At 57.0% G+C, this 55,658-nt stretch overlaps 2 protein-coding genes across 4 annotated transcripts; one reads left to right on the top strand and one right to left on the bottom strand.

Annotated features, from left to right (window-relative positions):
• Positions 1-11,269: 11,269 nt before the first annotated feature.
• PTDSS2 (phosphatidylserine synthase 2) lies at positions 11,270-38,839 on the top strand (the record flags this gene model as incomplete). Its single annotated transcript, XM_082845056.1, has 12 exons — positions 11,270-11,576; positions 18,792-18,893; positions 26,087-26,169; positions 30,417-30,484; positions 36,023-36,157; positions 36,398-36,448; positions 37,215-37,328; positions 37,457-37,575; positions 37,949-38,063; positions 38,136-38,281; positions 38,374-38,559; positions 38,680-38,839. Exons 1-12 carry the CDS (start codon positions 11,395-11,397, stop codon positions 38,837-38,839), a joined length of 1,461 nt encoding a protein of 486 aa, XP_082701182.1. The 5' UTR covers positions 11,270-11,394.
• Positions 38,840-40,921: 2,082 nt separating this feature from the next.
• Positions 40,922-48,835, bottom strand: RNH1 (ribonuclease/angiogenin inhibitor 1). 3 transcript variants are annotated; one of them, XM_082844725.1, is made up of 10 exons: positions 48,784-48,835; positions 46,268-46,373; positions 43,529-43,699; positions 43,121-43,291; positions 42,502-42,672; positions 42,250-42,420; positions 41,987-42,157; positions 41,553-41,723; positions 41,221-41,391; positions 40,922-41,132 (listed from the first exon to the last, which is right to left on the bottom strand). In XM_082844725.1, exons 2-10 carry the CDS (start codon positions 46,351-46,353, stop codon positions 41,045-41,047), a joined length of 1,371 nt encoding a protein of 456 aa, XP_082700851.1. In that variant the 5' UTR covers positions 46,354-46,373; positions 48,784-48,835; the 3' UTR covers positions 40,922-41,044. The 3 variants fall into 3 exon arrangements, with proteins under 3 accessions (XP_082700851.1, XP_082700850.1, XP_082700849.1); XM_082844724.1 differs by lacking the exon at positions 48,784-48,835 and adding an exon at positions 46,504-46,613; XM_082844723.1 differs by lacking the exon at positions 48,784-48,835 and adding an exon at positions 46,532-46,603.
• Between the last annotated feature and the right edge of the window lie 6,823 nt (positions 48,836-55,658).

The following is a 55,658-nucleotide window of genomic DNA, read 5'->3' as shown; positions in this document are numbered from 1 at the left end:
TGAGGGCTCGCTCCACCTCTCCCCAGGCCCGGGACCTCCTGCAGGAGGACCCTTCGAGGGTCCCTGGTAGACAGTCCCACAGAGGCTGAAAGGAGAGACTCCCTCACATGAGCACCGGCCTGAGGCTGAAGAACGGGAAGATGGGACCCCAGGGCGGGGAGGGACGGCACAGGGAAGCCACCCTGGCAGGAGGCAGCAGGAAGGAGCCTGGGGAAGACTGCCTGTGAGGGACCCGCCAAGACGACAGCGGGAGGCTGGCCCTCAGGCGGCGCCAGAACTGAGCTGCTGGACTTGGTGCAGCTCTGGGGTCCCAGACAGCCCTCCCTCCCCAGAGACATCACACAGCTTTGGGACATTACCCAGAGCCTCTTGGAAAAGGGGAACGCAACCTTCCCTGGAGGATGGTGTGTGATCTGGACCAGAGGTGTCCTATGGGCACTGACCCCCACCATTGATTCGGGCCACTGGACAGGGAGACACCCCCCACCAAGGGCAAAGGTACATGCACCCCTCAGGGTTGCCCTGGTCACCCCTGGGCAATGGGCGAGCAGTCACGGGACGGCCAGGTCTGAGTGCCCCCTGCCCAGCCCTGGTCTAGCCACCCCACACCCCACAGCCGCAAAGGGACCAGGTCCTGAGCATCAGCTTCCTGTACACTCTGGGCTCCCCAGCCCCATCCCCAGGCCACCTGCCACATGCAAGGCCCCTCTCTGGGCCGTGGTCACAGACACAGCCTCCAGTATCAGGCTGTCCATCTGTCCACCTGTCCTCCAGGGAAAGAGGCCTTCACAGATGGGAACCAGGTCCACCTGAAGTCACCCCCACCTCCAGCCAACCAGACTGCTTGGTGCACCCGAAGCGAGGTGTCTGGGGCCCCTGCGTCCCTGTCTATCAGACCCCACCCCCAGGAAGCCATGTGTGCCCATCAGGCTCCCAATCCCCAGGGCTCCTGCAGGGTTCCTACAGGGGCTACCCTGGCACTCTTGGCCTCAGGGATCCCAGCCCTGCCATGTGCAGACCCCCAGCAAGTCCCTGCACTTGGACGGGGGGCAGGCTCTGGGCACCCGGCTCTCTGTTGTCCTCCCTTCGGCCTTCCAGCCCCCACCCCTGCAGGCCATGCACCCAGGGCTTGGTACAGACTGGAGTCCCAGCGGGCTCACCCGCTGGCTCCGCAAGAGGAAACTTCTTATGATGCTGCAGCTCCCGGGAGACCTTCCCAGCCTTGGGAGCCAGAGCTGGGCGAGTCCTGCCCCTGTCTGTCCCTTCCCAGGCCAGCCTCCAAGTCACCAGAGAGGCGAATGCGACTGCCACCCAGCTCCCAGCAGTCCTGGCCCTGCGGGCTACGGGGAGCACCCGTGTGACATCACCCCAGCTGCATGTGGCACACGTGGGCCTCCATCACTCTCCACGGCCCGTCTCACGCCAAGGGTCACACCACAGCCCTGCCGGCACTCCGCACCCTCCTGCCCCACTGCCCAGCATGAACAGGGAGAGGCCCGCCCTCGCTCGTCCGGCCTCTGACCCCACCCCCCCAGTGGATGCCCCACCTGCTGGCTCTGCTTCCTCATCTTCCCTTCCCAGCCCCCTTCCCCTGGCCGTACCCCCTCGCATGTGGGATCTTAGTTCCCCAACCAGGGATCGAACCCGCACCCCCTGCAGTGGAAGCGAGGAGTCCTATAGCCACTGGACCGCCGGGGAAGCCCCTGCTTCCTCCTCTGACTCATCTTCCGAGTCATCTGCCTACCCACTCCCTTCTGCCATCCCTCTGTCTCATGTGTCCGGTCATCCACCCCCAGACACAGCTTGCTCTGTGTGCAGCCCTCACGGCGGATGCGTAGTGTAAGTGGACACGGGCCTGGAGAGCAGGTGCCTACTTGGCAGGGGAGCTTGCCTTGTGGTGTGGACAGGCCCCGAGGGGCAGCGGGCAACTGGTGTCCAGGTGCTACCTTCCAGGGACTCAGTACTCAGCACTTCAGCTCTGCAGAAGCATAAAGGGCAAGAAGGGAGCTGCCGGGAGGTGAGACTGGGGGTTAGCAGAAGCCAGATCAGAGGGCCTCTCAGCGGCTGGGGAGCCTGGACTTCAGCTGGGGGCAGCAGGGAGCCATGGAAGGGACTGGAGCAGGGAAGGGTGTGCTCAGATCCAGCTGGGGCCACAGAGTTCTCTGCTGTGTGCATCAGTCTTTCTCCAAGGGTGGATTCTCTTGCCTCAGTCAAACCAGGGGCTTCCTCCCCACCCACCCTTGCCAGCCCCACCTCCCTTCCACCCCAGCACAGAGCTGGCATGGGAGGAAGGGGCAGCCAGCGGAGCTCGGGGTCAGGCCAGCGTATGCCCACATGCCAGCCTTAGCAGCCAGGGCTCCAGAGCTGGCTCTGGAAGGGCAGGGGCAGAGTGAGAGGCCACCTGCTTGGCCCACACCTGGGAGCACCCTGAGGGGACTGAGTGGGAGGCCGCTTTCCTTCTCCACTTCAGCACGGGTCCCCGCCAGCTGCCCAAGGGCTGGCCCCCGCCCCCGGAGACCGACCTCTTCCCTGGGGAGGGAAGGAAGGAAGTCTTTCCAGGATGTTCCCGCCTACCTCCCCAGGGTCCCCACGGCCTCCTGCTCTGCCCCCAGAATCAGAATCCAGTAGCCCTCGGCGGGCTCCCACCCCTGCCTAGGCAGAACCCCCAGGGAGCCAAGGACCCAGCTGGCCACCCTGGGACTCCCCATCCCCAGGTCAGCCCACCCTAGAGACCACAGCCCCTCCCCTCAGGGCAGAGCGGCAGGTCTGGGGTCTTCCTCCTGGCTCAGGGCCCAGGGGTGGATATGCCTTCCCGCACACTCTGTGTGAGTGTGAGAGCCGGGCCGGAGGGACCCAAGAACCCCGGCTCGGGGCCCAGGGGGTGGACTTGCCCTCCCCGCGTAAGCCCTTCACTCTCGAAGGGCCGCCCTCCTCTGTCCCGCCCCAATCCCAGCCCGGCCAGCCTCCCCGCGGCCGGGGCTGGGCAGAACCCCACCCGCGGCCGCCCCAGGCACCCTCCAGGTGAGGGGGCAGGGCCGGCCGGAGGGGCCTCGGCTCGGACCCCGTCCGGGTGGGCGTGGCTCGGAGCGGACTCACCCGCACGCTGGTGGCGGTGCTGGGCGCCGCGCTCGGAGGGGTCGGAGGGACCGGCAGTCCCAGCGCCGGTGGGAACCCGAGTGTGGCTGCGAAGCCGCCCGGCGCTCCTTCCCGACTTCCGTGCGCGACTCTCCCCTCCCTCCTCAGGCCCCTGTGCCGCCCGGCGCCGTCGGGGAGGAGCTAGTGGCCCGCGGGCCAGAAGGCACACCCTCCCCCCAGTCTCCCGGACCTGGGGCACCTTCCTGGGGACGCCGCCGTCGCGCCCGCCCCCGCCCCGAGGCCCGAGGCCTCACCTGCAGAGGGGAGTGTCCCCTCCGCTACGGGGTTAGACTGGCATCCGGTAGGCAGAGGGGAGCCCTCCCCGATGATGACCGCAGCTCCCTGCTCGCCTTCACTCTCCCTGACCCCGGGACGCACCTTCCCCAGGCCCTTCCAGAGCACCCAACCTCTGACCCTTTCAAGTCTAGTGTTGATTCCCTTAGAGGAGAAACTGGGGCCCAGAGGACTGAAGATGAGACAAACCTCAGCAAGAAACAATCAGCTCCCTGAGCCCCTGCTCTGTGGACGCCAGCTGGCGGAGGGGAGCCCTTGGGGTCCTGAGGACAGGTGGCTGGCTGGGCTGGGTGGGGAATGAAGGACTGAGAGGGCATTTCTACGACATCCTGTGGTCCAGCGGGCAGCAGCTGGAGGAGGCTCTGGGCCACCTGAGAGGGACTGTCCTGCAGGATAGGGAGGTGGGGTATCCAGGCTCTGACAGCTGCTGGGAAGCTGAGGACACAGGGCAGGAGCCAGGAGGGAAGACAGGTGGAGACACTGAGCAGTATGGGGGCAGCTGGAGGAGAGCAGGGGGCACCCATAGTGTCACAGGGGGCACCCACGATGTCACGATACAGCATTGTGCAGCCCAGGCAAACCTGCAGTGTAGACCCATGGTTGACATGTTTGCTCTAGGTTCCCGCAGGGATAACATGGCCCCACCCACATTTCTGTTTGCGGGACCCCATGGCAGGCTGTGACAGCAGCGGGGACTGAACTACGAAGTGACAAAGACAAGAGAGTGAACTGGCAGCACAGAACCTGTGCAACTCTGATGGAGCAAATCTGGACAAATGCATTGAGGTTGGTGTGATGGAAACCCCAAACAGTAGCAGCTTAAACAAGCCTGTTTACTTCTCTCTCCCATAAATGACATCTGGAGGCGGTCCTACCAGACGCCTGGTTATTAACTTGTTGCTCTGCCACCGAAAGCGCGTGGACCCATCACATAGTTCAAAGTGGCTGCTCAAGCTCCAGGCGTCACATCCACCTTCCAGACAGCAGGAAGAGCAAAGGATGAAGGAGGGGTATTCCATCCTGCATGTGGTTAGTCACCTGGCCAGTCACCTGGCCACACCTTACTGCAAGGAAGCACGGGAAGTATGATCATTTTTCCTAAGGGAGAAGGTAGATGGACCCTGGGGGCACCCAGCAGCCTCTGCCACAGGTGAGAGGGCCTCAAACGCTGTGTTAGAGCTCAGGAAACAGAGTCAGCAAGAGATTTTGAGCATGAGTAATCCAAACTCAAGATCCCTATGACCAGCCGTCTCCTGGACTCTCCATCTCCCCCAGTCTCCAGCTCAACCTGCTCAGGACAGTCTGCATTTGCACTTTCATTCTGTGAAAAGAGTCCATTAGTTCCCCCCAAGTGTCTACACAGCTGCTCCCTTTTTCAATGTCTTTATTTGGCATTCCCACTTTTAATGCCACAGAAACACTGCTTCTTCTCTTTCCCACCTTCCAAGGGTCTGAGGGAACCTAAATTATATCCAGCAGCCTCGCTGCCCAAGAGCCTCTTGCACCTTGGCCCCTTGGGCGAAGGCAGCGTAGCATCTCCAGCCTGGGGGCGGAGCGGTGCAGGAAGAGGAGCCCTGGCCTCGCCCCACAGTGGAAGCTCCCCTACTCTCAGTGAAGGATGGAAAGGGCAGGTCTCATCTAGTCCTATCTGGAGAGGAAATGGGTGCGGCCCTTTTGGAAAGCAGTCCAGCAATAAGAATCTAAAGCCTTAAAAATTGTTTATACTTTGGTCCATTAATTAACTTTTTCTAAACTATCCTAAGAAAAACTCCAAAATATTGAAAATATGTATTACTATGTCCTTTGAGGCAAAAATTATAAACCACCTGGATTATCAATAATAGGGAAATGTCTGAGCAAACACGGTATATTCATATGCTGATTAAGCAGTCATTAAAAATGATGCTTTCAAAGAGTTTATGACAGCATAGGAAAATGCTTATGTTATACTGTTAAGTGAAAAAAACATAGATTGTAAACATATATACATTTCTTTATCTCAACTAAGTTAAAATGCATTTAAATACCAGGAGAGTAGTTTTTTTTTTTTTTTTTTTTTTTTCTTTCTTAGCGGCACGCGGGCCTCTCACTGTTGTGGCCTCTCCCGCTGCGGAGCACAGGCTCCGGACGCGCAGGCTCAGCGGCCATGGCTCACGGGCCCAGCTGCTCCGCGGCATGTGGGATCTTCCCGGACCGGGGCACGAACCCGTGTCCCCTGCATCGGCAGGCAGACTCTCAACCACTGCGCCACCAGGGAAGCCCCGGGAGAGTGGTTTTTATATTTGATATTCATATTTGCGTGCGGATGGTGGAATTGTGCTTTTCTTCCTACAGTTTGCTTTCTTTGACACACATCACTTTTATAAACTTTATATTATTAAATGCACTTTGTTGTCATATTAAAGTCTATTATTCGGAACTTTGTTCAGACTCAGCCTCACTCTCTGCCTTGGTTTTGAGTACATCTTGTGAAGAAGCCGCACCCCTTCAGGCAGTGTGGCCTGGCCACCCCGGCTGTCCGCAGGCTGACCCTGCCCTGTTTTGGGCGGAGAACTCCAGTCGAGGTGCACATGGGCCTCCAGCTCCTCCCCTGTGAATCCTGCTGCCAAAGTGCAGCAGGACGCAGGCCCCCCATTCCCGCTGTCTCTAGGGCGCCTCCCCCAGGAAGAGGTCAGAATGACAAGTCTACCAAGAGTGCCCCAGGCTCATCCTCACCGGGGGAATCTGTCCTCCCAACCCCAGTGGCCTGGATGTGGCCGAAGACCCTCTGGGGTCTTTCTGAGGCTGCTCCTCGGAGGCAGCACAGGCAGGGCGGCTGAGGTTGGGGTCTCCCGAGTCCTCTCCAGGCTGGTCCCAGGCACTCCACCCCCCTCTGGCTTCTTTGGCTGACGGAGCCTCTCTTGGGCCATAGACCTCGCTGGCCTCAGGCCCCTGCAGGAGAGACCCCTCCCCCAGGTTGGGCCTCTGCTCCTCCGGTCTGCAGGAAGCTGGCCCGTGCCTGTCACACCAGGATGGCATTGGGGTGGGGACCCAGGCCCCTGATGTCCTCACCCCAGGAACACTTCTGTCTCCCTGCTGCTCCCCACCAATGCCTCTGGGCCTTAAATTTCAGCAGCTCCTGTTTTCTTTCTTTTTTTTTTAAAATAGTGAATGCCATTTATTTGTTTATTTATTCATTTATTTTTATTTGGTTGCACCAGGTCTTAGTTGCGGCAGGCATGCTCCTTAGTTGAGGCTCACGGGCTCCTTAGTTGCAGCATGCATGTGGGATCTAGTTCCCTGACCAGGGATCCAACCTGGGCCCCCTGCATTGGGAGCGTGGAGTCTTAACCACTGCGCCACCAGGAAAGTCCCCTGTTTTCTTTCTCAGGGAGCAGAGAGCTGTTCTTGGCTGAGTTTACAGCCCTGTTGTCCCAGATCCTTCCATCAACCCTGATAAAACTCCCAGGCGGCAGGTGTGCGAGTGGCGGGCAGAGTTCTATGGAACCCTTCACCTTTGCAGGTTTTCCACTCCAGTGGAAAAGGATAGCCATGGTTCTTTTACAAATTCGCAACTTTTTCTCTGCCTTCCTTGCAAGAATATTTTGGAAAGCATTTCTGCCAATATTTTCACCATTTACCACCATAAATGTGTCCTGCAGGCCTAAGGAAACCTTGGGATCTGAGACCAGGCCACTCCCATGTAACCTTTGACCTGGTTCTTTGAGGTGTGGCCTCAGGACACCAGCAATCCCTGAGCAAGGCCAGAATCGGCCACCGTCAAAGCCCCTGAATTGCTCCAGTGTGCTGAGGCTTCCCACAGTCACCGCCCTGGCTGAGGAAGGTCACGGCCTCTGCACCCTCCCCACATGGGGTCCCAGGGGCAGCCCCACAGGTTCTCAGAACCGCAGCGGGCCATGTCCTCAAAGCTGTTCTGCTAACTCCTCACACCTGTGTCAACCTTAAAACGAAATAACCAGTTATTTCACTAGCAAAATGAGTTTATTTGGGAATGGCAGAGGAACTGCTGTTCAGGAAACACAGACTATGGCCAACCACAGGCAAGACTGGAGAACAAAGGAGAGGAGCTGTTACTTTATTGGGAGGGGCTGCTTTGAGCCAGAAGTCCATGGAGAAAAGCTCAGGGTGGTGATGGGTTCTTGTGTGCTGAGTGGTGGTAGCTTCTCTCTGGCTGGCTATTGCTGGGCAAGGAGAAAAACTTCCTTCCTCTGCTGGGTAGTAAAGCAAGCTTCTTCCTGCCCAGGAATGTAAAGTAAGGTACGTGTGTGTGAGAGCTCCCCCTTCAGGGTTTCCCGACTCCATTTTAAATGAGGTTTCCTTTTGTTAATTTTCACACCTGCCAACCGGCCACCTGGGCCGCAAAGTGTGGTGGGGCTTGCAGATGCCCTGCCCCTCCCCCTCTGGCCTGTCTCCAAGTCTCGCAGTGGGAGGGGTGAGGGGGCTTCAAGGTGTCCAGGGTGAAGCGTCATGGTTAGGTCAGGGACTAGGCGGAGGTGAGACCCAGACGTCAGGTCCCAGGAGCAAAGCTGCAGGTGCAGGGGTCTCTGCAGAGTGCAGGGCTTCAGGGGAGAGGCTCCAGGGGAAGAACAGGCTGGGCCAGTGGGTTACCAACCTTTCTGTGCCTCAGTTTCTCCTCTTTAAGCCAGAGATAAAAATAGAACCTGGGGGTATAAAGATCACAACAGGTACCATTTGTGAAGCTGTTGGGAACTCTCTGCATTTAGAGTGAACAGTTCAGTAGTTTTTAGTATACTTATAGATACATGCAACCATCACCACAGTCAATTTTAGAATATTTTCATGTCCCTGAAAAGGAGCCCAGTACCCTTGAGCAGTCACTCCACATTCCCTTCCCAGCCTGTGGTGACCACTATTCTGTGTCCATGATTTGCCTATTCTGGCCTATTGACATCTCATATAAGTGGAGCATACAGTATATAGTCTTTTTTTAAAAAATTTATTTATTTGTTTATTTTTGGTTGCGTTGGGTCTTCATTGCTGCGTGCGGGCTTTCTCTGGTTGTGGCGAGCGGGGGGCTACTTACTCTTCATTGCAGTGCGTGGGCTTCTCATTGCGGTGGCTTCTCTTGTTGCAGAGCATGGGCTGTAGAGCACAGGCTCAGTAGTTGTAGTACACGGGCTTTGTTGCTCCATGGCATGTGGGATCTTCCCGGAGCAGGGCTCGAACCTGTGTCTCCTGCATTGGCAGGCAGATTCTTAGCCCCTGCACCACCAGGGAAGCCCAGTATATAGTCTTTTGTGACTGACTTCTTTCACTTAGCACAAAGTTTTCAAGCATAATGTACAACGCATGTTGTAGCATGTGTCAAAACTTCATTCCTTTTTACAGTTGAATAATTTTCCATTGTATGGATATACCACATTTTTTTGCTTGCATTCCTCAGTTGGTGGACATTAAGTTGCGTCCCCTTTGGCTATTATGAATTACGCTGCTATGAACATTGTGGAACTAATTAAAGAAACCAGCTAAAGCTGGAGTGGGGACAGGCCTGTAGGGGAAGCTCTCATGCCCTCAATGCATCGTCAATGACCCCCAAACAGTAAGAGATGTCCCGCTACACCTCTGACAGGAAGACATCTCTATTAACTACCTAGCAGAAAGAAGAAAACTTCTGCTTCACTCTGATTGCAGCCAATCAGAGACTGCAGTGGCCCAACCTATGGGAAGCCTCCTTACTTTGGACCCCCAGCTCCTCCAGTGGACTCTATCAAAGCCCCTTCCAATCCCCCTTTTCCCTATAAAAGCAAGTTCCCTCTCCTTGTTCTCTGTATTTGCCTGTGGTCCACCATGGTTCACGTATCTCAAATTGCAATTTCCCTGCTATTCCTGAATAAACTCACTTTTGCTAGTAAAATAACTAGGTATTTATATTATTGAAGTGGACACATGTGGTGTCAGTAGTGGGGTCTGGAGGCAAACCCCAAGGGATGAAATTGACTGAGGCATTGCACCAAGCCCTTTGTGCTTATTGCTTCTGTGAGTCGCCACCAGCTTTTGGTTTGGTGAGCCTCCTCTCGGATGCTGAGCTCTGCTCTTTTTGCATTTTGAGCTCTCCAACTTTATTCAGGACAGAGGCTTTGTCCTTTCAGGGGTGTGGTTTCATCCTTGGTGAGTACTCAGCTGTTTTCTGGAGTGCACGGTAGCAAGGTTCTCTTTTGGGGACTGAGCTAATTGGGATCTAAGAGTTTTGTTTTATTCCCTTTGGAATCTGGGTTAGGACTCTACCAACTTTCTTGGGTTTTCAGGAGGACTTAGGGAAATGGGATCCTGGCCATCTAAATGCTCTGAGGGCAGCTCTCCTTTGGGGACTCCAGCTGGTTTCATGTTTAAAATCTAGGGACCGCCCTACATTACTATTTTTTAACTAAGTGGGCCAAAGTAATCCAGAATTACAATGGCCATTATGGGAAACTTTTGATCTCCCCAAACTCGTTTTTCTTAAGATTAAATTGGAGGACTGCAGTTCTAAAATTAAACAAAACGAATGATATATTTATTTTCATTGGTAATGCAAACAGAAATAGAACCCCCCCACTACACCTCCGAAAGGAAGGCATCTCTACGGACCACCCAGCCGGAGGAAGGAAACTTCTCTCCTCCCACGGCAGCCCAGCCAATCAGAGACTGCAGTGGCCCAGCCCATGGGAAGCCTCCTTACTTTGGACCCCCAGCTCCTCCAATGGGCTCTGGATATCACAGCCCCTCCCAGCTCCCTTTTTTCCCTATAATAGCACGTTCCCCCTCCTTGTTCTCTGGATTTGCCAGTGGTCCACCATGGGTCAGAGATATTGAGCTGCAATTCCTCTGCTATTCCTGAATAAGCCTGCCTTTGCTGGTGAAATAACTGGCTATTTTATTATTAAAGGTGACAATATCCATGTACAGTTCTGCATGGACATATGTTTTCATTTCTTGAGTATATACGAATTGCTGGGTCACATGGTAACTCTCTGTTTCACCCTTTGAGCAGCTGCCGGACTTTTTAAATTTTATTTTATTTATTTTTTATTTTTGGCTGCGTTGGGTCTTCGTTGCTGCGCGCAGGCTTTCTCTAGTAGCGGCAAGTGGTGGCTACTCTTCATTGCGGTGAGCAGGATTCTCCTTGTGGTGGCTTCTCGTTGCGGAGCACAAGCTCTAGGCGTGCGGGCTTCAGTAGTTGTAGCTCGCGGGCTTTAGAGCGCAGCCTCAGTAGTTGTGGCACATGGGCTTAGTTGCTCTGCGGCATGTGGGATCTTCCCAGACCAGGGCTTGAACCCGTGTCCCCTGCATTGGCAGGCGGATTCTTAACCACTGTGCCACCAGGCAAGTCCTGCCGGACTTTTTCAAATGGGTCAGAGCTAAATGTTTTTGCAGGGGGCTCTGTCTACATTAATAATTTGAGTCAACCAAGATCAGCATGTCTACTACTTTCTTAAGAACTACTCTCCGGCCATGAAGAGGACTCTACAGGCTGGAGTCTGGAGCTCCGAATGGAGACTGGGGAGAACAAGCCTGGGCCCAGGGTGTTGAGAAAGGGGGAGTGCTGGTGGCGCGCCGGCGGGGCAGGCCGCCTGGGGAGGAGGGTCTGGGCGGAGCTCGGGGAAGACCGCGGGCGAGGAGGGTCTGGGGCAGCCCGGGCGCCCCAGCAGTATAGGGAGACCTCGCTCTTCCTGCAACTTTGCCGCGCTGGTTACCTAGCAACCAGGCGGCATCCCTCCCAGCAAGCACTGCCTCTAACGCACGACATTGGGGACTACGAATCCCAGCATGCCTCGCGCCCAGGCGCTCGGACTACAGGTCCCACAATGCACCGCCCGCCCTTTTCTTGCCGCCCCCCGCCTCTGCTCTCTGGAGACCCTGCGGAGCGAGCGCCGCGACCCCTTCCCGGCGCTCTTCGCGCGGTCTCGCGGTGACTCTGGTGCGTGGGGTCAAGGCGCGGGGCAGAGCTGCTGGGGTCGGGGCGTCATGCGGAGGGGTGAGCGCAAGGGCGCCGAGGGGCCGCGGCCGGGGTCCCCTGTGCCCGTGGGCAAGGCCTCGCTGGAGGAGCCGCTGGACGGCGCGGCCGCGGGCCGAGCGAGCGGGCCGGCCGCTGGCCGCCGCAGCACCGAGTCAGAGGTCTACGACGACGGCACCAACACCTTCTTCTGGTGAGGGACGGTGGTTCGCTTCAGTGCCGGCGGGGGTCGCGAGGGGCGTGGCCACGTCGTGCGGGTTGGGGGTGCCCGCAGGACCCCGGGACCGGCCCCTTGCTGCTACAGCCCCGACGCGGCCTCCCCGGTGGTCCAGCCCCTCATCTCTGCCCCCTGCCCCCTATCCTGGGAGGACTTGGCTCCGAAGTCACCTCAGAAAGGCTTTTCCTGCCCTCCCTGTCCGCAGTCCCCCTCTGCCCTCCGTCGTGATCCCTTTCGCTGACGGTGCTGATGCCCTGTGAAATGATCGTCTCCTTCCCCGGCACGTGGCGGTAATATGGACACCTTACTCCGCGCCAGGAGCTGAGCGAACGAGTGTAGAGGAAGGCTCTTCCTCTCTTTAGTGGCTCCTCGCCAGGCCAGCCCTTTGACCCCTGTGCATTTCGGTCCCGGCCAAGCCTCGGGATCAGGCTGCCCTCTAGTCTACCTTCACGGGGGTCAGGGAGGGAGGGGCCGCCAGGAGCAGAGTTGGAAGAGTTCATGATGTTGCTTTAGGCCGAGTTGGGCACTTCTGCGTTTGAGGGTCCAGGAAAGCAGTCTTGGACCAACAGGTCCCAGGTGTGGCTCGTGCACCTGGTGGCTCAGTGACCTTGGGCTACCCTTCGCCAGTCTGAGCTTCTCTTTCCTTGCTTCTTAGAGGCACAAACGCCATACGCTAGAAAGTGTGCTTCTTGAGAGGAGGGCTGTGGCCGTTCCATGCTGTTCAGTTCACGGCCACCTAAAGTTGTATCCCGTGGTAGGCCCTGGGGACATTTGTGGCTTTGGTGCCAAGAGAGCTCATGGGAGAGACAGACGTGTAGGCAGCAAGGATGCCATGTGGAAGCAGCTCCTCAGAGAGGGAGCCTGGGACCGCAGAGAAAATGCGATCAGGAAAGGAGGAGAGCCTGATGGAGCCACTGGACAGTCGGCGAGGTGCCACACAGCTGGAAACCTCAGGGGAGGTGCACGTGGGGCCACTGGTGTCTTGCTTGTATCTGACTCGGGAGAGACAGGGAAGTGGATGTGGTGGGGGAGGCATCCCTGCATCTAGCGAGGTCGGGATCTTCCCTGTGGGTGTGGGCAGCTGCTGGGGGTGGCCACCCAGCCCTGCTCTGGGAAGATACTGTGCTCCAGTGGCCTGGAGCCAGGGGGAGGGGGAGAGGGGTGGGGTGCCCTCCTCGGCGGGGGTGTGGCCCCAGAGCTAGAGACATTCTGTGAGTGGACCAGGCGTCTCCTGCTCTGGGGACAGGGCCCCTTCAGACTTCAGGACAGAGGACACCGTCCTCCGACAGCCCGGCTGGTGACCCCAGGAGGGAGACTGAGGTTCTGGAGTGGTGCCCAGGCTTGCTTTCCTTTCCCATTCATTCAGTGCATATTTTGGGGGTGCCAGTTGCTGTTCTAGGGGATACAACAGAGAACTAAACAAGAAACTTAGGTTCTGGCACAAGACTGGAGCCTCAGAAGGCTCAGCATGTTGGCCAAGGGGGTGCTGAGCGGTGCTCACAGAAGCCAGAGGGTAAGGAGGGCACGTGCGGGTTTCTTTAGAAGCACAGATCAGCGGCCCGCGGGTCCCTGCCCACGGGGACACAGAAAGGCCTGCCGTAGCTGCGCTCACTTGTGGGGAGGCCTGATGGAGCCAGGAGGGCGTGCCGCGGGGCTGCCAGTTCCGGGTACCGGCCTCCTGGGCGGGTGTCTGCAGCCTCTGCACCGCAGGTGTGTGGGCTGCTGGCGTGTGTGGTTGTTGCTGCGTCCCGGGCCTCTGCCCTCACCTGTGCAGGGGAAGAAGCTTCACGTTTCCTCAAGGCAGGTAACCAGATGCTCACCTGGCGAGAATGACTTATTTTTACTTGTAGAGCCCAGCCACTTACCTTTTTCTGAGTCTCTCATCATTGACGTGCTGTGCTGGGATTTTAAGAACTCTTTATTTTGAGTTTTAGGGAGTTTTATTAATGGATGTTACCAAAAAATTAACCTAAAGACTAAAAAGTATGTATTTGTGGAAACGACTGTATGTTCCAAAATTATTTGAAAGAACTCTTGCGTGTTCAAAACCTTGTTTTTACAGTTTTCGTTTCCAAAGGAGCTTGGGCTTCTTGGGGGCCATGTATGAGGATTGTGAGTTTCTTTGTCATTATTTGTCAGCCACAGAGTATGGAATTAGGATTCAGCTGTGGAGCCCAAGGCTGGGCTGCCCCGAACTGGACCTCGGGGCAGGGGCAAGAGGGCCGCTGGGGTCTGTGGTGGCACAGACACCGCCTCTCCTGCCAGTCGTGGTTGTCTTTATCGGGGAACACCTGGTGGAAACGTTCAGGACAGCAGACACAGTGCAAAGATGCGGCAGCTCAATTTGTCTGAAAATTGTCTGGACGCTCTCGGAGACCCAGTGCCCCGACGGGTGCCTCTGGACGTAGCCACCTATAGGTGGAAGATAGGTGAATCGCCGTTGGGTCACCACGCTTCGAGTCGGGGCAAGATGGATGGCTGTGACATTTTGGAAATGCTCACTGCATGCTCACATCTTACAGCACTGAGCGTTTGGTGAGCGCGGGCTCTGCTGTCAACAACACGTCTCACAGTAGCTGTGAGGATCTGCGGGGTAGATCTTAGACGCCCCACGTACCTCAGTCAGTGTGTGTTGGGGTTTGCCAGCTTCGCCCACATCAGGGCAGCATGACTTGCCAGCTGGTGCCTTTTTGGTCCTGCTGGTCAGCAGGCCAGGAGGGTCGGTGGCCCCAGGTGCCTCTCGCAGGCCTGGGACAGGCCTTCTGGTCTTGACGTTACCTGGCCAAGCCGCCGCTGTGCACTCAGTCTCGCAGCCACATCTTTGTACCTTCTCTGATTGGTTTGGCAGGCTGCCTCCCTGCCCGCTCGGCCTATGAGTATGGTCACCTCTAGACAGGGGCTGACAACTGGGTATTTTCCGCTCGCCGTGGCAGGGAGCCTGCTGTCTTCATGCCCTCACCCTGGCCCAGTGGCTGGAGTCACAGGATTTACGACCCATCTCTCCCTGTGCCTGGATCCCCACGTCATCTGTTAGTCACTCAACCAAACGGTGCATTTGTCTTCCTGGGCACCAGGAACTAGGAGCAAGAGGTCGTTGCCCAGCTCTGGCATCCGAGAGGGACATGGAATCTTCCCTGCTGTCCTGCGCCACCGATCTGTTGTTTTTATCACACCTCTGTGGCCACAGTGAACATGCAGAGCTTTTCCAGCCCAGCATCGTCGCTTTGCCACATCAAGTCCATCTCAATCCGTCTGGCCTCTCCCCTTGGGCTCTGGTGGTCCCCGTCACACAGTGTTCGTGAGGACAGTACCTGATCTGCCCAGCCTTCCCATCTCAGCGGCTCCGTCTTGCTTCCTGGCCACCTAGTTTCCTTCTAGTCTCACTTCGCTTCTGTCTGGAGACCTTCCTGGAGCGAGTGATTCTTTTAGAGCAGGTCTGCCGGCACCGGATTCTCTACTTCTTCCTCCATCCATGAATGTTTAGTTCACCTTCGTTTCTCAAGGGTGTTTTTGCTGTACATGGGATCCTGGTTTAGCATTTCTTTTCTTTCACTGCTTTACAAATTTTGTCCCACTTCCTCTGGCCTCCGTGGTTTCTGAGGAGAAATCGGAGCTCAGACTTGGTGTTTGAGCTGAAGAGAAGCCTGGTGAGGAGTCTGTGCTGTGGTGGCTGAAGAGCAGGCGCCTTTGGGACCAATTCTCACATCTTGATTTCTGACTTTATTCCTGTTTTTTGCTTTTTTCCTCTGGAAATGCTCACCAGGGTAGGCGTGACTCTGCCTCTTGGGGCAGGCAGTGGGCATTCTGGAGCTCAGGGGACCGGACCTGCCTGCCGGCCTGCCTGCCAAGGGTGCTGTCCCGTGGCTCCGCCCACGGCCCGCCAGGCACGTCTACACAGGCCTGGAGCTGAACCCTGCCGGCCCTGAGCGGTTCTGCTCAGTCACGGTCGGCTGGCTTGGGCTCCACGTCCCGTCCAGCACGTCAGCTGTACCTTCTAGGCAGATCCAGACCAGCCACTCCCAGCATCTCCTGCCCACCCTGGAGGGTCGCGAGGCAGCCCCGTCTGCTCTGGGCTCTGCAGCGGCTCTTGCCCCACTGACGTGAGTCCGGGCCTCCCAGGGCGGGACCCCCTCCTCCAGCCATGGTGGCCCCTCAGCCCTTTGCTCTCGCGTTGCTGGCCTGGACCTGCGTCCCCAGGTGTCCTGCGTGAGGCCCTCCCTAATTCTGCACCCCACCCCACCCCACTTCGTTGACTCCATACCCAGCCCTCTGTGTGTCTTGCTGTGTTGGAACGACAGCTCAGGGAGACAGGATTGGGGTTTGTTGGCACCTGGTAGCTGCTCTGCGCCGCTTAGTGTCTGTGTCACTTAGGCCCACTGGCCCTGGGTCTCATCACCTCACGGCGAGGGTATATGAGGTGATACAGGTGTGCTAGAGGCATCCTGAGCAGGGCTCAGACCCCAGACCCTCACCACCGAGCTGCGTGACCCTGACGTTGCCGTTTATAGCTCTGACCAGCCTCAGGGGCCAAGGTGACAGAGAGGCCCATGACTTACCGTTGTCACCCTCATAATCCAGATGCCCTCAGTCCCTGGTGGGTTCTCAGTGACTCTTGTTCTCCCTGCTAAAATCTGATGTCCCCTCTGGGGTGGGAAGGGTGGGCCATGTCCTAGACCCAGGAGAGGCAGCTGAGTCCCTCTGTGTGTAGGTGTTGGCTAATGTCCAGCAGAGGATCAGTTTCTAGGTCACCACATCCAGAGAACCTTAGGAGTGAAGGTCTAAAGTAGGACCTTATAATGTAGTCTGTGTGCTGTAATTATTCCACAGATCTCTCGGGCACTGAAATGTTTACTATACAGAGTTCAGCTGAAAGGCTGAGATTTTCCTGAAGTTCCCTCATGGCCTAGGACTCAAATGTGAATATGTTAACATTGAATTTTATGAAAATAGTTAAAATAGGAGTTTTTTTCACTTCTAATAGTTTTAAATGCCAGTATTGTGAAATATGGCAAAAGAATGTGCTCTCTGCTTTCTTTACTTGCAGCTAACTTATCTGAACATGACTGTTTTTGTTTTCACAAAGAAAATAAAATTTAAGTGAAGGGCGTAACACCTGAATAGATGGAGAGATACTCATTGTCTTGTGGATGGGGAACTCTCATCTAGTTGTGACTCATCGGTTCTTCCAGGGCTAATTTATAAATTCAGTTCAGGGCTTCCCTGGTGGCGCAGTGGTTGAGAGTCCGCCTGCCGATGCAGGGGACGCGGGTTCGTGCCCCGGTCTGGGAGGATCCCATGTGCCACGGAGAGGCTGGGCCCGTGAGCCATGGCCGCTGAGCCTGCGTGTCCGGAGCCTGTGCTCCGCAGCGGGAGAGGCCACAACAGTTAGAGGCCCTCGTACCGCAAAAAAAAAAAAAAAAAAATTCAGTGCAGTTCCAATTAGAATCCTACTAGAATTATTTGTGGCAGCTGTCAGACTGATGTCACAGTTAAGATGGGAGAGTAAATATGCAAGAATAATCGGGATGGAGAAGAGGGCTGGTCTGCCGGACGTCGGGATGGGCTCTAGCTATGGTCCAGGTCTCTAGCGCCAGCCTAATCTCATGCAGCCCCACTCTTGCTTTTTAGAAAATTACTTGAATCAAGGTACGATTGCTTTCCATGGCACACACCCACTTGAGGGTCCGTATCCACACTCCAGCGCGTTACACATGGTGCCCACCACCGGGGTAGGGATGCAGGACATTCCATCATCTTGGACGCTGCTGCCCTAGCACCTCCCCCGCCAATCTGCCATCCATGCTCTATCGCCACCTCTTGTGAGTCTTGTCGGTGGAAACAGACAGCAGGTTGCTTTCATGCCTGGCTGTCAGCATGGGGTTAACGTCCCCGTACAAGTCTTTGAATGGACATATGCTTTCATTTTTCACAAGTAAACACTTGGAAGGAATGGCTGGCTTGGGTGATAGACTCTGTTTAACTTTGTAAGAAACTGGGAAGCTTTTTCAAAGCGGCTGCACCCTTTTGCAGCCCCACCTGGAACGTGTGTGTTGGTGGCTCCGCGTCCTCGCGAGGACCCTTCCTCGAAGGCACTCGTGCCGTCCGTGATCCCGTCCCGGGGCAGGCGCTGCTGACGGCCATGCTGCATGTCTGCTCCCACGACGACCAGGGATGCTGCACATCTTTTCGTGTGGTATTGGCCATTTGTTGATCTTTTTCTTTGACGTGTGTGTTCAGTCTTTCGTTCGTGTTTCGGGAGATCGTCTTTATCGTTGAGCTGTAAGAGCTCTCTGTGTGTTCTGGGTACAAAGGCCTTTGTCAGGTGTACGTGTCATCAGTGTTTTCTCCTGGCTGGTGGCTGGCTTTTTCGTTTCTTCACTGCGTGTTTCACGGAGTTTTGACAGGAGACCAGTACTGGGCTCGATGCTTTTCGTGTGTTTGTTCACTCGTCTTCAGGGTGCCCTTCAAGGCTGGAGGTGCCCTCGTTTAGAAATGCAGGGCTGCATCGTCTCTCCACGGACACGGAAGCTGGGCCTCTTCCCCCTCTGCAGGCAGTTGTTCAGCGCAGAGGGGCCCGGGCGGGTATGTGACTGGGCGGCGTGCGGTCTGGTGCTGGACTTGTCGTGGGCCCTGGTTCCAGGAGAGGCCTCCCGCTGCCTGCCGAGCGCCGCCCCTTTCCCACATCGGGGCTCTGGAGGCCCAGCCAGGGTGGGCAGGCGGAAGCGGGGAGTCCATGTCTCAACCCCACCGGGCAGCCATCTCTCTGCCCGGTCTTGTGGGCCGGCGGCCGTGGCCGGCCCGCGCCCTTCTTGCTCCGGCCCTGGGGCCTCTCTCTGCCGCCAGTGCTCCGCTGTCATCCCGGCGAATCTCTCAGCCATGGTCACTTCATGAGTCACGAGGTTGGTCTCGGGGCGATCTTGCTCGGTGCCCGGAGCCCACTTAACCGGCCGCCTGGTCCCTCTGAAGCAGAGCCACCTGCCCGGGACGCCTCGAGCCAACGCGCCGTCCACTCTCCCCGCCCGAACGGGCCGCCGCGCCAGCACAGCACCGTCTGGGAGTCACGCAGCCGTAGCTGGCGCTCGGGGGATTTTGAGCTGGAGGTCGAGGGCCGAGCTCGCCCCTCTGGCGGCCCGTGGCGCCGCGGTCCCACGCGTGCTTTCCGTGCACCGACGCAGGCTGTTTGCGTTGCAGGCGGGCCCACACCCTGAGCGTGCTCTTCATCCTCACCTGCGTGCTGGGCTACGTGACACTGCTGGAAGAGACACCGCGGGACACGGCCTACAACACCAAGAGGTACCGGCCCGGCCCGGCCCAGCCTCGCTCCACGCGGCTGGCGGGGTCTCTGAGTGCTGTGTGCGCTTTCAGCCCCTCTTCTGCCCGTCCCCATCCCTGGGATCGACAGCACGGCTCCCGTGGGACCCCTTGCTCGTGCTGCATTTGCGCGTGAGAAACCAGAAGGTGCTGTGGCGGCTCCAGGGAGGGGTCTAAAGGGGTTCAGGTCAGTTCCAATGGGGCGGCTTCCCCACACATCCCACCCTCAGTACCCCAGGCCCCACCTGAGTGTGCCGCAGGTCAGCTCAGTTCTGACACCATCCCAGGCAGTGCCAGGCCCCACGGTCCCGGGCTCGGTCCGGCCAGACTTCATCCCCTCCCCACTTAGACCCCAGTCGCAAGAGCGGTCGTCACCTGACGGGCTGTAAACCACAGGTTCCCACCGCCTCCTCCTTGGGTGCAATTAATTTGCTAGGGCGGCTCAAAGAACTCAGAGAAGCATTTTACTTATTTATTATCAAAGGTTTTTTCATAGAAAGATGGAGGAACAGCTAGATGGGAGAGATGCGTAGGGCAAGGTGTGGGGATGGGACACAGAGCGTCCACGCGGTCACCAGCCTGGGGGCTCTGAACCCCCGTGCTGCTGGGGTTTAGGGAGGCCCTCCTCACATGGCGTGATTGATTAAATCACTGGCCACTGGCGATTGACTTAATCTTTACCCCTTCCCAGGGGTCTGGGGGTAGGATGGAGAGTTCCAGACCAGCCCTCCAGTCGTCTGCTTGGCCCCCTGGCAACCAGCTCCCATCCGGAGGTGGGGTCCAAAAGTCACCTCGTTAACATAACAAAAGATACCTTTGTAGCCCTCAGCGCTTGGGCAATACCAGGGGTTTTAGGAGCTCTGGCCTGAAACAGATGAAGACCAAATACGCATTTCTTGCTCTAAATCACAATCTCACAGTGACCGTGAATTTGAGTGGCTGGGCTTTCTGTGAGGCCAGGGGTGGTGCCCACCAGCTAGCACCATTCTTCTACACTCTGTTGACTAGAAGACTTTTTGAAACTTTTAAACTGGCTTTAGGAGTCTGGTGGTCCATCTCCTCCTGCAGGGCAGGAAGTGGGTAGACTGTCTTTCCAGCATTATCTCCAGAAATAGACCAGCTGGTAGGTTTGTGTCCTTTGCCTGAATCCCATGGATTCTGGAGCCAGTCTCAGAAGTGCGTGGGGAAGACTAGCTGGTTTCAGAACTCGTTTCTGTGCACTTTCTACGCTGGACGGACTCACCTCTCCCTCTCTGGTGCCATGAAACCCCTGTTGCTGTTCTGATCCTGGGGCCCAGGCTCCACCTGCTGTGGTGGGACAGCTAGAGGAGGCCAGGCAGGGACAGAGGTGGAGGGCGGCATCCGGAGCCCAGAGGTGGCAGGAGACCATTGGTCAGCTTTGGGTGGTGGGCTGGGCTCGTACACCTTCACCCTTGGGGTCCAACCCTCCGCCTGGACTGTGGTGTAGACGCCTGGGTCCAGGACACCAGGAGGTGTGTGTTACCCTCCCCTGTAAGGCGCAGGCCTGGCAGCAGGGGTCGTGGAGCCCAGAGCAGAGGAGGGTCTGCTTTGGGCCCCTCTGGGTGGGTCTCTGAGGGGGACGCTGGGCCTGTGGACCTGGAGACGGAGCCCCACGTCTGCCTCAAGGGGGTTTCCAGCTGGAACCTGGCCTTTCCTGTGCATTTGTTTGCCAGCACGTGGTTATGGAGGGTTTGCAGCGTCTGCTGGGCACAGCCAGGCAGGGAGGATCAAAAAGGTAGAGCTTGGTCACACTGAAGAGGTGTCCTCACGTGGCTGTGAAGTTGGGCTAGAGATGAGCAGTTGGGACGTCACAGGGCAAGACCAGTCACAAGGACGAGCGGGCCCCCCCCCCCAGCAAGAGTGGGCCCAGCAGCGTGTCCCGGGATGCCTCCCGAGGCAGGGGCCCAGGCGAGTCACAAAGCCTTGCTGCCCTGGGCCCTGCCCTGCACCCAGGGGCCCAGGGACTCAGACCCCCAACGTCGAGGGGGCTTGTTGGCCTCGTCCGGGACAGCAGCTGTGGAGCCGGGTGGGTGCTTCCCCACCTCTTCTTCCTGCACTGGCCTTTCTCCTGAGCTGTTTCTGCCCGAGCAAGGTTGGCACAGTGAGCCCAGAAGGTGCCACCAAGAGGGCCACCTGGGTCCCCTCCGTGGGGTCCCCTGTGTGATTTCATTGAAGGCGGGGCCGGGGGAAGGCAGGGGTACAGAGGAGCTGCCCTCCTGGCCCTGTACGGCTGCTGGCGGTGCCTGGAGCCTACTTCTAGGAGCCTGGAGCCCCGCCCTCACCTGTCTGAGGCTCTGCGGCTTCTTCCAGGGACAGTCACATACGCGTGTGGGTTCATTTCTGCTGAGTCCACTCTCACCCCCGTGGACCCCAGAGGGGCCCACAGCCTGCCCCCCGCGTCAGCACATCTGCCTGGGCTGTGATGAGGTCCCCCCGGTCTCGGGAGGCCGCTGGGCTGCTGATTTTTATTATGTCAGAGCTTTTGATGCTCTCAGGGGAAGGTTTTGTATATGTAAAATATTTCCCAAAGGTTACAGCTTTTTTTTTAATTTAATATTTACGTTGTTAAAAATCTAGGAAATTGGTTCATTTCCCTTAAGCTTTCAATTTCACCTTGTGTGTCATTGTGGATCTAACAAGTTCTATCACTTTAAGGGAGTAGATTTTTCTTCCTAGGCCAACTTTATTGTTGTGTCATTTAATATAACATGCACGTAATTAAAACGTATGGCTTATCTACGTGCCACAACTAGGTGGAGGTACGCGCTGAGTTTCCTCTGAGGGCCGCGGTTAGTCTGCCCTGCTGGCCACAGGCTACCACCGATCTGTCCCTACAGGCCCTTCTTGCCTGTTGTACAGTGTCATCCAGCATGCGCCCTTGTGTCTGGCCCCTCCCACTCGGCATGATGGTTTTGTGACACCCACGTTGCCGTGTCTGTCAGCGGTCATCCTGGTCCATTGCCAAGGGGTGGTCCACCATGTGGACACGCCACAGTTCCTTGATCCATTGTCTGTTGGTGACATTGGGATGTTTACATATATATACACATGTGCATGTGTAAATGTGTAAATAAATCAATACATGTACAATATAAAATATTTTGCATATTTGTAATGTGTAGAAATATAATGCATTCACAGTACTGAAGCACAGAGGCAGAGGCCTGACCGTAAAGCTGTGCAGTGGTGGTCAGGACAGTGGTGCTGGCAGAGGCTGGACAAGTAGAGAGCCCAGAAGTAGCCCCATGCAAAGAGGAGCAAAGGCAAGTCAGCGGAGAAAGGAGAATTTTCAACAAAATAATCTAGATAGAGACCTTACACTTTTCACAATAATGAATTCGAAATGGATTATAGACCTAAATAGAAAATAGAAAACTATAAAACTTGAAGAAAACGTGGGAGAAAATCTGGTGACCTTGAGTTTGATGATGCCTTTTTTTTTTTTGGCCTCGCCGTGACGCATGTGGGATCTTAGTTCCCTGACCAGGGATCAAACCCGCGCTCCCTGCGGTGGAAGTGTGGAGTCTTAACCAGTAGACCTAACCACTGGACCGCCAGGGAAGTCCCAATGACTTTTTAGATAGAACACCAAAAGCATGATGCATAGAAGAAAAAACTGATAAGTCGGACTTGATTAAAATTAAAAACTTCTGCTCTGCAAAACATAACAAAGAAAAGACAAGCCACAGGCTGGTGGGAAATGTTTGCCAAATACGCGTCTGATGAAGTATTGTGTTCACTGTGCAGAGAGCTCTTGTAGCTCAGCGGGAGGAAAACCAGCAGCACAGTTCCAAGCCGGGCAGAAGGTCTGGACGGACACCAAAGAGGACACAAGTGCGTGAAAGGACGCGCTCAGCGCCATGCATCAGCTTGGAGACGCCACTACACACCTGCTCGAGTGGCCAGGATTGAAAACACGGCAACAGCGGGCGCTGGCGAGGACTGAGCAACAGGAACTCTCATCCATCACCGGCAGGAACATGAATGGGGCAGCCGCTTTGGAAGACGGTTGGAGACTCCCTCAGAGAACTAAACAGAATCCAGCAGCTGTGCGCCTTGGTATTTACCCAGAGGAGCTGAAAACTTAAGTCCACACCCAAACAGGGACGTTTGTAGCGGCTTTGTTCACAATCACCAAAACTCGGAAGCCACCGAAATGTCCTTAGTGGGTGAATGGGTAAACAAACTGGTACCTTCATGCAATGGAATATCATTAAGTAATAAACAGAAAAGAGCTATCAAGCCATGGAGACAGAGGCGAAGCTTAAATGCATATTGTTGAGGGAAAGAAGCCAGCCTGAAAAGGCTACATACTGTATGAGTCCAACGCTGTGACATTCTGGAAAAGGCAAAAACTATGTGATGGTAAGAAGATCAGTGGTTTCCGGGGCAGGGGGAGAATGAATGGATGGAGTGTGAGATTTTTTTAGGCTCTTGAAACTGTTCTGTTAATATTGTAATGGTGAATGCAGGAGCTGTGTGTTTGTCAAAACCCATAGGACTGAACAACACAAAGAGTAAACCTAAGTATGCAAATTTTAAAAATCATTTAGGGGCTTCCCTGGTGGTGCAGTGGTTAAGAATCCTTCTGCCAATGCAAGGGACACGGGTTTGAGCCCTGGTCCGGGAAGATCCCACATGCCACGGAGCAACTAAGCCCGTGCGCCACAACTTCTGAGCCTGCGCTCTAGAGCCCGCGAGCCACAACTACTGAAGCCCGCGCGCCTAGAACTCGTGCCCTGCAGCAAGAGAAGCCACTGCAATGAGAAGCCCACGCACCACAATGAAGAGTAGCCCCCACTCGCCGCAACTAGAGAAAGCGTTCATGCAGCAACGAAGACCCAACGCAGCCAAAAATAAATAAATTTAAAAAAAAAAAAAAAAGTCGTTTAAGAGGTGGAGGACCCCAGGAAGGAATGCAGACTGTGACAGGAGAACCTACAAAAGGTGCTGACCTGAGTCACTTTGGAAACGAGTGGGGTCTGTAGGCCTGAAGGCAAGGGACGTGCACACAGCACTGGGCTCTCGTGGTGAAGTTGTTTCCTGTGGGGCATGAGTCAACAGCCGTGTCCCTGCTGTACACGTGCGCTGGGATTGAACAGGAAAGTACACGGATGGTGGGGGCCGGGATTCTCACCCCGGAGGAGTGGGAGGTTACAGGCGACCAAGGGGAGAATGATCTTGGATAACAGATGCTGGTTGGAGACGTCAGTGAGAACTCACGTTCGTTTAATGTAGAGACAGGTGGTTACACACAGGAATATTTGTAACGTGTGTGTGTGCAAGGTTGGCACGCACGTATCTTGTTGCTCTGTCAGCCGAGAGGGCCCAGAGGCAAGGAGTACACGGGCCCCAGATCTTGGTTCCTAAGAGCATTCGTTCTCCAGCAAAGGAACCAGGCTCCCTGGACAAATGGCCAATTCCAGGGCTGCGACAGGGAACCCCCAAGATGGGCCTGGAGCGTCTTCTAGCACCAGAAAGGAGGGAGGTGCTCAGAAACAAGAATACAAACCTCCACAAAGATGGGGCGTGTCAAAGCAGTGCCGGAGCCGAATGAAAGCCCCTTGTGGCCAAAGCTGGAACAGTTTGAGCACCGATATCAATCAAGTATTGAATTATAACCCAGCGTGTGACGTAGGCACCCCAACTCTGGGCTGATGTAAGAAATGACCGAACACATTAGTGAATCGGGGAGCAGAGACAAACCTCCTGCACAGAAGGTTTCCCATCAGGTTGCGGAGCTGCTCCCTGCCAGCTGTGCGGGGTGGGGGGGGGCTCCCTCCCGAAGGCGAGGTGTGGAGGGGACCCGACAGACACACCTCTGCCAGGGGGTCAGGGTCGGCACCAACAATCAGAATCGTGTTGATGGTGTGTACCCTTGATATGATGTGAAGATGGTCCTTAACATCTGTGATCTCACTTCCAGAAATCCTACAGCCCTGATCTAATCATAAACAGCCCTGATCTAATAAAAAAGACAGCCTTCATTAAGGGGCATTCCACAAAATACCTGGCCGGTGTTCCTCAAAACTGTCCAGGTCATCAGAACAGGGCCAGTCTGAGAACCTGTCACAGGCCAGAGGAGCCTAAGGAGACTTGAGGACCGTCATGGGGGGCCCTGGATGGGGCCCTGGAATAGGAAAAGGACTTTAGGTAGAAAGTAAAGAAATCTGAAAGAAAAAACTGTGGACTTCAGTTACTGGATCAGTCTTGGTTCACTGACTGTGACAGCTGTCCCACGCTCACGGAGTGTGGGAAATTCTGTACTGTCTTTGTAACTTTTCTGTTCTAAAATTAAAAGATTATTTTAAAGTGTAATTTATTTGCTTTCCTCTAAAAGTCCTTCTGGGTGACAGATTTTCCCACATCATTCCCTTTGGGGCAGGAGGGTGTCTAGCGGCCCTTTCACCAGACCCTGGAAGGGTGACCGTTGCCCCCAGGGCAGCCTCACCTGTACCCCACCCCACCGCTGAGTGCCAGGGACAGGGCTTTGCATCCTCAGACCTGCTTCTGGGGACGGCGGCCTCAGGTGTCCCGTGAGAAGTGCGTCCGTGCACGGCAGCTTCATGTGCAGTCACCCAGGCCTGCGAACGCAAGACTGTGAACCCTTGTGGCATGACAGTCCCCCACGGGCGGGGTGAGCTGGGCCCGCCTTGCTCCTCTGTCGTGGGCAGGGGTGCCATGTGTGTCTGCGTGGCTTTCACTCTGTTTCCTGGTGGGTTCCTGCTGGGACTGGATACGGTGGCCCCACAGGACGAAAGAGCTACTAGCGGGGCCCCAGCCTTGTTGGAGTGGGAAGCCATTTGATCCTAATAATACCTTTCCATCTTAGGGCTTTAGTGAGCTCTGAATCATCCTGTATGGAATTTTAGGGGCTTTTTGTTTGTGTGTTTTTAATGTGCCACATGTCTTAGTGACGTGGCTCTTGACGGTACACGTGACACAGCCCAGTGGCAGGGCCTTCTCCCCGGGTTGGTGCTGCCTCTGGGGCCAGAGCAGCAGTGCTGGGCCGCCAGCCTCTCTGTGGCCGAGCCTCTGCTCTGCCCTAACCGGGGGTCAGGGGCCGTCCCCATGGTGGGCGCCCGGGGGTCCCAAGCGCCGACCCGGAGCTTGGCGCTTCCGCACACTGAGGGCTGTTTGTTCTTTATTTGCAGAGGTATTGTGGCCAGTATTTTGGTTTTCTTATGTTTTGGAGTCACACAAGCTAAAGACGGGCCATTTTCCAGACCTCATCCAGGTAACTTGCCATTTCTTTCTCCATGTGTGGCCGTGCTGTTCTGAGGGTCACTCTGTGTCTGTGCTGCTGCGTGTGAGTGTCCCATCCCCCCCGGGGCCCCTCCCGGCTGGCCGGCTTCACCGCCACCTCGAAGCCCCTCCTCTTTGGGCGCTAGCCCCCGGGGACCCGCCCCCGCCCCCGCTCCTCCCCTGTCCCTGCCCTCTCTGTGCTAGTCAGAGGGGTCTCCCTGCAGGCAGAGGCGCCCGGGGCAGTCCAGTGCTCTTGGTGTGGCCTCGAGCTGGTGGTTGTGCCCCCCGCTGTTGGGAGGCTCACAGGGCGCCATCCGCAGCCACCCTACCCACCCCGGAGTCGTGGGGCCTTCTGGCAACCCCTGGGACATCCCCTCACAGCTGGAGGGGCTCCAGCCTGTCTGGGCTCCAGCCTCCCCGAGGGGCCGGCTCCGGGGCAGGGGTGGTGAGTTTTCCTGAAGGGTCTCAATTTAGTAACGAGTTTCTATCTCATTAAGGGTGTGTATTTATCGTAGAAAATTTGGAAAATACATAAAGTATTTTTAAATAAAGTATTTTTAAATATTTAAAATAAGGAAAATAACCACCGTTAAGATTTAACGAGTGTGTTTGCGTGTATACGTACACAGGTGTAAAAACAGAAGTTGGGATCATACTGTATGTGTGGTTTTGTATCATGCAGTATTCACCTCAGGCTTAACACATGCATACCCTTGTTAATTTTTCATTTGAGAACTGGACTTTTGATGGCTCCTTGTTTATCATCATTTGAATGTACTACCGTTTACTTAACCAGTCCTGTATGATTGTATACCTGGGGGTTTCCAATTTCGTGGCAATACACCAGGCTGTAGTGAATTTCCACATGTACACTTTTGTGTACCTGTCTGATTATCCATGGGACCAAAGGCCCAGGGGGCGTAGCAGATGAAGGGCATGAGCATTTGGGGCTCCTGATGGGTGCTACCCAGTTGCCCCCTAGAAGGGGCGTATCTGTTCAGGGGCCAGCGAGCCGGGGGTTGTGAGCGAGGCCCCCGGGGGCTCTGCCCCCTCAATGCCTGGTGGGGACGTTGGTGCTGGGTGAAGCCTGTATGGTCCCTGCCCCCGGGGCAGCGTGAGCTTCCTGAGCCAAAGGGCACGGCCCCCACTGGGGGTTGGGGAGGGGCTGCAGGACCTTCTCCACCGTCTCCACTGGTGTGGGCCCGTCCAGTCTTGCCTTAGAAGGGCGTGGACTCTTAACCAGAGCAACGGAAAAGTGAGCTGAAGTGTCAGAACCACCAGAGTCACAGTGAGAAACCAGGTGTGTTCAGTGCTCATCCGACAGACTTGGAAGGGAGAACAGGAGCTGCCGGAAGCTCCCCAGAGGCTGTCGGTGGGTGGGGGCGCAGCGAAGTTCTCGTGGGCACCCGGCCCTGGACGAGCCGCGAGCAGGACAGACAGGGCCCTGCCCGCGTCATCCCGGGGCTTCAGCTTCAGGAAAGCTCCACGTGCGGCTCTGAGCGGTGTGAGTGTCAGGCCGGCTGCCCCTCTGGAGCGGGCAGTGCCGCAGTTTCCGAGCTGACGTTCTGAGCGTGGCTCTGCCTTTCCTGAGTTTGGTTGCTGTGCGCACACCCTGTTTCTCTGCCAGTCTTGGCTTAGTTCACGGGGGGACCTGCCCCAGAGCACCGTCCAGGTGGCTTGTTCACCTGGTAGTTGGCAGGAGGTCCTCAGCCTCTCAAATCAGGTTACGTGTGCACACTGGCAGGAACGGACTCCACAAAGGAGGCGCCCTGGGGTCTCTGCGTGCCTCCCGCCCTCCTCTGGGCCCGGCTCAGGTAGCCCCAGGGGGAGCAGACAGCCGACCTGTGTGGGGCATTGCTTTATTTGCAAACGAGTTGGCTGCAGCTCCAGCTGGGGCTGCCACTAAAGAGGCCCCCTTGCCCTCGTGAGCGGCTCCCTGCAGAAGCTGGAGTAGACGAGGACGTTGCAGGTGCTGCTGAGGTGGCCGGAGCTGCTGCTCGGGAAGAAGATGCGAGTGCGGGTCTGGGAGCAGGGCAGCCCGTGATCAGGAGCCTCCGGGGCGGCTGGCGGAGAGCCGCAGCTGCAGCAGGGTGTGGGGACCCTGGCCGTGGGGAGGGGCGAGGACCCGCTGGCCACTTGGGGGGGGCAGGCCTGCGTCCTGGTGGGCTCTGCGGGGTTCTAGTGGTGGGGAGTCTGAGCAGAGTGGGGGTGGCCGGGGCAGGGACAGCGCAGCCTTCATGGGAGGAGGCGGCCGTCCCTGCAGCTGGGCAGCCACACTCGGCCGCCCCAAGTCCCTGCTCCACAGCCCTCGACCTGCTGCTGCAGCCTCGAACCAGGGAGAATTTTCCAGGTTTTTCCTGTCTTCAAGGGCACGAAGAATAAGCCTGTCACCTCGGCTGTTTACGTCCGTTGTCTCGGAACACATTAGCCCACCTTCCCAAGAACTCAGCCACGTTTGTATTTCCTGCCCGTGCGAGGCTGGATTCTCGTCAGTCTCCGGGGCGGTTTTTCCCCCGGCAAGCGGGTTAGGCCCAAGGCCTGAGGGTGCCGGGCTGGCCCCGGAGCCTGGCGTGTGTGCAGTTCTCACCCTCTTCTGGCACAACAGGCCCCGCACCCCTGCCACTCACCTGCCCGGCTGCCTGTACCCTGGGTCCACACTGAAGTGGGGGCGGGAGAGCACGTGGTGCTGTCACAGGTCCTGGAATAGCTGTGGAAGAGCCGTGGCCAAGCCGTGTGTCTCCAGTTTGTGAGCACGGCTTGTTTTTTTAATTCAAGGTGAATTAGCTTTTAAAAGTAGGCTGGTGGTTTATTTTTTCTTTACAGACATAAGCATAGGGTAAGCAGATATCTTATTATTTATTTTATTATTTATTTATTTGTTTTTTAGCTGCGTTGGGTCTTCGTTGCTGCGCACGGGCTTTCTCTAGTTGCGGCGAGCGGGGGCTACTCTTCGTTGCGGCACGCGGGCTTCTCGTTGCGGAGCACGGGCTCTAGGTGCACAGGCTTCAGTAGTTGTGGTCCGCGGGCTTCAGTAGTTGCAGCACGTGGGCTCAGTATTTGTGGCACGTGGGCTCTGGGGCAGGTGGGCTTCAGTAGTTGTGGCTCGCAGGCTCTAGAGCGCAGCCTCAGTAGTTGTGGCGCACGGGCTTAGTTGCTCTGCGGCATGTGGGATCTTCCCGGACCAGGGATCGAACCCATGTCCCCTGCATCGGCAGGCAGATTCTTTACCACTGCGCCACCAGGGAAGTGCCCTTAGGCATTTATTAAACAGGATTCTGAAGATTCTTGGAAGATAGAAGTTACCGTTGGCTTTTAGGACAGTTCTAGACCTTCCCCTTCCTGTTATCTCATCCCCCAGGGACTTGAGAGTATGGAAAGCAGATGGTGAGAGAGAGGAGTCCCGGCCAGTGAGAGGGGTTCTGAGGGACATGTTCGTTCTTTTTTCCACCTTTATTGAGATAGAATTGACATGTAACATAAGTTTAAGGTGTACCGTGTGATGATTTGATACATGTGTATTGCATACTCCAGTATGGTTAGTTAACCCCTCTGTCATCTCATGTAATCTCAACTTTTGTGTGTGTGTGTGTGTGTGTGTGTGGTGAGAACATCTAAGATCAACTCTCTCAGCAACTTTCAAGTATATAATATAGAACCGCCAAGTGTAGTCACCGGAGGGACAGAAGTGCTGATTGAAACTTAAGACAGTTTCCTAAAACAAATTGGCATCCCAGGAATTCAGAGATGGTTTAATGTTGGGAAATGTGTTAATTTCATTCATCACATTAACACTAAAGAAAAAAATTGATCCTCGTAAATGCAGAAGAATAAAGTTTTGTACTCAGAAAACTGAGCACAAAATAGAAACACAACATACTGGAATTAAAAGGTTCGCTTAACGTGACGAAAGGTATCCACCAAAACCTTGCAAACTTACTTAATGATGGAGGTTAGAAGCACACCTAGGAAACACAAGACAAGGATGTTTGCTGTCACTGCTCGAATCTGGTGGTTTGCGGGCCTTCTGTGCTGCGGGAAAGATTAGGGACGGGAATGGAAGGGAAGGAAGGAAGAACAGAGAGAAACTGTGCTCAGCCCTGAGTTAGAGCTTGCTTCTGAAGTCTCTCCCAGGGACCTGAGGGCCCCGAGCAGAGGCCGTGCGCGGGAGCTGTGTGGGGCGGGGCCGCGGGCCGCAGGGCGGCGCCCCCTGATGCCGCTGTGTTCTCCGTGTCTGTACAGCCTACTGGAGGTTTTGGCTCTGCGTCAGTGTGGTCTACGAGCTGGTGCTCATCTTTATACTCTTCCAGGTAAGCGGGTCTCTTGGTTGGGTGAACTGTGAAAGTGGAGGTGGCACAGAACGCTCTGCATATCAGCCCCCAGGGCTCTGGTAGGAGGCTGGACCCCACCCGAAGGGGGCAGGGGCTGTAGGGTGGGAAGGCACCAGCCATCACCTGCGGCAGGGTCTCCGTTCTCAGAGGGCCTGGACCTCTGGGCGCAGCTGCCGCGTGGCCAGGGGACGATGGGTTCAGACGTGGACGCCTGGCGGGTGCTCCAGATCTGAGCGGGGCTGAGCCCCTTGCAGGGGGCGCCCCTGACCCCGCAGCACAGGCGCTCTGAGTGGGCAGTGGGCCCGGGCCCAGTCGCCATGGGCCTCGCTTCTGGTTTTGCGGGTGACCGGCTGTGGCTTCGTGTGCTTTTCTCCCTCTGTCACACGTTCTGCAAGGGGGTTGGGGTGGAGGTTGGAAACTTAGCTCCTCAGTAAATCTTGGATCAGGATTTGTTGCCGCTAACATCTGTCTGACTAATACTCCTGTTCTGCTGGACTTATGGAGCTCGCCTTTGAGGGTGGTCTTCAGTATCCACAATCTCAAAACAGTCAGCGATAGCTGAGCGATTGAGCATCGCGTGGGAAGTTTTGCATTTCGGGTAGGCGTGCAGGGCTGGGAGCTGTAACACCTGTTTGTGTTTGTGTGGACACCACAGTTACGCACAGAGCCCCAGCCCCCCTCGGGTGCCACCTCCGTGGCCCTGGCCTCGCACTGGCCTCGCAGCCGCCATCTGTCTCTGAGTCACCGCCATTTGTCTCTTGGAAAGTCTCGTGTGAGTGGAGTTGTGCAGAGCGTGGCCTTCACTGCCTCTGAAACTCAGCCAAGCCGTGCGCACCTACAGCCGGTCCTCTTTATCGTGGATGGGGTTCCTGGTGGAGGGACCGCCATCTGTCCATTCACTGGGGTTGTGTCTGGTTTGGGGCAGATGTGCGTGGAGCTGCTCTGAGCCTCAGGTACAGGCTCTTGTGTGGACCTGAGCTTTCATTTCTTGAGGGTGAACACTCTGGAGGGACTCCTGCGTCATGGGTTGGGTGTCTCACGCCCAGGGCAGCTGTGTCGCGCCAGCACCCTCTCTCATCCTTGGCAGTACTTGCCATCACCAGGATCTTGTATTTTAGCCGGCGTCTCATGGATCTCATTGCATTTCTAGAGTGGCTGGCGATGTTGACCGGCCTCTCCTGCATATGTGAGCCATGAGACAAACATCGTCCTCGGGGAAGTGTTTGTTTTTTGCCCTTTTTAAAAATCGGGTGGTTTGTGTCTGTAGTGTTGGGTTATGACAGCTTTTTATTTAGTGCTGGTTACAAGGTCCTTTGCTGGATGTGCTGGGCCTGCGTTCTTTAGCAGTGGCGGTCCTTATGTCTCTTCTTTTTGTGTTTTTGATGTCATATCTAAGACTTCTTTGTCCAACACCAATTTATTAAGATTTTCTCCTATACTTCCTTTTAAAACCTACCTGCTTTTATATTTTACACTGAGATTGCTTATTCACATTGAATTTCTTTTTACATTTTGTTTTGGAACGATTGTAGATTCACAGGAAGTTGTGAACAGATTGTACAGGTAGGTCCTGTGTTGCTTCACCCAGGCCCTCAGTATTTTGCACAAATGTAGGACAGTATGTGTACCTGAAACTAGCATAATATTGTAAGTCAACTATACTTTAATTTAAAGTATACATATATATATATAAAAGACAGTATCAAACCAGGAAATTGATATCAATGCACTCCACAGAGTTTGTCACAGTTCAGTTTTACATGCATGTGTGCACACACACATGTGTATGTAGAATACTGTGCAATTTTTTTGGTTTTATTGCAGTGTATTTAATTAAAAGTATTTTTTAACTACAGTAAAAAACATAACATAAAATTTACCGTCTCCGCATCTCTAGGCGCACAGGGCGGGGCACGAAGCACATTCACATGGTCGTGTTACCTTCCCCACCATCATCCCCAGAACGTTCCGTCTTCCCGAACGGACGCTCTGTCCCCATGAACACTCACTCCCCTCCCCTCCCCCAGCCCTGGGCCCCACCGTCTACTTTTCTGTCTGTGTGGATGTGACTCCTCCAGGGACCCCTAGGGAGTGGAATCAGACAGGATTAGTCCTTCTGTGACTGGATTATTTCACTGAGTGTGATGTCCTCAAGGTTCACCCTGTGTAGCCTGTGTCACAAGTTCCTTCCTTTTTAAGGCTGAGTAATGTTCCATTGTGTGTTTAAACCACATTTTGTGTATCCACTCAAATGGATGGACACTTGGGTTGCCTCCACCTTTTGGTGACTGTGAACGTGGGTGTGCGAGTATCTGTTCCAGTCCCTGCTTTCCATTCCTTTGAGGACATGCCTACAGTGGGATTGCTGAGTAACTCTGTTTAACCTTTAGAGGAGCGCCAGACTATTCTGCACAGCGGCTGTACTCATTTTACAGTCCCTCCAGCAGTGCCCAGGCTTCCAATTTCTCCATATTCTCACCAACACTTGTTATTTTCCTCTTGGGGGGGCGGGGTGGTGCAGTGGTAAAATATCTCGTGGTTTTCCTTCTTTTTTTAAAAATAAATTTATTTATTTATTTTTGGCTGCGTTGGGTCTTCGTTGCTGCGCACAGGCTTTCTCTGGTTGTGGCGAGCAGGGGCTACTCTTCATTGCGGTGCGCGGGCTTCTCATTGCCGTGGCTTCTCTTGCTGCGGAGCACGGGCTGTAGGTGCACAGGCTCAGTATCTGTGGCACGTGGGCTCAGTAGTTGTGGCTCGCGGGCTCTAGAGCGCAGGCTCAGTAGTTGTGGCGCACGGGCTTAGTTGCTCCGCGGCATGTGGGATCCTCCCGGACCAGGGCTCAAACCTGTGTCCCCCGCGTTGGCAGGCGGATTCCTAACCGCTGCGCCACCAGGGGAGCCCCTGATGTGGTTTTGATTTGCATTTTCCTATCTTCTCATGTGCTTGTTGGATGTTTGTATGTCTTTTTGGGAGACCAGCTTTTGTTCTGGTTGATTTTTTTAAATGGTTCATGTTTTGTCTTATTTATTTAAAATAAACTTTTTATTTTAAGACACATTTACAGGATTGTGAAGTTAGTGCAGAGAGTCTCTTCACCCAGGGTCTCCTGTTATGAACATCTTACACTAATATGACGCATTTGTTACAGTTAATCATCATTAACTAAAACCCACACTTCCTCTCAGGTTTTCCCCTCCTCTGCAGCACAGGACCCTCCCCTCACGTGGGTCTTTCATTTCTCTCAGCAACGTTGTGTGGTTTTCGGAGTGTATGCTTGCACTTCCTTTGTTAAGTGTATTCCTGAGTATCTCACTCTTTCCGATGCTGTCCTGAGTGGGGCCGTCTTGACTTCGTGTTGGTCTGCTGGTCGCTGGCGTCTGGACACGCAGCCTGCTTGCTCTGTCGGTCTGGGTCCTCTGTGCCTACTCACTCGTTCCCACAGCTCTGCTGCTGTTCGGGGGGTTCCTGAGGGGGGTCTCTGTGCAGGAATAGGGGGAGTTCACTTCTTCCTTTCCAACCTGAGTGTCTGTCTGTCCGTCCCTGGCCTCACACTGTCCCCCACTTCTTAGCGGGGAGCCCTCAGCCCTCACCAGATGCCCCTTGTCAATGGAGGAAGTTCCACTCTTGCTAATTTGTTGAGTGTTTTTTTCATGAGAGGGTATTAGATTTTGTTGGTTGGATGCTTTTCTGCATGAAATGAGATGATCACGTGGTTTTTTCCCTTTATTAACGTGACGTTTTGTGTTGATTCATTTTCTCATTTTGAACCAGCTTAGCATTCCTGGGATGAAGCCCGCTTGGCCGTGGTGTGTGGCCTTCTGTATACGCTGCTGGATTCACTTTGCTGGTATTCTGTTGAGGATTGTTGCATCCATGTTCATAAGAGACACTGTCTGTAGTTTGCCTGGAATGTCTTTTTCTGATTTTGGTATCAGGGTTGCTGGGGATTTGTCTGGTGTTTCTGTCGTGATTTGACACATGATTCTGACCATCGGTGCTGACCCCGACCCTCTGGCAGAGGTGTGTCTGTCGGGTCCCCTCCACGCCTCGCCCTCGGGAGGGAGGCCCCCTGCGGAGTGCGCGGAGGCAGCTCCGTAATCCGATGGGAAACCTTCTGTGTGGGAGGTTTGTCTCTTCTCTCTGACTCACTGATGTGTTCGGTCATTTCTTACATCAGCGCAGACTCGTGGGTAGGTATCTACGTTATCCTTTGGGTTACAATTCAGTACTTGATTTGTTGCTCCAACTGTTCCAGCCTCGGCTGCTGGGAGCTTTCCCATACCCCACCTACGTGGGTTCTTGGTGTTTTGTTTTGGGTTTCTGAGCACCTCCCTCCTTTCTGGTGCTAGAAGACATTCCAAGCCCATCTTGGAATCTGCCATTTCTCCAGGGAGCCTGGTTCCTTTATTGGAGAATGAATGCTCTTAGGAACCAAGATGTGGGCTCTCTTGGCCAGCAGCGCGGAGCCCTGTGGGTCCTGACCAGTGAGTCTGCAGACTTATAAATGGCCGGTTCTGGGAGGCCCCCCTGCCCAGGCTGCTGTCCTCTCCCAGAGCCATGTCACGAGGGGTCAGTCGGCCTCCCTGGCCTTTGCTGGAGTGGAGGTTCATGGTCTGGCCCTCTGGGCTTGGGTGACAAGCTCTCAGCTGGGACCGCAGCTGACTTCCTTGGGTCACGTCAGACCTCAGATGCCCTGAGACAGAGACTCGTTACAGTGCTGTTTTTCGCTTCTCTGAGGGTTGAGCGTCCAGGGATCTGAGCCCCTACTGACCTGGCTCCGGAGCAGAGCCCGTGGGGCCATCCTGACTCAGGAACACAGCGGTGTCGTCCTCAGATCCCGTGTGACCAGGGCACACGTGGCGGGGAGGGTTCAGTTGTTCGTGGTGTCACCTCAGTCATGTGACAAGATGCAGGTCTGAGTGTCATCTGTCCACACACCCCACGGACCGCGTCTCGTCACCCCAGCCTAGAGCCTCTTCCCCGCTGTGCCCTTTTGCTGGTACTCGGGGCAGGAGCGAGGGAACAGGGTCCTGATGACGGGTGTCCCAGGGTGCCTCCTGTGGACCAAAGGCCCCAGCTGGCAGCCAGCGGGGGCCTGAAGGGAGGAATGGGGGGGTCCTCTTCTGCCAGGGTGCGCCCCCAAAAGCCCACTTTGTGCCGAGGCTGGAGGGCTGTTTGGCTAACGCTGGCGTCTGGGAGAGGCTGTCCGGGCGCCGCCTGGAGAAGTGTGTCCCACTGTGCTGTTCCTCGGTGTGGGGTCTGGACCTCGAACCAGACGTAGGGAGGAGAGGTGGGGAGACTGGTGATCTGAGCACCTTCCCACGGGAGGTGCCCCTGCGACGCCACGTGGTGTTGTCCTGGGGTCCCATGGGGGCGTGAGGACATCCTCGGACTTGGCACATCCCCGCTCTGCCCGGCTGAAGTGGGGGCGATGCCGACAGTGCTTCCCCTCGCGGTTGGTGGGTGCTGTCTGTGCACCCCAAACCCTGCCCCACTGACATGCCGCCGCCCTTGCAGACCGTCCAGGACGGCCGCCAGTTTCTGAAGTACGTAGACCCCAGGTTGGGGGTCCCGCTGCCAGAGAGGGACTACGGGGGAAACTGCCTCATCTATGATGCCGACAACAAGACCGACCCCTTCCACAACGTCTGGGTAGGTGCCCGGAGGGGGACGGCCGGCCTCATGACATGGGGGCCCCACCACCTCCCACGCGGGAAGCTCGGCGCTGCCCCAGGCATGGATGCTTCTGGGACCCGAGTCACTCTGGACTGGATGGGATGAGGGTACCAGGGGCCATGCCGCCCACACGCGGGGATGCCTCTGGCTGCGGCGGGGCCCCTTCCCAGCTCACGATGGTGGACCGAGCGTGAGGCCTGCCTCTGTGCCCCACAGGACAAGCTGGACGGCTTTGTGCCCGCACACTTCATCGGCTGGTACCTGAAGGTAGGCACCTCCTCGTTGGGCGGGGTACCTGGTTTCGGAGCCGCCCTGAACTCTGGGCCATTTTCCAGCCGTGCGGTGGGTTGCGGCCGCGGTGCAGGACAGGCGGGCTGCCGAGCTGGGGGGGGGCGCCTGACCCAACCTTGCGTGTCCTGAGCGTTGCGGTGGCCGCTGGAGAGCAAAGGGGAGAGACCCACGGGGGGCCCCCGGCCCCCATCCCACCCAGCCCTGGGCATCCTCAGGCCTGGACACAGGAGTCGTCGACATACCTGCAAGTTGCCTCAAAGTCTTTTTTTTTTTTAATAAATTTATTTATTTAATTAATTTATTTTTGGCTGCGTTGGGTCTTCGTTGCTGCACGCGGGCTTCCTCTAGCTGTGGCGAGCGGGGGCTGCTCTTCGTTGCGGTGCACGGGCTTCTTGTTGCGGTGGCTTCTCTTGTTGCGGAGCACGGGCTCTAGGCACGCGGGCTTCAGTAGTTGTGGCTCGCGGGCTCTAGAGCACAGGCTCAGTAGCTGTGGCGCACGGGCTTAGTTGCTCCGCAGCATGTGGGATCTTCCCGGACCAGGGCTCGAACCCGTGTCCCCTGCATTGGCAGGCGGATTCTTAACCACTGCACCACCAGGGGAGCCCTCAAAGTCTTAACTTGGGGCGGCTGGAGCCACAGCTGCTCTGCCGCAGTGCCCCGCCTGAGGGCAGTGGGGCGGGGGTAGGGGCGGGCTGTCCTTGGGGGATCCCGCCCTGGGGGCTGACGTCCTGGCGGCCCGCAGACCCTGATGATCCGTGACTGGTGGATGTGCACGATCGTGAGCGTGATGTTTGAGTTCCTGGAGTACAGCCTGGAGCATCAGCTGCCCAACTTCAGCGAGTGCTGGTGGGACCACGTAAGTGCCGCCCTCTGCGTCCCGGCCACAGCGGGGGGCGGCGGGCGGCACGGGGTCCCCTCAGCCAGGGCCGTGCGACCTGGGGGCCTGTGGCACCCACCTCCCTCCCACCTGGCTCCCGCCCCCAGTGGATCATGGACGTGCTCGTCTGCAACGGGCTGGGCATCTACTGCGGCATGAAGACTCTCGAGTGGCTGTCCCTAAAGACGTACAAGTGGCAGGGCCTCTGGAACATTCCGACCTACAAGTACGTCTAGAGAGCAGCCCTGCTCCGCGCAGGCCTTGACCCCATTGTGGGGCCTGCAGGCCCCCCCCCCCCCACCGCGAGGTCCTTTCGTGAGGTGCTACAGGCGAGGATCTTGCCTCTGTAAACTCCACCGAGGATGTGACCCTGGGTGCTGCCCTCGTGGCGGCCGGGACGTCAGCCCGTCCCCATCCAGCCGGCTCCTCTTACTCCCTGCTGGCCCTTCTCGGGATCGTCCCTTCCCAGCCGCCTCCCTCTGTGAAGAAGTAGAGAAACAGTCCAGGAAAAGACCTGGGGGGCCGGGGGGTGGGTGGCGCGGGCCGGGGTCGAGTGTGCCCGGTGGGCGTTGCCCTGGGCTGACGGGCCGCGGTTCCAGGGGCAAGATGAAGAGGATCGTCTTCCAGTTCACGCCCTACAGCTGGGTCCGCTTCGAGTGGAAGCCGGCCTCCAGCCTGCGCCGCTGGCTGGCCGTATGCGGCATCATCCTGGTGGTAAGGCCTGTGGCCTCCTGCACGCCCCTGCCTTCCCCGCCCCGGGCGCCCTCCACCCTCCTCTGCCCCCAGTTTCTCTTGGCAGAGCTGAACACCTTCTATCTGAAGTTTGTGCTGTGGATGCCCCCCGAGCACTACCTGGTCCTCCTGCGGCTAGTCTTCTTCGTCAACGTGGGCGGCGTGGCCATGCGGGAGATCTACGACTTCATGGACGACCCGTGAGGGCCAGGGTGGGGCCTGGGCCGTGGAGCGGGGGGCGTGGGGGCGGGGCGCTCTCGAGCCTCACCCCTGCACCCGCCTCCCTCTGCAGGAAGCTCCACAAGAAGCTGGGCCAGCAGGCCTGGCTGGTGGCGGCCATCACCGTCACGGAGCTGCTCATCGTGGTGAAGTACGACCCACACACGCTCACGCTGTCCCTGCCCTTCTACATCGCCCAGTGCTGGACGCTCGGCTCCGTGCTCGCCCTCACCTGGACCGTCTGGCGCTTCTTCCTGCGGTGAGCGCCGTGGCCCCGGTGGTCCTGCCTGCCCACCCCAGGCTCTGAGCTCCCCTGCGGGGCAGCGTCCAGGGACCTCTGTGGGCCAGCCAGTGGTGACGCAGCCCCCGCTGTCCCCAGGGACATCACCCTGAGGTACAAGGAGACACGGCGGCAGAAGCAGCAGAGCAGGGACGACCAGGGCAGGGCGGACGGCAGCGTGGACGGGCGCCCACCAGGGCCCGACGACCCCTCGGGGCCCGAGGAGGCCGAGAGGGAGGGAGTGCCAGCACCGCACTGACGCTGTGGCTGGGCCTGCAGAGCCCAGGCCCGGCGCCCTCCGCCCTCTGCGGTTCCCGCCAGGAGCCTTCCCGCCAGCAGGCCTCAGCCCTCAAGGTTCTATCTCCCTTTTCTCCCGCGTGCACGGGGGGGTGGGGCGCGCGCGTGTGTGTGGTGTGTGCACACGTGTGGGTGCGTGTGTGTGTGCACGTGTGCTCCTGAGGCCCTGGGGCTCGCCCTGGGCCGGCTGGTCCCCCTTCTGCGCAGTCAGCCCGCCGCCTTGGCCACCCCGAGCCTTGGTGCCCAGACGGCCCAGCCCAGGCAGCAGCGTCTCGGTGCCCCTCTCCACTCCCTGGGCCCCGCCGGTCCCCCACGACCTTCTGGCGGCACGTGTGAAGGACAGTCGTCCAGGGACGCCCTGGCGTGGCTGGGAAAGGGCAGATCCGCTTCCTCGGGAGCTTCCATCTGACCCTCCAACCTGGAGGAGCGTGCACAGGGCTGCCCGCACATCGACTCAGAGACTCCAAGGCCTGGTGCCCGCCGTCAGGAGGGTGGGTCGTGAGGGAGGGTCTCTGTGGCCCAGGGTTGAGGTCACCCCCACGAGCAAACAGAACAAATAAAAGCCACGGTGACGGCCTGCAGCTCCGCAGCTCCTCGCTGCCCCTCGCCCCTGCCCCACCCTGTGCCGCCCAGAGGGCAGCTGGGAGCCACTTGGGCTGGACACCTATCCTGGCAGACGACCAGAGGGCACGAGGGTTGCCGGCCCCCCTGGCGCCTCCTGCTGCATCCGCCCCTCGGGCCGGTTCCAGGGAGCTAGTTCTGGGCGGGGTGTGGGTGACGGCACACTGTCTTCAGGCTTCACACGCACCGGCGAAGGGAAGCGCCCTGATTTCCGAGCAAGGGTGACACTCCCGACCTTCCCAAGGGCAGGGCCTCTCAGAGCGCCAGGGCCTTGGTGGTGGACTTGTTTCCCGTAACTATTTCTAGGGAGAATTTCAAACCTAGGGCGGCGGTTGTGAGGACGGACAGCGGCGTGCCTGTGCCCCCGCCCCACTCTTGCGTTGTGCTGTTGAGCTGAGTTTCTCAGCCTCTGGCTTCCGTGGGCTTCCTCACGTCAGGGGTGTGACCCGGGGCCTCAGTGTGCCCCACCCCACCTGCTGCTGTCCGAGTGTCACCTTTGATCTGGGTTTAGGGCCGACGCCTGTCCCAACACTGCGGAGACACCAAGCGTCCTGTCTGCCCACCTCCACCCGGGGTTCTCGGCGTCACAGGGTTCAGTCGCTCTGGTCCCAGATTACCTCATTCCTGTGGCCTGTGCTCTCCCTGCAGGGCTGGAGGCCCGTGTTGCTCACTGGTCCCAGGCGTGGCCCCCAGGAGCAGTTTCTGGCCCACGGTGGGTGCAGGTTCCCCTGGAGCGTCTCCCGGGTCCACCCAGTCCTCCACAAATCCTGCTCTCTTCTGGGGGCCCTGGGTACCTTCAGGGCTGCGTCGTGATGGCAGGAAGTTACTGCCCAGGCGCCGACCCTCTGAAAGCTGCCCAGTGTCACACCTTGATCGTGCTGCTCAGGACAGGTCACCCCTACGCTGTCCGCCCATGGCCAGACGAGGCCAGTGAGACGGAGCAGACCCTGCCCTTACGTCCACAGGGCTCCAGCCTCCACCAGGAGAGCACTCGGGAGCCAGCCGTCGGCAGGCTCAGCCAGGCCCTGGGAGCAGCTCCCAGCCGGGCTTTCCGGCCCACACACAGGAGGTCTGAGCACACTGCCAGCCAATGACCAACGCTGCTGGCCAAGGTGAGCCAGGCCCCGAGGCCAGGGGCCACGTTCTGGTGCCCCTTAGTGCAGGCGGGATGCCGTCCTCACAGACCTGAGGCAGGGAAGGCCTGTAGGACGGGGTGGCCTACGAGGCCGCAAGGAGCAGGACCCCGCCAGCACGTGGGGAGCTCAGACCGGGCCCCCACGGAGGGCCCCGCTGGGCGCAGCCGCCACCAGGCCCGGACCCCCGACTTGACTTGCCTAAGGCTGCTACGTCTGTGGTGCTCACGAAAACGTCACCCCCTTGACACCAGAGCCTCGTGGGGACCACGAGAACAGACAAAGACCCCTCCTGCCAGAAAAGCGTTTTAATAAAGTGCCTAAAATGCTCTCCCAAAAATAAGCTGATTTAAGCTCTTCTCTCGGTTAAAGCCAGGACTCCTCGTGGGAGGAGGGCCGTCCGGGGAGGGGCGTCAGGAGATGATCCGCAGGCCGGGCTTGCTCCCCTCCAGGGCCCGCAGGCGCTCCTCCACCACCTCCGTCCAGTAGACGTCGTACAGGCTGCAGGGAGAGAGGGGGTGAGGTAGCAGCAACACCCCCCACCGCGCCCGTGTGCCTCGCCTGTCCCCCGCACCCCAGGGCCACTCACACCAGCTGCTCCAGGGCGCAGCCGGGCTGCTCCAGGCTGCCCAGCAGCTGCAGGACGCCGGGGTCACCCAGGCCGTTGTTGCTCAGGTCCAGCTCGCGCAGGCTGCGATTGGTCAGCAGGAGCGAGGCCAGGCCTCCACAGGCGCCGTCTGTCACGTCACAGTCCCCCAGCCTGGGCGGAGGGCAGGGCCGAGGTCAGGTGGAGGGTACGCCCCCAGGTGGCTGTGCAACCAGGGCCCAGGCCCTGATCATGGAGCGCGAGGGGGCGGGTTTGAGTCTTAGCTGTCCCCACCCTCAGCCCGGGCGGACGGGGCGCCCCCCGAGCAGGCTCACCAGAGCACCCTCAGTGTGGCGCCGGGCTGGCACAGGGCCTGGCACAGGGCTTGGACGCCCGAGTCGCCCAGCTGGTTGTTGCTCAGCTGCAGCTCCAGGAGATGCTTGTTCTGGGTCAGCATCGAGCCGAAGTGGTGGCAGCAGGCGGCCGTGAGGCTGCAGGACTTCACCCTGCGGGCGGCAGACGGGGACTGGGGCCACTGTGGCCCACGCCACTGGGGTGCCCCGGGAGGGCCCTGGGGATCTGAGCGCCAGCGCCCCGCCCCCCCCCCCACCGAGTCTCTGCCTGTCTTCAGTGGCTCCACCTCGGCGCACACCCCCCCCGCCCCCCGAGGGCACCTGCACCTCGCCAGCCCCTGGCGCTGGCCCCCCCGGGCCACCCAGGATCCTCTGCATGGGCCCTCCCATCCCCTGGTGCCACGCGGCCCCCTCACCACAGGGACTCCAGCTGGCAGCCCGGCTGCAGCAGGCTGTCGCACAGCAGCCGGGCGCTCTCGTCACCCAGACTGTTGCCCGCCAGACTCAGCTCCTTCAGGGTCTCCTTGGCCTGGAGGATGCGGCAGAGGTCTCTGCAGCCACTGGCGGTGATGTCACACTCCCAGAGCCTACAGAGGTGAGTCCCCCGCCAGCACAGAGAGGCTCCCAATGCGTCCTGCCACCCCCAAGTTTTTGTCTGCCCAGCCGGAGGCCAGCTCACCAGAGGGTCTTGAGCTGGGAGCCGGGGCTCAGCAGCCCAGGGCACAGCTCCGCGATGCCTGCATCGCCCAGTGGGTTGCTGCCCAGGTCCAGCTCGTTCAGCGAGGCCTGGGAGGCCACGATCCCACACAGGTCCTTACAGTTGGCCGGCGTGAGGCCGCAGTTCTCCAGCCTGGGGGCACGAGAGGCGCTACGAGCTGGGGCGCCCCCCCCCAGCCCCCGCCCTGCCCCCCAGCCCCAGCCCGGAGCTTACTTGAGTGCCTCCAACTGGCAGGCGGAGTCCGCCAGGCCCCGGCACAGCTCCCGGATGCCAGCCTCGCCCATGTCATTATTGCTCACCACGAGCTCCTTCAGGTCCCGTGTGGCCCTGAGCACCGCGGCCAGGGGCTCACAGGCCGCGGCCGTCAGGTTGCAGTACTCCAGCCTGGGGGCGGGCGGGTAGTCAGCCCCTCGGCCGCAGGAATGCGGCTTGGCCCAGGGGGCACCGGTCTGGGTCTCCTTTCCCACCCCAGCCGTGAGGCCTGCGGAGACCGGACGGCTGCCTGGCGGTGACAGCACGGCAGTGGCCGAGGGGCCATCTCCCTGGGTGGCGGGTGCCCAGAGACCCAGGAGAAAGACACCCAGCCCGAGCTGGGGCTTTCCGCTTTGGCTTCCTCCCTCTGTGGCTGACCCCGTCTGTGTGCTCACTCGGGGTCACAGGCCAGCTGCCAGCTGCTTTCAGAGGCCACAACCCCAGCCTCAAGGAAGAGCCCCTCCTCGAAGCTCCCTGCAGCCGATGAGCTGGGGAGGGGGCTTGCCCAGGGCAGACAGCCGAAACCCAGGGGACGGGTGGGTGCGGGCACCTCAGGGCCCCGGGTCGGGTGCACACTCACTGCAGCTTCTCCAGGTGGCACTGCGGGTCCAGGAGCCCCTCGCAGAGCAGCTGCAGGCCGGCGTCACCCAGCGGGTTGTCGCTGAGGTGCAGCTCCCGCAGGGTGGACAGGGAGCGCAGCACGCCGGGCAGGACCCCGCAGCCGGCCTCCGTCAGGCAGCAGTTCTGGAGGCTGGACACACGTGGCCGTCAGCGGGCCCCACGAGCCGGCTGCGGCTCCCACACAAGACGAGCCACCCTCCGTCTGCCGGAGCCCAAGCAAGGCGGACACAGAACTGCCGCCACCACACACATCCCCACGGGGGAGGCCAGGCAGCCGGCCTTGCAGGAGGAGATGCGGGGTGGGGGCCGCGAGAGGGCTCAGGTGTGCCTCAGGGCCCAGAGCCCAGGAGTGACCGGCACGGCTCACCTGAGCTTCTGGATCTTGCAGGTGGGGCTCTGCAGGCCCTGGAGCACCAGGTGCACGCCGCCGTCGCCCAGCTCATTGGTGCGGAGGCTGAGCTCCGTCAGGGAGGGGTTGGCCCGGAGCGCGGAACCGATGTCCTTGCACCGCACCTCCGTGAGGCCACAGTCATCCAGCCTGCAGACAGACACTCAGTCACTTCACACAGCAGGTTGTAACCCATTCTTGAGCCAAGAACTCGACGAGGTGGGTCACAACCAACACATCTTAAAATGAAAGAGAAAAAGCGCGTGGATCGTCTCGTAAAAACTGTTAAGATACTGGCACCTATACGGACGCGTATCTGCGCATCTTCCCCAGGACACGGTCAGGGGGCACAAGTGCCCCTCCACCCCCAGGAGAGAAACCAAACCTGGAGGCGGCAGCTCGAGGGCAGAGCCCGGCTGAAGAGGCTCGGAGAGGCCAGCGTGGAACGTGCCAAACCCTGACCCAGGATCACGTCCACCGATTAAGTGAACCACTGAGTCAATACAGGTGGAAGGAAAGCCAGCTCTTCCTCAGAGAATGACAAGTGATAAATGTGGAAGGAATGAAAAAATTAAAAACCCCAGTGAGGCAGAGTCCCAGGAACACTTCAGGCCAAAAACCCACCAACAGCTGCGACGATCAACAGGCAAAAAGTCCGAGCAGAAACAGGACGTGAGCAGAGTCTGAAGGGGTGTCACACCGAGAAGTGGCAGGCACCCGCATCAGGTGGTCACGGCGACCATTAGGGGTGACCACATGGCACCGCTGTGACAACACCTCCCACGATACGATACGCCAGGCAGGACACAACGTCATTTCTGTGTTGTCTGTGGCCAAAACGTGTGACTCGACCCTGAGAAGACGCCAGAGGCCCTTTCACCTGAGCCCGAGTGAGCGGACCCCAGAGGCAGGCGGCCAAGGACAAGGCGGGACGGAGGGACCATCACAGACAGGAGGGGCCATGGAGACGTGGCGATGATGCCGTGGCGGGTCCCGCACGAGCCGGGAACAGGAGAGGACACGCACGGAAAAGCCAGTGACATGAGTCAAGGCGGCCGTGTTGGGCTCTTCGCTTTGACCAGCGCCCCAGGCGACGGGGCACGGGGGACCCTGCACTGTCTTTGTGACTCTTCCATAAACCTTCCATAAAACTATTCCATAAAACTATTTCAAGTAAGTTCAAAAGAAGAAACAGGGACTTGAGGACACGGGGAGGGGAAGGGTAAGCTGGGACGAAGTGAGAGTGTGGCATGGACATATATACACTACCAAATGTAAAACCGATAGCTAGTGGGAAGCAGCCGCATAGCACAGGGAGATCAGCTCGGTGCTTTGTCACCACCCAGAGGGGTGGGATAGGGAGGGTGGGAGGGAGGGAGACGCAAGAGGGAAGAGATATGGGAACATATATATATGTACAACTGATTCACTTTGTTATAAAGCAGAAACTGTAAAGCAATTATACTCCAATGAAGGTGTTAAAAAAAAAAGTAAAATGACACATGTAAGAAGCTATTTATTATAGCATTGTTTATAATAACAAAAGGTTAGAAGCAATTAATTGCTTTGGAGCCCTAATAAGAAAAAAAAGTGGCTCTAAATGCCTGGGTAAGATTTCCAAAATAGACTAAGGGAAAAAGGAAGGTTATACAACAAAGTGAAGCCTACGCTGCTATTGCTATTTGTCTAAAACCGAGGGGAAAAGAATTGGAAATCTGCTAACCTCGCCCTTGCCGCTCCGCCGCACACGCCGTACTTCGGAGAGCTCACCATTCCTCAGTGTACCCTTCGGGCACTGCACCTTCTTAAACGCTGTTCCCACTGCTCTTCCTCCCAGCCCTCGCCTTCCTGCTGGCCCTTCCCAAGATACTCACGTGTATACACATGCTTCCTTGTATTAGAAACACAAATGGCATACTGTGCATGCTGTTCTGAACTTTTTTTACTTAATACACACTTGCACATCAAGGGCTGTCTCATGCTATTTTATAACCGTATACTTCTCCACTGAACAGATATATCATAACTGATTTAATCAGTCCCCTATTAATGGATATTTCCATTGTTTCCTATCTTTTGCTATTAAAAATAATGCTGTAATGAACATTCTTGTGCACATGTTATTTCACATTATATCTACGGAATTATACCTGGGGGCTAAATTCTTAGAAACAAGGGTAGTTGATGCAGAGGGCAACAGAGTGGACTGGGCACAGGAGTAAGACTTTTCACTGTATTCCCTTTTGTGTCTTTTTGATTTTGTACCATATGTCTTACCTATTCAAAAATAAAATATTTTTAAATCCAAAAAAAAAAAAGATAAGCAGGCAGGCACTCATCTCTTGCTCGTGAGCCCTGAGGAACCTGCGGGTTTGAGGGCCTCAACAGCAGAAGTCAGCCTGGACTTGGATTCCCAGCCCGCAGCCCGGCAGGGGCAGAGGACAGGCAGTGCCCACAAGAGCCGGCTGTGGCGACTGCATTTCCAGGGGAAGGGGACAAGCGGAGGAGACCCTGGGCCAGGTTGCTCTGCCCACCAGGCCTGGGCCAGAATGGGTTTACATTCAAACGGTTGGAAAAAAATACAAAAGGAGTCACATTTTATGCCACGTGAAAATCATACAAAATTTACATCACGCTTCTGTAAGTGAAGTGACCTGGGAGCACCCCTCACCCCCTGCGGGGTGATGACCCCGGGGACGCAGGCACGGCTGGTCCTACCTGACCACCTCGTACTGCTGGATCAGAGGCAGGAGCTCTGTCCACCGGGCGTCACTCAGCTGCTCACACTGGATGTCGAGCTTCATGGTGGGAGGCGAGGTGTTGCCTAGACACAGGCAGGGGAGAAGGAGAGGATTTCAGCCAAACTCTCAAGGTCTGACAGGCCAGAGATCCAGTGGACAGAAGACGTCCAAACAGGACCCCAGGGGACATTCCAGGAGAAGCCACAGCCTCACCGCCTGCTTTGTTTCCCTTCTTCAGCACCTTTATCCACGTCAGCCTCCAGAAGCAGAAATGGGAGAGGGCTCCCGGGCAAAGACTGCCACGGACCGCAGAGCTGGGGGACGTGGCTGCGGGGACAGAGGCCGCTCTCACCCCCTAGCCTCCTGGGCACCTCCCACCTGAGGAAGGGGAGACCGGCGCTCACCGCCCGAAGCCCTGCCTCTGCCTTGCCAGCAAGGACAGGTGGCGGGGGGCGGGGAGAGGTTGCGCCTGTGGGCCCGGACAGTGTGCAGACCCCAGCCAGGAGGGCGCAGGGGCCCCAATCTGTGACTTCTCCCCTCCGAGAACAGGAAGGCAGCGCACAGCCCCACCTGGCCGGCATCCACAAAGCCAGACGCGCCCAGGATGCCAGCACCTGAGGCCTCACTGCCCTGAAGCAGCCCTGTCAGGTGGTCAGCCGGCAGTTCCTGAGGGGTACCAGCCACAAGCGCCCTGGCCAGGACAGAGAAGGCGGGGCGGGGACCCCAGGTCCAGCGACCTGCGCGCCGGATGGTGCCTTCATGGGTGGCCGCCCGGGGCGCCTGTTTCCATGAGCCCCTTCTGGGCCTGGGACTCTGGACAGGGCACGTCCTCTGCCCAACCCCGGCTCAGCCCAGGGACCAGCCCACAAAGAAGCCAGTCCACCAAGCAGGCTGAGAAAAGAGGGAGGCCTCTGGCCAGCAGGTCTGGGATGGGAGGTCACAGGCCCTGAAGCCTCACCAGGGCCACACACAGCGCCTGAACAAATGAGTAACCAGAGCCCCGGGCGGGTGCCGACTGTGGCCCTGAAGGGGGGGCCAGCAGGAGAGGAACCCAGCAGCAGCCGTGAGCTGGGGGGTGCCCGGGAGTGGGGCAGGGAGCGGGCTTTCAGTCAAGAGCAACGGGAAGTTCAGTAAACACCCACGCCTGGAAGCCATGCCTTTCCAGGTCTCTGGAGACAGGATGACTCAGACCCATGTGAGGTTCCCGGTTCCCCGAAACCCCCAGATTCCTGAGAACAATGCTTCACTCATGTTTGTGGCCGTGCCTGGCACAGCCCCGGCCTTGCTGAAGAGGGCATGCCCCCTGCCGGGCCCCGGCTGGTTCGAGCCCACAGCGGGGAGGAGGGCCAGCCCAGGCACAGGCTCTAGGTACATTCCTCCTGGGAGGCCCCTGGTGCCAATGATCAGGTAAGATTCGGATTCGCGTGTTCATGTCCCAGCAGAGAGGCCTACTAAGAAACTGAGGCGAGGGCACGGGTAACTGGCCACTTCCCGTACCATCCCAGGGAAGGGCCATCCCAGGGAGAGACCGCCCAGCCCACTGGCCAGAGCACGTGAGCAAAACCAGGCCTGCCACCCACCCCCAGCCCAGGGTGTGGCCACCCAAACCCTGACTCAGAACCCTCAGTCATCGCGAGAGAGGGATCAGGGGGAGGGGCCCCTGAGGATCTCCAGCCCCGACACCGCTCCCCCCGGCTGCTCCCTCCCAGAATCCGGTGTGACATTAGGGGACTCGCCTCTCCAGAGTAGGAAACTGATACCCGGCAGCTGCGCCCCCCAAGCCCCCAGACTTGACTAGACCCAGAGTATCCCTTTGGTTGGCCTGCGGGCGTCTTAGCCTCCAGAGGACACGGATCCCTTTGAGAACCCATGTAAAAGTGTTAACATCCCGCAAAGATGCCGCGTGTACAGCCTTCCTCACAAGCCCCCAGTTACGGTGCCTGATCTGGACAGGAACAAGCACATGTCCGGCCCACGGCCTCCCTGGCAATCAGGACCCCCACCAGCTGGGCTGCTCCCCAGGCCCCAAGTTGCGGATCCAGGATCTCAACAACGGCCCCTAATTAATAAGTGCGGGGACAGGGCGCTGCGCAAGACCGCGCCGGAAGCCAGGAGTTGCTGCTTCTCCGCCTCAGCATCCGGCCCGGGCCTTCCCTGGAGCGGCGCCCGCGGCCCGCCCCCCGCTACCGGCGCAGCTTGGTTACCTCTGCGAGGCGCGGGGGGTGGCGGGAGGCAGGGGCGCGCCGGGGTCCGCGCGGAGCAGCCCGCCGCCGCCGCCGCCCTCCACGCCCGCCCGAGGCTCCGCATGTGTCCGGGGGTCGGAGGTCAGCGCGGGGTCGGGCCGGGGCCTCTCCAGGGAGAGGCGGGCCGCTCAGAAGCGCGAAGAGGGCTCCCCGCGCCCCCGGCCCCCGCACTTTCTCGGCTGGGGGACCCCCAAAACGCCGCGCCCCCCTCGCCGGCCCGCTCCCGCTCTGTCCCGACCCCGGACCTCACCTCTTGGGCCTCCACCGCAGACCAGAGAGCAGAGCTGCGTCTTCCGCCCGGGCAGGGGGTGGGGTCACGTCCTGGGGCGGGGCCTTGGAGAGTCGGGGCCGGGCGGGCCCAGAGCCCCGCGCCAGGTCGCCCTCGCCCACCGAACCCCGGCTGGAGGACACTAGACCCTGGGAAGGGCCCGCCCGACATCCCTCCGCCCCTCCCCGGCTTGGCCCCGGGTCTCTTTCTGAGGCGCGCGCCGAGCCGGCGCCACAGCTAAGCCTTCGCCGCTTTCCGCTGAACTCTGGGGTAGAAGTTGGCGCCCCAGTTTGATTTTCCATTGTCGCCCAGAACGGGGGCAGGCCACCTTGCGGGGAGGGGGCGTCAGGCGGAGATGCGGGCGCAGGCGCGGGGAGCCCCGACCACCCCCAAGGAGACAGAGGCCGTCGGGGCTTTCTCTGCGCCCTCCCACCAGCAGGCAGGACGTGGGAGTTTCCCAAAGCACAGAAATCGAATATCTGAGACACTTCTTTTTGCTGCCACACAGGAAAAGATGGAAACTATCTGTCTTGGCTGTGATGAAATGCGTCATTGTGTAAGCAGATACGGTAGGTTTCCTGGGAGAGAGAACCAGGCATGGCTTTCTTAACAGAAGCCATTTTTTGGCCTAAGCCGTTTTGTGATCTAAGCTGGGCCACAATGCTTTGCCCTTGAACAGGTCTCAGTAATTGATGATCTTAAGGGAACAAAAGAACGCAGAAACAAACGACTGTAATCAGACAAGAGAAGTAACAACAGCAAAAATAATGTTCCAGTTGTAAAGACTCCCGGTTCTGTTTCAATGGTGACGATTAGCCTGAAGCCGCAACCACCAGACCTACCGGAATCTAAGGGGTGAAGATGACCTTTTCTGACCCTCCTGACTTCAATCAAATGAACCCAGGACTCTGCGGGGAGACACTGCTTTGGAGAAGGTCCCCAGTGTTCCCCTTACTTGCAGCCAGAAATAAACCCTTCCTTTCCGGATCTGTGGCTTGGCTGTGTCTTTTGGCTCAACACTCACCGCAAGGCGAAACGTCTTTCGGGTAACAAGCGTGGCATCTGGCTTATGTAAAACACTACACACCCCTGCATTTCTGTGTATCGATCAAGAGGAATATTCATGCATGAGCTTAGGAGACATGTTCAAAATGTCTTTTTGCAGCATTTTGCAACTGTCCAAACCTGGAAACAATCTAAATGTCTACCAGTAGGAAGATGGTTAAAGGCTTCATAACACACCTGTTTTGCGCCCCTCTTGGCCTAGCCATAACCAGTGTCGTGGCTGGACTTGCCCTTGTGATTGCAAGGCAGCCTTCAACAAAGACCATTAGGAAGCTTTGGGAAAAAAAAAAAAGGTTTATTACTCACATGTGTTGGAATGCACATGGCATACCTGGGGCCACAGAGCGAGGTGGGGAGGGGGCGGGGGGTTGGGGGCAGGCAGCTAGGGTTCTGCTTTAACTGGAGTCAAGGTTGGCAGCCTAGGGTTTCGCAGGCTCACTATTGGTAAACTTAAAACATCAGAGCTGGGGCTTCCCTGGTGGTGCAGTGGTTGGGAGTCCGCCTGCCGATGCAGGGGACACGGGTTCATGCCCCAGTCCGGGAAGATCCCACACACCGCAGAACGGCTAGGCCCGTGAGCCATGGCCGCTGAGCCTGCGCGTCCGGAGCCTGTGCTCCGCAACAGGAGAGGCCACAACAGTGAGAGTCCCGCATACAGCAAAAAAAAAAAAAACAAAGAAAACCATCAGAGCTGGAATTTACAGCAGCAGAAGAGAAAAGCACATGTGGCCCAGATGGTCAGTTATTGAAACCAACCAAGATCTCTAAATTTAACAAAGGAACCTCAGGGAGCTGACCAGTTGCCTGGGGGCTGGTTCGTTGTGGGAATAAAGGAAGGGTTACTCAACTTGGGGAGAATATCCGGCGGGGCCAGTCCTTGCTTGTGTAGTTTGTAAGGGGTCAGGGCCACCAACGTGGGGCCAGGGGTCCTGGAGAGACCAGTGGCTTCGCAGGTTTGGGCCCCCAAGGCACAGACACCCACCCCCGCCCGACACCATGAGCTCCCGCAGAGCAAGTGCAAGTTGACAAGTTGTCGAGTGAAGACAGTGCGCAGCTCTCCCCCACCCTGATGCAGGAGGATGAGCGTGGTGCTGGGTTTCTGGCAGAAACTCCTGCGGGCTGGGGTGGGTGAGGATGCAGCAGGGAGAGGGGAGGGGGCAGAAAGAGGCCTCTGGGTGCACTGGCATGCCAACCAACTTTAACATGATTTTTATCACAGGAGCAGTATGTGCTTTTTGTAGAAAAACCAGAAGAGATAAAAAAAAAAAGGCCCAAGAATGCCTATCTTCCAGAGACAAATGATCTGACATCTGTGTATCTGCCCCTGCTCCTCCTGTACACACAATATACAGTTTTAAAAATAAAAATGAAATATAAGCAATAGTAGGCAGAATAATGGCCCCCAAAGATGACCACGTCCTAATCCCAAAACCTGGCAATAGTTACCATAGATGGCAAAGGGGTCTCTGCAGATATGACAAAGTTAAGAATCTTGAGATGGGGGTACTGTCCTTGATTACTTGGATAGGCCCAATGTAATCCTGAGGGTCCTTAAAAGAGAGGCAAAAGGGTCAAAATCAGAGAGGAAGTGACAATGGAAGCAGAGGTTGGAGTGGCTGCGCTTTGAAGATGGAGACAATCAGCCTCTAGAAGCTAGAAAAGGCCAAGAACTAGATTCTCCCCTGGAGCCTCTGGAAGGAACCATTCTGTGGATACGTTGATTTTTAACCCCCTAAGGCCCATTTCTGACTTCTGACCACCAGAATTGTAAAATATCTAGTCTGTAGCAACTCACTACAGTAGCAGTAAGAAACTAATGCATTAGGGAGCTGCTATATTTCTCATCTAAGAATAGATATGTATACACGAATATACACGTACGTGAATAGATATGTATGGAAGCTAACCTTTAGTGGGCACACTGTGTGTCACCGTTCGAGTGTATTCAATCTACTCAACCAATCTCCACAAGCTGACATTTAGACTGTCTCAGCCAGACCTTGTGACAACCCGAACTCGCGGCCCTCGAGGTGCTGTCCCACTTATGTCCTCTTTCCCACAGGAGCTGCCCACCCAGCTCCCCCGGGTCACTCGGGTGACCTAACGGGACAGAACTGCAGGGCGGACACACGGCCATCCCAAGGCCCAGCACCCTATGGGCGCCACCCGGTCAAGTGCTCTCTGCCAGGGCTGTCTGTCCTTCCTGGGGATCGGTTCTTTTGGGGAATAAGGTCGGGGGTTACTCAATTTGAGAAGGAAAGTCTGGCTGAGCCAGCCCTTGCTGGTGTAGATTGCTCGGCGCCAAAGAGCGGACCACCGGGACGCAGACCACGCAGGCGCAGAACCAGCGCCCCGCGCCGGAGGTCCTAGAGTGCCCCGGGAGGACGGCCGGCGGCGGCGCGCACACGCAGAGGCGAACTCGGACGCCCTGACGTCATCGGAGCGCGCCGACGTTCCCTGGGCGGTGCCGCGGCCTCGGCCCGCGCGGACCCGCCTCACTGGACCCGCCCCCGACAGGACCCGCCCCACAGGCCCAAGGAGTGGGGCTGACCCCCCGCCCAGGGGACCCCTCGCCCCACGCTGGCGAGCGCGCGTCTCCCCGGGCTGCGTGGCCTCAGTGGCGCCCGGCGTGCGTCTACGCGCGGCCCGACCAAGACCGGCGCCGGTAAGGACTGACCCCGGACTGGTCGGCCGTCTGTTTGGCCCACCCGATGATGGACCTAGGGAGTGACTGACCTAGACACGACAACGAACTGTCCCTGGCCTGTTGACCGGGAGGGAGACGGCCTACTTCCGACCGGGGGGGCGGTGTCAGGACCAGCGGTGGGGCGGGGCCTCTAGGGGCGGGGCCTGTGGGCGGGCGGACAGGGGCGGGCCTGCGGACAGGGGCGGGCCTGCGGGTGGGGCGGGGCCAGCGGTGGTCCCCAAGGTGCCCTCACCGCCTCCAGCCCGGCTGGAACTGATGGGCGGACCCGCGCGTGCCGTAGGTGGGCCTCGAAAGTCGGACCCGGTGAGGATGAGGCCTAGCAGGGCCCGGGCCGTGACATTAACGTGGCGTGCAGCGGGTCGGTTCTCTGACTTGGAGCAAAGTCTGAGTGTCGGGATTCTGCGAGCACCGACAACTAGAGCTGGAGAGTCAGACACAGACACAGACAGTTGGTTTCGGAAGAAAGTGGCAACTCTGTTAATTAAGGCAACGTTTGTAATCTATAGGTGATGTTTCATTCATCTAATACTGTCAATGAATGTTAACAATTCGTGCCTCACCTAAATGCATTTCTTCGTAAATATTTAGTAACTCCTGTGTGCCTGGCTGTGTTGTAGCTGCTGAGGATTCAACAGTGAGTAGAGCAGACAGAAATCCCTGATGGAAGGAAACTCGGGAGGGGAAGGACTGCGCCACCAGGGAAGTCCAAGTGTATTTCTTTTAAAGTCCTTGTCTAATAGCTCCATTATCTGCACCAGGCCAGAGAGGGTTACCTGCGGGGACTGGAGCTGGTGAGGGGTGTGGCCAGGTGTCCACAGACTGAATGAAACAAGTGGTGCCCAGCCAAAGGACATAAAATTGAAAGCTGAGTAAAACACCTGAGGAGGGGAAGGAAGGTCTGGAAGTGCCTTTCCCCTCATTTTCTCACCCGTATTTGTCAATTTTGAGACACCCCCCAAAGTTGAGGGTGCAGTTTACCACCATACATGTGCTGGCCACAGTGGGGGGCCCTTTGGGATTCACTGGAAGTTGTGTCATTCTTGTTATTTTTGAACTTACCTGATTCACCTGGTTGAGTCCTTTTCTTCCTTCCTTCCTTCCTTCCTTCCTTCCTTTCGCTCTTTCCTGCATGGCTGCGGGATGTTAGTGCTCCAACCAGGGATCAAACTCGGTCCCTCTTCAATCCTAGCATTTTCAAACTTCTATCTGGGGTCACTTGTTTGTTCCCCATGGAGAACACCTTCTAGTATTTCATTTGGTGAAACCAGGAAACTGGATTCTGCCAGGTTTTGTTTCTCTGAAAATTTTTCTGTGCATTCTTTATTTTTCAGGGACATTTTCACTGGGTATAGATGTATAGGTTGGCATTTATTTCTGTTAGCATTCTGAGGATGTCATTCCATTGTCTTCTGGTTTCCATACTTTCTGTCACTCTTATTGTCACTGCTTTGAAGATGGCATGTCTTCCTGGGTACTTTAAAGCTTTCCTCTTTATTCTCAGTCAGCAGGTTTACTATACTGTACCTGGATGTGTTTTTCCCTGTATTTATCCTTTTTGTTCCTCACTGTGCTTCTAGAATCTGTAGCTTGATATCTTTCATCAGTTTCAGGAAAGTCTCAGCTCTTATTTCTTCAGATATTTTGGATGCCTCACTCTCTGCTCTTCATCTAGAATCAATTAAAAATATGCTTGAGGGCTTCCCTGGTGGCTCAGTGGTTAAGAATCCGCCTGCCAATGCAGGGGACACGGGTTCAAGCCCTGGTCCAGGAAGATCCCACATGCCACAGAGCGACTAAGCCCGTGTGCCACAACTACTGAGCCTGCGAGCCACAACTACTGAGCCCATATGTCACAACTACTGAAGCCCATGCGCCTAGAGCCCATGCTCCACAACAAGAGAAGCCACCACGATGAGAAGCCCACGCACTGCAATGAAGAGTAGCCCTCCGCTCGCCGCAACTACAGAAAGCCCGCGCGCAGCAACAAGGACCCAACCCAATTTATTTATTTAAATAAATAAATAAATAATAAATATGCTTGATCTTTCCACTGTACCCACATGTCTCTTATGCTTTTTATTAGATTTTATATCCTTTGACTCTGTTTCGGTCTACATAATTTCTTTTGACCTGCCTTCTGGTTCACCGATTCTCTCTTTATCTTTAGATCTGCTGTCAAAACTATCCATTGAGTCCTTAAATTTAGTTATTCTATTTATTTCTTTTAGAATTTTCATTTGTTTGTTTTTGTTTCCAGGTCTCCCCCTCCCCACATCTGTTAATCTTGCCTTTTGCTCCTTGAGTACATTAAATATATTTCTTTTTTTTTTTTAATAATAAATTTATTTATTTATTTTTGGCTGTGTTGGGTCTTTGTTGCTGTGTGTGGGCTTTTCTCTAGTTGTGGCGAGCGAGGGCTACTCTTCATTGAGGTAGCTTCTCATTGCGGAGCACAGGCTCTAGGCACACAAGCTTCAGTAGTTGTGGCATGCAGCATCAGTAGTTGTGGCTCGCAGGCTCAGTAGCTTTGGTGCATGGGCTTAGTTGCTCCGCGGCATGTGGAATCTTCCCAGACCAGGGCTCGAACCCTTGTCCCCTGCATTGTCAGGAGGGTTCTTAACCACTGCACCACCAGGGAAGTCCAAGTGTATTTCTTTTAAAGTCCTTGTCTAATAGCTCCATTATCTGCACCTCTGTTGGGTCTGTTTCTATTGCCTATTCTTCTTCATCACATCTTATTTCCTGATAATGCCTGGTTACTTTTGATTGAGTGTTGCACATTTTATATTTAAGAAATCATAAAGAACTTGATGATTGGATGACACACTGATGATATTATCTTCTGTTGGAGCAGACTGCCAGGCTAGGAGCACAGGCAATCGTCAGGTCACCTTCATCCTGACGGGTTGGGATCGCTTGAAGCTGAGCTTTGCTTCTTACAGGGGCGTATCTCTTTCCTGCTCACTCTGGCTCTAGTGTATAGCTCTTCCAGGGTCCAACCCGAACCTGAAGGGTTCACTGGCCACCCTTCTTACCACAGCCCCTGGGCTCTGTAGCAAGTTTTGATCAGCTTCTCAGCCTCACA

Source organism: Leucopleurus acutus (genome assembly GCF_964270905.1).
Source record: "Leucopleurus acutus genome assembly, chromosome: 8".
NCBI lineage: Eukaryota > Metazoa > Chordata > Mammalia > Artiodactyla > Delphinidae > Leucopleurus > Leucopleurus acutus.
This window is presented reverse-complemented; position numbering and strand designations above follow the sequence as displayed.

What these genes read in the sequence shown, in the direction of transcription:
- RNH1 (XM_082844725.1), bottom strand. Translation starts at nt 46,353, where the DNA reads ATGAAGCTCGACATCCAGTGTGAGCAGCTGAGTGACGCCCGGTGGACA. An exon ending in CAGCAGTACGAGGTGGTCAG is followed by an intron (nt 43,700 to 46,267) that starts GTAGGACCAGCC and finishes GTCTGTCTGCAG; the next exon opens with GCTGGATGACTGTGGCCTCA. An exon ending in TGCGCCCTGGAGCAGCTGGT is followed by an intron (nt 41,133 to 41,220) that starts GTGAGTGGCCCT and finishes CTCTCCCTGCAG; the next exon opens with CCTGTACGACGTCTACTGGA.